At 33.8% G+C, this 72089-nt stretch overlaps 1 pseudogene; it reads right to left on the bottom strand.

Moving 5' to 3' along the window:
- Nucleotides 1–40835: 40835 nt before the first annotated feature.
- LOC144251107 (S-phase kinase-associated protein 1 pseudogene) lies at nt 40836–41287 on the bottom strand (annotated as a pseudogene).
- Between the last annotated feature and the right edge of the window lie 30802 nt (nt 41288–72089).

The raw sequence follows: 72089 nt of genomic DNA, 5'->3' as shown, positions 1-72089 counted from the left end.
TAGAATTACCCTTGAATTAGGCTTTGAAACTTTTTTCTTCTTGATATTATATTTTACATATTTATTCCTTGTTGATGTGGCCAGCTGTTTACTCTCATCACAGTCACTTTCCATGCATTTACTCACATATTAGGAATACTTGTAAGTATTGTAGGAATTATTTTTTTAATCCAGTCCAATAATATTTGTCTTTACCTGGTAGTTTTATGTTTTTATAGCTACTACAAAAATATATTGGATTTCATATCTGATATTTCATTATGAAATTTTAGTGTGATTTTTCCCAGTTCACCTCCCCCATTCTTCCTGTTCCTACTCCTCCTCCTCTTCCTTTTTTTTTTCTTCCTATATTCTTTCTCCCCTTCTGGCTTTCCTTCTTATGCATAGATTTTTAAGTTGAATTTCAGCTTTTCTCATTTACTGATCTAGAAGGCAAATGTCCTTCCTGATCCTATAATAGCAAAGGAATTTAATGTACATGTACTTAAGATGGATGAAAAAATTCAATAATCTCTTGTCTTCTCTTGAATCAAAAGATACTTTCATATTGATTCCTGCCCATTCCTTAATTTATATGCTGGTTTTAGTTGACATTTTAATTCATCATTTTCTTTTTTGATTTTATAAATTATGTTTACTATTATTGAGTAACCTTATAAATATGTGTTTTGGATATATGTGTACATACATACTCCTCATTCCTTTGTGGTTCCTGTATATTCCTTTCTTGGGTCCTGTACATTACATTTTGGCTTCAGGTGCATTATCACTTTCTCTTAGAATCTGTTCTTCAAGTTCTTTTTTTTTTTTTTTTGGTCTGAAATTATCTTTATTTATTTTTACTTTTGAAGGATCACCTTCCCTTTGGCATGATATTGAGAAAATTTAGTTATGTTTTCTTAGCACATTGAAAACATTTTCTCATGTTTTCATTGCTGTTTGAGAGCTTGGCCTTTTATCTGGAGTCTTTTCTTTATAGGGGATCTGTCCTCTTTCTTCATCTTGTTTATTTTCTGTTGATGTTATACAGTTTCTTTTATGTGACTAGATATAATTTCTTGTTTCTCCTGCTAAAGATTTTTTGTTGTTGTTGTTTCTTGAATATGATTGGTATCTCTTGCAAATTCTCTGAAAATTTCAGCTATTATCTCCCTGAAAATTCCTTTTTCTGCATAATTAAATGTGTGTTAGAATGTTTTCCTCCATAAACTATTATTTTCAATCCTGGGATTTACACTTTTCATTTCATTACCTCTTTCTCCACTCATTCTTGATATATACTTTAGATTTTCTAGTTTCCTAAGTGTGTCTTCACCCCTATTCTGCAAATAATTTTTATGTTTTATTTTCAATTTCCATTATACATTTTTTCTTATATCTTTCTTTGGCTCTGTTTTAGAACTCTGCAGTTATTTTATGACTTGTTGCTCTTATATTTTTTATCTTTTTTGATTTTTTAACATTCTTTAGGTATTCTTATTTTCTATCCTATGTCTGTAATTCAAACTATTAAAAACTTCCCAGGTCTAATGTTGGAGTTGTTTCTTTTTGCTTTTATTCATAGTATCTTGTCTTGTCTTGACTGTGATCCCTTGTTTAATGGGAATTTTTCCTTGAGATATAGTTTGAAAATTCATTCTGCTAGAATGAAATAGTGTTTTTCAGTTGGGAAGTGTTCTGGATCTGATGTGGTATCCCCGAAAGCTCACATGTGAGACAATGCAAGGTTTAGAGAAGGATTGGGTTATAGTCTTAACCTAATCAGTGAATTATCCCCTGATGGGATTAACTGAGTGGGGAATGGAGGCAGGTGGGGTGTGGTGGGAGGAAGTGATTAATTTGGGCCATGACTTTGTGGTATATATTTTCATCTGGCAAGTGGAGTCTCTCTGCTTTCTGATCATCACATGAGCTGGTTTCCTCTGCCACACTCTTACACCATGATATCCTGCCTCATCTTGATTGAGCTCGGAAGAATGGCACCTGCTATCTATGGATTGAGACCTCTGAAACCATGAGCCACTAAATAAACCTTTTCTTCTCTATAGTTGTTCTAGTCAGATTCTTTAGTCACAGAAGCACAAAAGCTGACTAAAACAGGAAGGTAAAGACACTGTTCATCCACTACTACTTTAAACCAAATTTACCATTTTGAGGTTTATTCATTTTCCTTTCCAAACCAGGTACTGCATGTATCTGGCTTGTACTGTGAGTTCTCAGAACATTTTTTTCTTGTAATCTTTACTGGACAGGGTGATTTCCAGTTTACCTTCTTCCTGTAGGTGTGGTCCTTGAGACCCTTGATTTTTGCCAGTGTGTTCTAGGCTGGATGGAGGCTGAAGGCTACGTCTCCTTTTCATTGTGTTCAATACAGCTATCACAAAGGAACTGTTGGATTTCTATATCTTTGCAAATGTAACATGGAGCAAAAGGGATTTGCTTCTCTAAATCTGTCTTTAGATCCTCTGTCTTTATATTTGCCCTTAAAGGGAATTTATTTTCTTCACACCTCCTATGAGAATTTAGAATCATTTTAGTGATTATTGACAGGATGGTTGCAGATACCTCATTTAATACTAGAGAATACAATATTAAAAGAGAAGTTTTAAGTTTTGAAAGTAGTATATCATTTCAAAAATCCATGTTTCTCAGAAGAATGTAAACAGAAAAATATAAAATCCTTTCATCACTTGATTGCCAAGCCTGGTGCTTGGTGGTAAATTCCTGTTAGTAATTCCCTGTATGTTTTTGTCCTGAAATTCTAACAATGTTATGTTACCATTTTTTCTTTCTTTCTCTCTTTCTTTCTTTTGTTCTTTCTTTCTTTCTTTCTTTCTTTCTTTTTCTTTAACATTATGTTTTTATTACTTATTAATAGTATGCTGCAGTTTATTTTTATTCTAATTTCAAAATTCTTTGAAATTTTAAATTAAGACATGACATCTCATTTCTAATTATTTCTCTAAATAGATAACCACAACATTGTGATTTATTCCAAACTATAAAATGGTTTTATGAAAGATTGAAATCAATTTACTGTATTTTCTCTTTATAAATAAAATGATCCAATCCATAAAGATATCAGAAGTATAAATTCATTAAAATTATTAAAGCTGAAAAAAAAAGACATGAGATGTAAAACTTTTTTAAAAATGTAGCCTTAGGTTAAAAAGTTAATTAACATTATGTACCCATTCATAATATTAGTAATGATGGTTTTAAAAATGGGTGGAATAGAGGTTTTCTCTGATGATCTATGTGTGTATCAGCTTTTTGTTGCTGTGATAAATACCAGAGAAAGAAAGTACAGGGAAGGAAATATTTATTTTGGCTGATAATTTCATGTCATCCATTGGCTGGCTCGACTGCTTTGGGCCTGAGGCAAAGCAGAACATCATGGTAGAGGGGCATGGGAGGAGTAGTCATTGAGGGAAGGCAGTGGCTCACTTCATAGCAGCAGGAAGTGGAGACACATAAAGGAACAAAGGAACCTTCCCCTCCTGCCAGCATGCCCTACCATCCACAGTTTCTACTGCTGCTCAGAACTCTACTAATAGTTTTTAGTGTATTAGTCCAGTGATGAAGATGGAACCAGTGTGATCCACTCACTTCCTAAAAGCCCACTTCTGAGATGGTACATTGTGGATTAAGCCTTCCACACATCACCCTTTGGGAAACATTCCAGATCTAAACCATAACAATCTATGTTCTTGAATTTCTTTTTCTTTTTCTTTAATAATACAAGAAAGGCAAGAAATAAAACAGACTCCCAGTTTTCTTTCTTTTCATGTTTAGTAGAGTAGCCACTAGTAATGTATGACTATTTAAGTTTAATTATTTACATGTATGAAGACATGAATTGGTGTGAATATACTTTGTATACAACCAGAGATATGAAAAATCATGTTCTATGCATGTAATATGAATTGCAATGCATTCTGCTAACATATGTAAATTTTAAAAATTTAATAAAATAAAAAAATTAATTAAATTGAAAATAAATTTAGTTAAACTGGAATGGGAAAACACAACCATTTTAATTGCTTAAGAGCAACATGTGGTTTGTACCTACAGTATTGGAAAACATACAGGTTATTTCTGTCACCACAAATCATTCTATCAGACAATATTGCCCTGCGCCTTAGTTTTTCTGTGAGCAATGTATTTGCCGAGTAGTATTACATTCTTAATATTATAGCCAAAACAGGAAGACTGTATAAATGAAATAAACACTGAATCATACAGACAGATAATTTTTAAAGGAAGATTTATTTTGGCTTACAATTTCTGATGTTTTCCCCATAGTTGCTTGATCTGATCTATTTGGGCATCTCATGTTGAGCTATGAATAATTAATTGAGCTATGAAGTATTAATCTGTTCATGAATTCATAGCCCTATGATCCAATCACCTGCCAGGGGCCCCACCTCTGAGCATTGTTGCATTTGGAAAAAAGCCTCAACACAAGATTCAAAGCATAATAGAAGACATGCAGACATTGCTTAGCATTATAGAATCAGTACAGGATTTGGGGCCAAATGATGTGAAATTCAGATCCGTTCTCCTTTTAACCTCTATGCCACTGTGGTCCTGACACTGAAGTCTGATAGTCTCAGTTCACGCTCATTAATTAGTCTTAATTGAGCACTTACTGTGTGTGTGTCTTTGTGTTAACAAGCAAGGGTACAGAAACCAATGAAATACAGTAAAACTTTGCTCCATGACAAAATGGGGAGAAAGATTTAGCCTTGAGCCCAATGGACCAATGAAGTGAGGCTAGAGGATAGGATAGTATGTGATGTGCAATAGCATTGATTTGATATCCACTTCCTCCTCCTTTCCTTTTTTCTCACACACCACAGTCTATGGAGACTCAGTTCATTGAATGCCGATGGAGGGTCTGAGGAAACCATGTTGTCTTGAGCAGGAAAACTGTATTGAACAGTCCTGGCTTGGAGAGTGCTCTCTCTTGTCTCTGTTGCATGCTTCACTCTCTCCACCTAGGATTCTGATTGGTTTCTGGGACATTCTTGAATTTCAGAACCTGTCTTCTACTTTTTCATCTTCTTAATGCTCTGTTGTGCTTCCTGAACAATTTTCTCAGGATTATCCAGTTCACTGATGTTCTGTTCAGCTGCATGCAGTCTAGTGTGTGTCCTATGCATTGTGGGTTCCTGTGAGCTGTGTACATGATCAGCATGATTCATCTCATCTAATGTTAGACTGCAGAATAAATGGCTACTTTTAAATCTCTTTTTTTTTTCCAAAAGTCAGTTCCCAGAAAATAAGCATTAAAGATTTTAAAAAAAAAAAATTGGTAGATTTTGCAACCAGATCATACTTAGTTTCTGATTTCTCAAGACTGGCTCTGTAATTTAGTTAATTTTTGTGAATGGACTAGATACTTGAATGGGATATAGGCATATATTGTTTTTCCTATGGGGTTTGCTTTTTACCTTGTGAAGGGTAAGTAAAAAATGAAAGTTTAAAATGAATAATAATTCCATTCAGAATGTGTGCTATATTACTTTGACAGAGGAATTTATTGGATTTGGATACTATGTCCCATTAAACCTGACTTTCTAAGTTTAAGGTATGAAGTTTTGTTAGTCACATGTGTTCAGTGATGTTTTAATCTTCCTTTTAGGAAGCTTCTTATTTTTGTTTTTAGCAAGTTATATTTGTGTTGTCCTGGGAATTCATGCAGGCTTAAATTTGTGTGTATGTAATTAAAAGTAGTTTTCTTCTTATGAAGAAACAAGTTCATCATAAGAAAGTAAATACAATAATACAGAAAAGCAAAGTGAAGAAAAATGTAGAATACCTACTTAGATACTATAACCTAACAGCAGGGCAGGGGGCATATTGTGTGTGTGTATGTGTGTGTGTTGTATGTATATATAAAGGAAATCCTCTCATCTAAGGCCAGACTGAACACCAGAGTTCTAGTAAGAAGCCAGAATCAATCTTAATAAATCGTTCAAATAAAAAATCTACATGTACTTCTGAGGGCACCCACATAATAAGTTTTTTCAAGTATCTGGCAATCAAAAAAGATGCATCAAAACGTTGCAAGACAAGAGTCAATATCACATTATTGACTCTTCCTATTTTAATGCTTCTATTGGGTATAGATAACTTTGTCATTGTTTTCTTTTATTTGTTCATTTATTTTTGGTGGATTAGATGAGAAAGAGGAAGAGAGGGATTAAAACATTAGATTTTGAAAATGAACAAGTCTGTCGATGATTGATAGTACAGCTAGGCACAAAATCAGCAAAGATATGAGTATTCAACACCTTATGAGAAAAGGACATAAGAGATATTTATAGAATCCTTATCCCAGTAACAAAACTGATTCTTATAATATACACAAACCACATAAATCTAATAAACCATCTCCCATGCCAGAAAGGAAGTTATCAAGTTTAAAAGAATTGAAATCATTCAATGTAGTCTTTCACCATAGACACTCAACCTAGAAAACAGTAAGATAAAGAAAAATCTTCAGAAAACTTGGAAAATAAACACATTTCTAAATAATCTTGGGTCAAGGATGTTTGATGGAAAATAGTTAATGAATTTAGTGAAAATAAAGCCTTCAAAATGTGTAGGATACACCTAAAGCAGTACATATAAATAAACTGATAGCATTAAAAACACATTAGAAGTCAGGCAGGGTGGCGCACACCTGTAGTTCCAGCAGCTCAGAAAGTTGAGGCAGAAGAATCACAACTTCAAAGCCAGCATCAGTAAAAGGGAGGCACTAAGCAACTCAGTGAGACCCTGTCTCTAAATAAAATTAAAAATAGGGCTGGGATGTTGCTCAGTGGTCAAGTGCCCCTGAGTTTAATTTAAAAAAAGAAAAAAAAAGGAGGAGAAGGGGAAGAAAATGTGCCTTGGTCTGCACTCTCTTTGCCTTCCTGTCTCAGCATGTAATCTCTCCTTTGTGTGATGCAAATGCTCCCTCTTTGCCTTGCCACCTACCATTTGGCTTTCAACAGAGAGCAAACAAGTGGAGCTTCTGGAGCTACCACTGTGAGATGAATACTAGTGAAATGACCATTACTGAAGTTAAGTTCCTAATTTGAAAATTACAAAAGGATTTTCAGGTGTAGATAATATCACAGAGAATTCTACCATACATTTAAAGAATAATGAGTACTATCTGGAAGTAGGACAGGGAACAATTCACAGTTTAGTTTTATGAAGCTAATATTAACAGATTTTTGACCTGGAAAAGAAGGTGCCAAAATAAAACAATGAAACAAACACAAAATTGACAGGCCAAAGACCTTAATGAATATAGACATAAAAGTCCTTAAATAATCCACTTTATTTACATGCCCAGGAAGTCATGATTGTATGGATTAAGGTAAAATTACCCTATTATAAAATTAAACTCCTAGTGATAAAAAATTTGGAGAAATAGGAATTGAGAGTTACAGGTTAAATATATTCTTCTAAAACATGTATATAGGTTCAAAACATATGCATAGGCCTTTTTGTATGAAATAGTATTAAAAGGATAAAATTACCTAAGATGGGTTCATAAGGGAGTAGGAGAAGCTGTTAGTTCAGTGTGAATGCCATCCTTTTTAGGAGAGTGAGGGATAGAAGTGAGGGACTGCTGGTTAAGTGGAACTTGAGTGCTTAGAAGGACAGCAGGGCGACCTCTTGGTTCAGTGTGCTTTGCATCCTCATATAACTATCTTCTCTCCTAGCTAGTAGATTTTGTAGTGAGTATTAGAATTCCCATATTCTTCACTTTGTGTATGTGTTATAGGTATTTCTTTGTGGTTACAATGGTGTTCAGTTTAATATGAGAAGAAAAAAACACTCTGATGTGAACCTATAGCATTGAAAGTTTAGTAACAGAGAATTAAGTTTAATATGAGAAGAAAAAACCACTCTGATGTGAACCTATAGCATTGAAAGTTTAGTAACAGAGAATTAACCCCCATCCATCTCCACCCCCAATCCCCTCATTACTGATGTCATGATGTAACATAGGTATGACTTGTGTGGAATCCAGAGTGAGGTGTTCTCTGAGAACCTGTGTACTTCACCATGGTGGACCAAATTTTAGACATACCCTGGGCCAGATGAGAGTCCTATGATCTCTTTGCAAAGTAATATTCTCTTCTCTAAACTGCAATCCTTCTTGGGAATGTTCTTAGAAATTCCTGAGATAACTTCTAGGCTTCTTTCTTATTGTGTTTGTGCAAACTGCTTAGCATCTCTTTAGGGACCATAATCTGTTCAACAAGAACATAATATCTTCCTTAGTTTCAGCTCTATATGCACTTTTGTGGCTCAACTGCAAGTTTTTAAAATGCATCTGCTCTAAATTCTACCCTGCATTCTCACAGTAAAGGCTGCCAGCAATATTGATGCCAGTGACTGACTGTTGTAACATTTTAAAATAGTCCTTCACAAGTTTAAGTCTTCTATCACATTTAAATTCAGCCTCACACAGAGTCTCGGAAGATGGGCAAAATGTAATCAAGTTCTTAGTACTGATTTCTATTTCCCTTAGCTTATTTGTTGCTGTAACCAACCCCATCCCCCAAAAGAACAACTTAGAAGAAAAGTTTATGAGGGGCTCATGATTTCAGAGATCTCTGTGCACAGATGGCCAAATTCAATACTTTGACCCCAAAGGAGGCAGCACATCATTGGGCAAGGGCCCTGTAGAAGATAGATACTCCTCTCTTTGAAGCAAAGAAGCAGGGAAGAGGGTACTTTCAATATGTGACCCCATGAACCTAGGTCTTCCAATCATGCCCCACCTGCATACCATTGATACAGTTTAGCTCATTAAATCTATTAGGCCCTGAATAGAGTTCTCATAATTGAATCATTTTGCCTTTGAGTATTGTTTTAACACAGGAGCTTTTGGGAGTTATCCCATATCCAAACCATAACAGGCTATGAGCCTATTTGGTCACTGAGGCAGTGGATCATATGTTCAAACCCAGGTTCAGCAAGTTAGTGAGACCTTGTTTTATAATAAAAAGGTTGGTAAAATACCTCAGTGGTAGAGCCTTTCCTGAATTGGGAAAGACCCAGGGTTCATCTGCCTGTATATTAGAAGGTGGAGAGGAAGGGTGCTGGAGGGAATGAGATCTACTCTTCTGCCCCTTCCAATACTTTAGAATACAATGGCAAAATGCCTTGAACTTCTATTTTCCAGTCTACAGATCTGGAATAATTTAAGAACTGCCAATATATTATCCAGTCTAATGTATTTTCTTACATTCTAATAAATTACCTAGCCTAAGATATTTTGTTAAATACACAAAGGAACCAAGTCATGTGGGAATGTCTCTGTTTCTTCCCTGGGGTAATGGTTAATTGGAATTATCAACTTGTTTGGATTAAGAAATGACAAGGATTAAGAGAATTATGGGTGTGTTGGTGAGGGTGTGTCTAGGAATGATTGGCATGCGGGATAGCCAACTGAAATGGAGACCCTCTATAAGCATGAGCAGCACTGACCAATAGGATAATGGCTTAGATGGAATAACAGTTGCAAGAACAAAGCAGCAACAGATGCAAGCTGTATTCTTCTTGAATGGGTTCTTGATTGATGCTTTAATAGTCTGAGGATATCAGATTTTCACTTCTTCACTCATCCAAAGCAGACTCTGACAGTGATTCTACAGAAGGCTTAGGTCTCAATCAGGGTAGCCCTGTTGATTCCTCTTGTTCTGGGGCTGCATGCCTCTTGGACTGTTCAGCTACTGGTTTTTCCAGCTCTCTAGACTACAGACAGCCATTTTGGACTATCCAACTTCTGGTTGTGTTAAGCCAACCTAATAAGTCCCTTTTTATAATTATACTTCCTATTGATTCTGTTTCCTCTGGAGAAACCTTGTGAAGAGTACTTGCTGGTTCTAGGATTCTTGGTTTCCACATTCTGTCCTTTATCACTGTGAATATATGAACTTACAGTCTTTTGCATTCTAGGGTTTCTAATGAGAAATCTGATGAGGACCATATAAGGAAATTATGATGAATCCTTCCTCTCTTGCAACCCCATATGTGTTAAGGCCTTAGAGTGCCTTAGGGAAGAGGGTATTTTGTTATAGTATCACAATTCTACTGAGATGCTACCATACTTTTCCACCAATAATTTGGAAAAAAAATAGTAATTGAATACCTTGAGTGTAAATACAAAAACCCAAGTTATTGATATTTTTTGGGGGGATGTGAAAGACAAGTCCATTGAATTGCTATACAAATTTTAATTTTTAAACAATAAATATCAGTCTCCATAACTCCCAGAAGCAAAAAAAAAAAATTGTTTGAAGTCCTTCCATATCCCTATTCTGAAAATGGAAAAAGTTTTGGAGGCCTACTGGATAGATGATCACTGAGGTTTAGGTCCAGGTATGACATTTATTACTCTGACCTCACAAGGAACCATTAGGAGTGAATTCCAAACAGTAGCTTTATATAGAGGGCAACTATGGCTAGGTTTTTGTCCACAAGAATAGGAAGCTTTTGGTGGTTGGTGAACTGTCAGACTCCCAGATAGTTAGCATGTTTGGTAGTTAGTGGTTGTTGGTGGTAGTCTTTGGATATTGGTTCTTTGATTAGGGTTTTTTGTTTTATTTTTGTTTTTATTTTGATTTGTTGTTTGGGTCTGTTATCTTATTTATTTATTCAGTTTTTAGCTAGCATCCTTACTTGGTGTTCCTGCTTAGGATGTATAGCCAGAATAGTCAGACTAGTGTAGTGTTGCAGGGTCCTGGCTCCTGTGAAGAGCCAGTTTTTAGGAACCATTATAAAGTCCTGAGGGGCATTGGGCATGGTGGGTTTAACCAGGTAAAACTTGCCCACCATTGCCTCACTGGGGCAGAGGTGGTAGTGAAAGTCCTGCCAAAGTTAGTGCAGAATCTTTTGTTCCTCTCTGAAAGGGATATGATGCAGACTCTGGAACATTCCAAAGTGATTCAGTTATTTCAGGTATTGAGACCCACAGAAATATCTACATTGTGATGGAGCACGCAGGTCAGGGACAGCTATATCACCACATCCTTAGGAGTGGCATGCAGGAGGAAAAGGCCCAGAGACTTTTCTGGCAAGTAGCCTGTGCCGTGGGCTATTGCCATGACAAGGGCATCATGAACAAAGACCTGAAGCCAGAGAATATTCTGGTGGATTCCAGAGGCAACATCAAGCTCAATGATTTTGGCCTCAGCACCAGGTTCACGGCTGAGCAGAAGCTGAACAGGTTCTGGGGCACTTTCCCATACCTTGCCCCCAATTGTCCTGAGGCAGGCATATGAGGGCCCCCCAGGGGACATCTGGAGCCTTGGGTGTCATTCTGTATTTTATGTTGACAGGGAGATGCCCATTTATGGAGTAGCCAACTCAGCAGGTGAAGAGGCAGATCATGCATGCCAGCTACCAAATCCTTCACAGTGTTCCCATCGAAGCAGGAAAGCTCATCCACAAATACTGACCCTGCACCCCAAGAAGCAGCCCATAGCCAAGCAAATCCTTCAGCACCCATGGCTGAGGCAGACTGAGCAGTATTTACACAATCATTGTACTGAGGCACTCCCCAAACATCCAGACCCCCAAATAATGACAATCCTGTATAATATAGGTTATGATCCACACAAGACCTGTGTGTGTCTGGCCATGAGAGAGTTCAATACAGCCATGGCTACATACATGATACTTTGGCACCAGAAAATTCAGGACACAGGCTGCATGTTCCAGGGAAAGCCTGTACCTCCAAGGGTTAAGCCTCACTCATGTTCTGTGGATCTTTCCCATTTCCCTGTTCTCCCAAAGAGGAGTTGGGGTGAGCCTGCCCTTCAAACCTTTCCCTTGCCCTGTGAGCATCAGCTGTGTGAAGAGGCGAAAGAGTCAGGGTACAATGACATCAGAAGGGCCAGCTTGCCTGCCATTCCTCTCCACTTTCTGACTGTGGGGATCCCTGCTCCCAGCATAGCCTCCCAGCCTGACCCCATGGCAACAGAAAGTGCTGGAAGGGGGTTACTAGGAGGATTGCTGCCTGTGTCTGACAACTGTGCTGTTGCATACCATGTGTCAGCAATAAAGTAGCTCCAATGAAAGAAGGCAGAAACGGGTCAGATCCATAAACAGTGTGGTTCTAATGCAGTGGAGAGCTGAAGCAGAAAAAAACTAGTAGACTGCCAGATGACTCTCTGTGCTGTGGATCCTGACATATTGGTGGGCATCAGGGTTGTGGACTCTGAACAGCTTCAGGAGCAAGATGTGCAAACTACCTCAGGTTTCTCTGCACGGGTTCCAGCCAAGAGCACTTCTGGATTCAATAGGACATCAGGAGTCTCCTTTGCCTCCACCTGGGAAAGACATCAGAAACTGTTCTCCATGCCCTGTCCCTCTGTCCTTTCTTCCATTCTTCTGAGATGTTTCTTTTAAAATTTGTTTTAGATGAATCAATATAAAGTTTAAAAAATAAGTTGATAAAAAAGGAGGGGCCTCAGTGGGAAGGTAGGAACCCACCAAGCATTCTCTCCCAGGCCTAGACCACTGTTTTTCCTCATTCACCTTTAGCCAGAATAGATGGGGACTCCCTGATTTGAGCCAATGTAGTGCATTCACTTGCTTTGGCCTAGTGCTGTCAGACTCCGTCCACTTGATCTGGTATGGATGGAAACTCTCCCTGTGAGCCTGTTTAGATCTGACTTAGTTGGTGACCTTGGCCAGAAGGAATCCCTCCCTCTTGTCCACATAAGGATATGGGGATGTAAGGGTATATTTGGAGAAATGACATCTGAAAAGTCATGGGAGACCGTTATGTTCTGTGGCATTCTCTTTATGATACTGTGTGCAGGGAAGGAAGAGGTAGGCCAGTAGATCGCAGTGGGCCTGCCTGTAGCAGTGGCTGGGTGCCCCTTCACCTGCCATGCAGACTCTACACCCAGAACCCATTATGTGTAGAGCATTAGTCCATTTTATGGGTATAACTTATGTAAAAGTAAAGTACACCAATGTGGATTTCGCTTTTGTTTGTATTCTATTATAGTTTTGTAGGCAAAGTGCACCCAAATGAAAAGTAAGAAATTCTGAGCTTAGTCAAAAGGGGCAGCTGGGTTAGATATTTTCCTAATTTTTCTGAGAATATTGCAAATGGAAGAGTGTTCCTAATTTCCTTTTCAGCAGATTTGAAGGAAAGTGAGGTGATTGAGACAGAGAAATCTTGTGTGTGAACCTACAGCAACATAGCTTTAGTAACAGAAAATGCTTTTTTTCTACATCTCCACCATTGTCCTCCTGGGTTACTGATGTCACAATGTAACATGTATAGATTGTGTGTAGAACTGTATGGGGAAATTAAGATGAAACTTTCTTCTCTCTTGCCTCCACAGGTATTGATGACCTGCTCCACAGTGTCTTAAAGAACAGAGTGTTTTGTTACAGTACCACCATATGATTGAGTTGCTACCATCATTTTGACACCAGTTATGTGAAGTTGGAAGAAAAAGTATCTGGATACCTTGAGTGTAAATATGTTGTCTTTCAAAGCAAAAAATAATTACAGATTTTTAGACTGAAAATGAAAGTACATTGAAGTGTTTTACAAATTTTAATTTCTAAACAAGTAAATATCAATCTCCATAATCCATGAAAGTAAGAATCTTCTGGAGTCCTTTCTTATTCTGATTCCGAAGTGAAAACATGTTCTGGATGACCACTGGGGGTTAAATCCAGGCATAACTGGGCCATTTTTTGCTCTGACTCACAAAGAACCATTAGAAGTGGATTTCAATTAGGAGGTATATAAGAAGGTAGCTGTGGCTGTGTTTTTGTCCACAAGTACAGGAAGCTCTTGGTGGTGACTTGCCGAACTCCCAGATAGTTAGGACATTTGGTGATTGATAGTTGGTAGTGGTCTTTGGATATTGGTTTTTTGATTTGTGGTTTTTGTTTTGTCTTGGTTTTGATTTTTGATTTGTTGTTTTGGTCTGTTTTTTTGTTGTTTGTTTGTTTTTGTTTTGTTTTTTAAGCTAGCATCCTTAGTTAATATTCCTGCTTAAGCTGTATAGCCAGAGTAGTCAGACTAGTATAGTGTTGCAGGGACCCAGCTCCTGTGAAGAGATGGCCTTCACAGACCATTATGAGGTTCTGAGAGCCATTGGGCATGGTGGGTTTGGCTGGATGAACCTAGCCTGCCATTGCCTCACTGGAGCAAAGGTGGAAGTGAAAGTTCTGCCAAAGGAAGGTCAGATTTTCCCCATCCTCTCTGAACTGGATATGATGATGACAATGAACCATCCAAATGTTATACAGTTCTTTCAGGTTATTGAAACTCTTGAAAATGTCTATATTGTGATGGAGCATGTAGGTGGGAGACAACTATCTCACCATGTTCTGGCTGGTTGCATGAAGGAGGAGTAGGCCAGAAGATTGTTCAGGCAGCTCATATGTGCATAGGCTACTGCCATGAGAAAGGCATCATGCACCAAGATCTGAAGCCAGAGAACATCATGGTGGCTGCTAAGGGCAACATCAAACTCATTGACTTTGGCCTCAGCACCAGGTTCACTGCTGGGCAGAAGCCCAACAAGTTCTGGGGCACTCTTGCACACTTTGCCCCCAAAATCATCCTACAGAAAGAATACAAGGACTCCACAGTAGATGTCTGGAACCTGAGTGTCATTCTATATTTTATGTTGACAGGGAAACACCCATTTTTGCAGAGCACCTCTAGGTAGTTCTAAAGAAAATTGTACCCAGAAGGTAACACATTCCCCACCATGTTCCCACACAAGCACGAAGGCTCATTCATAAAATACTGAACTTCAACGCCAAGCAGCGGCCCACGGTAAATCAAATCCTTCAGCACCTATGGCTGAGGCAGAGTGACTATTCACTCCATCATTATAATGAGGCACTCCCCAAACATCCAGACCCTGAAATAATGACAATACTGTTTTATATGGGTTGTGACCCATACAAAACCTGGGTGTCTGTGACCAATAGAAAGTTTGATGATGCGATGGCTACATACCTCATGCTCCAGCACCAGAAAAGCCATGGACAGGATGCATGTTCCAGGGGAAGCCTTTGCCTCTAAATGTTGGGCTTCACCCATGACTTGTGGATCTTTCCAATATCCCTGTCCTCCCAAAGAGGAGTGTGAGTGAGCCTGCCTTTCACACCTTCACCTTGCACTGTGAGCATCAGATCCCTAAAGAGGCCAAAGAGTCAGGGCAAAAGGGAATCAGAAGAGCCAGCCTGCCTGCCAAGCAATAACAGAAACCAATCTGCTATCCTCTCCAAGGCCTCACAACTATGCCTCCCTGTCCTCTTTTATGTAGAGAGAGTCACTCTTCTTGAGACCCTATGGATAGTTAGAGCTCACTCTCCTTAGCCAGGGTAGACTGGAGTCACTTTTAGGCAGCAGAGATGGGACTCCCTTATCCTTTGCCAGTTTAGATTGTAGCTCATCTTGAACCAGTGTTTCACTTGCTTTGCTCTAATGTGGACAGAGACTCACTCCCCTTGACTCAGTGTGGAACTCACTCCCCTTGACTCAGTGTGGAACTTCCCCTCAAGCCAGTGTAGACATAACTGATTTTTAGCCAGTGGCCTTTGCCAGAAGAAATTCCTCTCCCAGTTGTCAGATCACTCCCTGAGGTATGTGGTAAAGATAGGGGGCAACTTTTGGAGAAATCACATCTGAAACATGTTTTCTCTGGGCTTCTTCAATTGGAGCTCAGAGTGTCCTCTGGTATGGTATCATCTCCATAATTCCATATGCAGGGAAGGAAGAGGTAGGCCAGCATGCAGGAGCAGGTCTGCCTATAGAAGTGACTGGGTACTTTACTACCTGCCATGAAGCCTCCCCACCTAAAATCTCAAGCCATGCTACAGCTAGTGGAGATGGAACACATTGCATTTGGGAAGTGGAGATACCCAGTCATCTTGTGGATGCAATTTACCTCAAAGTAAAGTACACCAATGTGGAATTGCTCTTATCTTTGGGTTCTCTTGACACTGCATTTTGTGAAGTGTGCACAAATGACCACCAAGAAATACTCAGGTTAGTCAGCACAGGAGGCTTCAGGCACCTTCTATCCCGGTATCTCCACAGGGAAGAACCTCAGAGCTTCACTTAGAGCTTCTTCCTGCTCTTCCCTTTAGTGGTCACTAATGGATATCTTTTTTTTTTAAAGTATGTCATATCATTTTAATATTTTGCCCTTTTCTGCTAAGGCCCCAATTGTGAAATGGTCAGATGCTTAGGATTTTTTTTAAAACCTTTGTATATTTTTTCTAGAGAAGAAAACACCAAGGGTAGTAAATCCCACTAAAGCAACATCACTTTCCAGCTTTAGCTTTCACTGTGGGAATGGATTAGATTGCCTAATTGCTGCCTGAAAGGTTACAATGTGGAGAAGATTCTCAAAGGCAGGAGAGGCAATAATTAGGGTGATGCAGATGTGTGCCTGAGAAGCAAGCCCAGGGCACCTGGAAAAATTTGTGTCTGCAGAAGTCACAGAGATGTGCAGATATCCTGGAAAGGACAAGTAGTGTAGAGGAGGAATGCCTTTTGTGCATTTTGTGTGGCTTCGTCTCAGGAGCAGAAAGACAGGGTGTCCTGGGTTGGAATTTCCCTTTAGGTCTACTTCTGAGCCAGGCTGTCAGGCAGGTGTTCTGCCTGTGGCTCCTAGAAGCAGATGTTGGCCATCCTGCTGTAGACAATGTTACTCCCCCTCTCTAGGTAAGAAGGAAGGGATGCTGCACTTATTTATTAAAATAAGTGGATGTTGAGCCCCTTCACACTGAGGCCTGTCATCAAGTAGCACCAAAACTGTGATTACTATCCTTATGGTCAATGTTCAGTTTTACACAGTGGGCCCCAAATGCTTGTTCTTCCTGAGGTTACCATTGGTTCACAACTTCCCGTGGCCTCTTCTTGCCCATGTTACAAGTATGATCAGGTGGGGCTGAATGTTTTAGTCAGTGCAAGTCTCCAATTCATAGAAGTTCATGGGTAGCCATCCAGATGTGATGTTCATCCTCACACACTGAATAAGAGTAGCCTACACTTGAATAGTGAGAGCTAAATAAACCTATTTTCTTTGTAAAATATGAAACCCCAGGTATTTCATGAGAGTAACAGAAAATGGATTATATAATTGAAGAACTTTAAACACACAAACTGTAGAAGAAATGTATCAATTTGTGGAAAATCATGAATGACCAGAGGACATAAACATTTACACAGTCCAATGACCATTAAGGAAATCAAGTTCCTAAATTTAAAATCTCTAAAAGATCTTCAGGTATAGATGATATCACTGGTGAGTTCTACCACTTATCTCCTTAAAAGGAGATCCAAGAGGTGCAAAGTTTCACATGGTGAGTGACACACAGGAACATAGGGTTGACACATTCACCCAAAGTTAGGAAGCAGTCATAGAAGGAGCATAACATTGTTTATGACACCATGTCTTGAAAATTTATTCTCCAGAAATAGGATATAATATTTTTGTTTTAAAAACTATGGTATTTGTGGTACTTTATTATGACTACTTTATTATGACTAATTTTCAGGGGAAATTAACTTGAATAAACAATATCCAAAGCAGTATAGCTCACATTGTTATTTTTTCCTCTCAATTTGGTGGGGAGATACTGGGAATTGAACTCAGGGGCACTCAATCCCTGAGCCACATCCTCATCCCTATTTTGTATTTCTCGAGAGAGAGTGTCTCAGTGAGTTGCTTAGCACCTTGCTTTTGCTGAGACTGGCTTTGAACTCTAGATCATCCTGTCTCAACCTCCTGAGTCCCTGGGATTACAGGCGTGCACCACCACACCTGGAAGCTCATATTAATTTGATGGTGAAAAGCTGAATCCTTTTCCTCTTAAAGAAGTTTGAGACAACATGAGAGTGCCTCCTTTTAGCATTGTTATCACCAGTTCTGGAGGTTTTAGCCAAAGCATTGAGGCAAGAACAGGAGATGTAAAGCATTCAGAAATCAAAAGAAAGAATGCAACCCTCATCTGCAGATGACATGCTTTTACACAGAGAATTTTTTTAAAAGCTTCTAAGAATTCCTGAATTTATGAAGTTCAATACCATTTCAGGATTCAAGCTAAATATAAAAAAAATCAATTTTATTTCTATATATTAGAAATGAACTTGTGGAGAATTAAACTAAAAATACAACATTAACACTCAAACATTGCTGGTAGGACCACAAATTGGTACACCACTTTGGAAAGAAGTATGGAGATTCTTCAGAAAACTTGGTATGGAATCATAATTTAACCCCGCTATTCCACTCCTCAGTTTATAACCCAAAGATTTAAAATCAGCATACTCCAGTGATGCATCCACATCAATGTTTATAGCTGCTCAATTCACAATAGTTATACTATGGAACCAACTTAGGTGACCTTCAATAATGTGGTACACAGTGAAGTATTACTCAGCCATAAAGAATAACTTAATGACATTTGGTAGCAAATGGATGGATCTGGAGACTATAATGCTAAGTGAAGTAAGCCAGTCCCCAAAAAGACAAAGGTCAAATCTTTTCTCCAATATATGGAAGCCCACAATAAGGGTGGATGGGGAAAAAAAAAAAAAAACAGAAGTAGAGTAGATAATGGGGAATGTAGGGAAAAGAGGACAGGCAACAGAAAGACAGTGGAATTAATCTGACATAATTTTAATATGTACATATATGAAAACAACACAGTGAATCCCAGCATCATGTACATCCATGAGAATGGGACTCTAACTAGAATAAGATATATTCCATGCTTGTATAATTATATCAAAATGATTCTGCTGTCAAGCATAACTAAAAGAACCTATATCTATATATACATATATATATTTAAAAGAATGTTAAAAGAGGGCCCACATAATGGGATAAGATCTTTGCCAGCTGCTCCTCTGACAGGAAATTAATATTTAACACACAATTATCAAATAGGCAATTATGGAACCTGCCCAAGTGCCTATTAACAGATGATAAAGAAAATATGGCACATAAATAGTTTTTTTAGTTATACATAACACAATGGAGTTTCACTAAGCCATTAAAAGAATGAAACTATGACACTAGCAAATGGATGGAAGTGGAGAACATCATGCTAAGTGAAATAAGCCATTTGCAGAAAGTTGAAAGTGGAGTGTTTTCTCTTACATATGGAAGCTAGAGAGAAATAAGTAATTTTTAAAAATGAGGGATCCATGAAAATAGAACAGCAGAATAGAGGAAGGGAATAAAGAAGGAGTGAGGAAGGATGGGAAAAAAAGAATGTTGGAATGAAATTGACCAAACTATTTTATGTATATATATATGAATGTTCACAGTGAATTTCACCTTTAGGTGTGTTTGTATGAATATGCATATATATGTCAAAATGAATTCCAATATTACATAAACTATAATACACTAATAAAGACTTCAAAAGAAAATAATACCTCCTATTGATTTATCCAAATAATTGGTTTTACTTTTTAACAACGGTATTTAAAATTATATGTGGACAAACAAATGACAATTGTTTACTATTACCTCTTTGCTTTTAAAATGCAATATTATTTTACAGTACCCTACTTTGCATGATTTGATCATACAATCCAGAATTCTGATTTGAGATTGCATGATTTTTAAAATTATTTTTTGTTCTTCAAATTTATTTGTTTCCATATTTATAATTTTTTCTTATTCTGTATAATTAAAATTTATTTGCTGAAGAGAAATATGTTTTCTGTGAGATTTTAGTTCTGTTACATTTTACTTTATACATGTTTAGAGAATAATAGGCTCCATTTACTTTTTGTTGTGATGCAAATATTCTAAAATTAGAGAGTATTGAAGGCTTCACAACTTTATAATGATGAGAAATAAAATGAATTGTACACTCTAAACAGGTGAAATAAATATTATAAAAAATATATATCACATTAAATACTGATAATCACTTTTGGTAAAAAAAAAGTCAATTCTTCATACAAATGAAAAGATCAGTTGGTTTTTTAAAAAATAAATTTTGGAACATATTTGTATTTAATGTGATATGTAATTTTTATAATATGTATTTTATTTCTCAGTAGCAATTTTAGAATGTCAAATGTGTGTTTTCTAAGCTCAATGATATAATGATGATAATGATGTAGTGTTGGGATTGAAACTGGATTATCAGGTATTCTAGGCAAGTGCTTTTTTATTTTTTGACAAGCTCTAAATTGACCAGATTAGCCTCAAATTTGCTATCCTAAAATTTGCTATCAGCCTCCCTAGTAGCTGGATTATAGGCATATACCATCATATCCCACTTGAAAATAGAAATTTGGATTCAACATTTGATATATCCTACTCTAGGCAACAGATTGTGCTAGAGCCAAATTAGAAGAAAGGGAATCTATACTCACACTGATGAAGAAGGTCTCCTTGGCCCAAATTTAAAGGAGTTAGACTCTGCAGAATCTTCTTTTACAACAGAAGACTTGAGTTTTGTACTTTCCTATCCAAGAAGATTTGCACAATTGCACAATAAAAGCATGGTTTTAGTAAGAATCTTGCCAAGTTGGTTTCACTGGAATCCCCCAATTCTATATCTGATCACCCTTAAAATCTGGTCATATTCCCCATAACCACAAACCCAAGTAACATCCCATCACTGCAGTCTGCCTTTAGCACAAATCCTCTTAGGTCAGATTCTCAAAACATTACCCTATCTTCTTAGTAATTTTCCATTCACTGGCCCCCAAAACTTGATTGTTGGCTATGAATTTCTTTATTTGTTGATGTTGTATTCAAAACTATTTCTATACTGGCCCTCTATTGCAATCATGACAAACAAAATGTTTTTACCACTTTAAATACTGTTAGCTCTATTTTTGACACATCTAAACCTTAATTTAGAGTCTTAAATTAAGATTGGGGAAGAGTTTGAAATGTGCTTACTCAGCTTCAGTTATTTTATGATGTCAATAAAACAACCTCAATATTTTAAGGCTTTAAAGCTTTGGTCATGTAACTTGAAGTTTGTGGATAACTTTCTATCTGCTGTACTCAGTTGGGGCTCAACTGAGTTTGTTTGACTTCACTTTGTCACCAAACTGAGGCTTCAGAAATAAGTGTAGACATGAAAAAAATTATAATTCTTCTGTTATGGTTTTTGGAGAAAAATATTGGAATATAGATTAAGGGACAAATCTTGCCACAAAAAAAAAAATTAGTGAGAAAGTATCTGTCGTGGGTTGTGGGATTTTATTTCAAAGGGCGGGGTGTGATATTCAAATCCATACAATCAACTGTTTACATTCAGAGAAAATGTAAATAATTATGGAGAAAAGCAGCCTCTCCTACTGTCTCAGAGGAAATGGTAAGTTTTTCTATTTCTATACAAAATGATGGATTTATAATTTGGGATTTCTACTCCTACTTTGGAAGAAACTAACACTATATATTCATCAACCTATCAGGAATTATAATTAGATTGTGATAAAGTGCTACAGTTATTGCTGTGACAAATAATTTGCTCTTATTCAGAAAAACTTATGGTTTGGATGTGCAGTTGTCCCCCAAAGCTCCTGTTAGTTCAGGTAACCTTTAGTTTAAAGGTTGACTAATTAGATTATTGGAGCTGTAAGATAATCAGTCCATTCTGGTTTGAATGGACTGTGTAGTAATTATGGGCAGGTGGGACAGAACAGGGGTAGGTGGGTCACTAGTGCTTCCTATAGAAGAGTCATTCTTCCCTATGGCCTCTTCCCTCTCCTCCCCAGCTCTGCTTCATGACTCTGTCTTAAGAAACCTTCCCCCACTGGGCCCTTCCTCAGTGCTGCCTCAACTTGGGCCCAGAGCAATGGAGTCAGCCATCTATGGACTGAGACTCTGAAACTATGAACCTCAAATAAAATTTTCCTTCTTTAAGTTGTATTTGTCAACTTTTGCTCACAGTCATTCAAAAGCTGAGTAAAACAGAAATTATATCAAGAAATGGGGTCATTGCTCTGACTAAACTGACCATGTGGATCAGAAGCCTTTGGAAATGTTCTGCAAACATGATTTGGAAAAGTTTGAAAATGCTTGCTGGAAAAGCTTTAAAATATTGTAAGCAAAGATTAATGGAGGATCCAGGTGTGTTCAGAAGACCAGAATGTCAATAGAAATGCAATTCATGCTCAAGAGGTTCTAGAAGGAAATGAAGATTCTACTGGACATTAGGCTAGAGATCACTTATACTATATTCTGGAAAATGACCACATTTTGCCCATGTTGTGTGACTAAATTTAAAGGTATGGAATAATTAATCTGATTGAGTGCTCTTCTCAATCAGTGGCATGAAAATTTCTAGGAGTTTTTAGCCATGCATTCTGTAAAAATCAAGAGCAGAAAACAAAGAATTTTAAAATTGTGTAGTTTCATTAGAAAAGTGCATGTAAAACCCAGGCTAAAGAAGTAGTACTTGGGCTGGGGATGTGGCTCAAGTGGTGGTGTGCTCGCCTGGCATGCGTGCCACCCGGGTTCGATCCTCAGCACCACATACAAACAAAGATGTTGTGTCCGCCGAAAACTAAATAATAAATATTAAAAAAATCTCTCTCTCTCTCTCTCCTCTCTCACTCTCTCTTTAAAAAAAAAAAGAAGTAGTACTTGTTAAATAGATTGAAGCCTGTAAAGAGATGCTAAGTACTTTGCAAAGAAAAGATAGGAAAAATTCTTGAAGTCATCTCAAGATTTTGCAAGTCTCACACTAGTAACAATCTCAAGGATCTAGAAGGAAAAATGTCTTTGAGAAGAGATCATGGGAGCAACCTGCCCACAAAGGATAGAACTGGAAAGTTGTTTCATCTTGTGGAGTCACATAGGCCTAGTAGACCCAGGTGTTTCACAAGCTGGCAGCAGATTGTGGCATCATCCGCATGGTGCTAGTTCTGCAGGAACACAGAATGTTGAAGTTAAGGGTCATGGAAACTTCCACTGAGATTTTAAAGGAAGATTTGGAAGGCCAGGCAAAGTGTAACATAGACAGTGTTCCTGTGTTCCTGTGTTCCTGCCCCTGAAAGGGAAATATGTGAAGCTCTGAGGATGAAGCCAAAGCTGGAATGGAGACCCCAGGAATTAAGAGTGTTTGCTGAGAAAAACTCCTGACTGCTGAGAAGCCAGGTCGAAAGAGAGGTTGCACATGCTATGAATGGCAAGGCCAAAAGAATAGAGTTGCCCAAGCCCTTTGGAAAGCATACTCATCTGCCATGTGTCCTAGACATTATATGCACAGTTACGGGCAGAGTTACCCAGAGTTTGTCTTGATGGGTTTCAGTCTTGCTTTAGTTCCATCCCTACTTTTCGTGCCAGTATTTCCCCCTTGCAGATGGATATGATTAGTCTCTGCTATTATACATGCATATATGTAATTTTATTTTCGATATTTATAAGAGAAAACATTCAAGAGTTTACCTTGAGTCTCAAATGAGGTTTTAGAATCGGACTTTTGGGTAATGCAAAACTGATAAAACTATTAAATTCTTGAAGTCAAAGTGAAATGCTATGCTTTGTAGATGAGAAATACCCCAGCTCCTGTTAATGCAAGAATAGTCAGAGATAAAATAATTAGTTTATGATAACTATAAATTAATTAGTCCATCCTAGTTTGAACAAACTAAAAGGATGAATCTTAGAATCCACTTTCTCTTTCTCTATTGCTCTCTCACTGCTTTCTGACCACACCATGACCTGAGCAAGTTTGCTCTGCTGGGCCCTTCCCCCATGATGTGATGCCACAGCTTGGTCCCAGAGCAACAGACTCGGTTCTCGATGCACCAAAGCCTCTGAAAAACTGTGAGCCTCAAATAATTTTTATAATAAGTTGTATTAGTCTGGAATTTTGGTTATAGCAACACACACACATTATTAAAATTTCTTATATTGGTATTTAAAATAAAATAAACTTATGTATGTTTGTTAGTATATATATACTAAAAAACCGTTTGAAGCTACTGATATTACAGTGAAGAGAAAGAGAAAATATAGTAGTATAGACATGTAATGTCACTTAAAGCCTGTGCTTGGAACTCTCACACTTTTACTTATTAATACATTCTATTGACCCTAGGCACATCAAGTATTTCAGCACAAAGCTGATGGGGTCAGAGCACCATGACAAAAACAGGGAGGAAATTAGAATTTTGGACAAATATTATAATTTAGTCTGTTGGATTCAAATGCCTCCCCCTCACTTACCTAGCATGCTAAATGTCCTGGGTTAGATTCCCATCAGTGCAATAAATAAGTAAATAAATAAATTAATTTCTTTCTTATGCACAAAATATGTTTGCTTAATTTCAAATCATCCCCCCAAAATGATATAGGCACCAAACTTATAATCAAAGCTGTTCCTAAAACAATGGCTAGATCTAATTCATTTTGGATATGGTGTCCTTTGATCTAGAAAACCAAAAATTAGAATCAAAAAAATCACCTGTATTCCCCATAGTAATAATGGTCTTTTTCTCAATTGAGCCTTTGCTGTAGATTGTGTCTGAATTTAGCATAGTGGAAAAATAATATTTAACTGCTTCTGGTAACCATGATATGTCTTCTGTCTGGAGATTTCTGTGCTAGTCTACATCCAGTGTTCTATCAGAGAAGTCAACAACTCACGTGGAGTCAAGAGATGCACACAAAATACTCGCATTCCAGCTACAGAGAATGTTCTCTAAATAAATTTCTGATCAGTAATATTTTGAGAATAATGAAAATATGAATGTCATTGGTTAGTGTTGTGGTGCCTAAATTCATTTTCCCTGACCTAAAGATGGAGGAGCAAGGAATGGAGAAGGGAGACTAGAAAGAATTGAGAAAGATAATAATAGTCCTTGTCATCCAGGAACTGGCCTGACACACATGATTAGGCTTTGGTTTCTATGAAGCCAGCATTCATAGGTAGATTGGTGTTTGCCTGTTTATCTGATGAGGTTATGAAGTGAGTAAAAATGAGGTGGAAAGTAAGAGAGGGATACAGAGAGAAAGAAAGCAAGAAAACCAAAGCAGGAGAGAGGCAGAGAGGGAAAGGGGAAGAAGAAAGGAAAACTTCATATTCTGGTCTGATTATACAACAAAAACTAAAACAAAGTCACTATGAAAACCACAGAATCATTAATATCCCTGAAACAGTTAATGTAACTGTTGCTTCTTTACCCTTTAAACTTTACTTCCATCCATCGTTTACTCTTTACAGATATATTTATGACACTTCTAGAATCATCCCTCTTCCTGGAAGCATCGAATAAAAACTAGGACCCCACTTAATAGAACTGTCTCCCATAAACCAAATAAACACAAAAATTTTACAATATATTTTTCCTAATATTCCATTTCTTGATATATCAAAGTTCTGTATTAGTGTTCCAATTTATTATAGTAAACGATGACCCTAATAGTTAAATTATAAGAATCAAAATAGTTGAACATGATTCTGTTTGAAAAGCATCTATCTGAAAAAAAAATACAACTTCATACTTATTTGGCATTTCTGTCCTGTGTATTTTCTGGTGCTAACCTTCACCTTAAAAAAATAAAGCAAACAAACAAACAAAAAGAAAGCAAATAAAACTAAAAATGAACTCATAAACAGATGTACCCATAAAAATAGGCCTCAGTTTATAATGTTTTAGGATCGTGAAGGCTCAAACCTAGTAAGAGCAAGAAGACTCCTGGGTAATGTGGCCCTTTGAGAACCAAATTTCTACTTTTGACAGAAAACAGTCAGAAATAAACTTCTGTAAATAATTTAAACTCCAACAATAACCATAAAAAAATTCTTGATTTTATTTCTTTAAAAATATAATGAAGTGATACTTGCTAAATTTAGTCATATTCTATAATTATGAAGGAATATGCACATACAATTTTCATGAGACTGATGTGTAAGGGTCATGGAAACACAGTTTAGTTTCACTATCAGTTGGTTTCTTCTCACATTCTACTTAATAGGTAACTTTTAAAGTAATTAGGTAATATGGATGTTTAATTTGAAATTTTCATAGACATTATCTACATTGGAATAATGTAGAAATCATCCACATTAAAACTGTGTCTATGATGCAGGATGTTCTCTGGGTAGCATTGGCTGACCTAGCTTTCCTCTTACTCTTTTCACTTGCAGTTCATAAGAATGGCTATAGAATGGGCTGGGAATTCAACATTCAGAAACAAGAAAGAACTGTCTTGAATAGTCTGGGCTCTGTTTCTGTCCTTTCAAGAAAGGGCTCTTCTGTAATATTTTAGCCCCACTATTCGTGTTGGCTCTGGAATATAGAAACACAACCTTTTCAGGACCCATCACCTTTAGTGTATGAGGTGTGCATACATGAGACTGTCCACCCTGCTTAGCTTTCCGGAACAGTGGAGGATACTCTCACCATGTATCCAAGGCTTCTACTGTCCTTCGCTGCCTATCCATGAGTAATAAAGTTGCTTTGCTTAACTTGTGTAAAGTTGTCTCAATGAATTTGTGCAAATTCTTTGACACTGCTACAAGATATTGACATGTTTAGAATCCACCCTTGGGATTGATAGTGTTGCACAGTAAACCCACTCTGCATATGTAACTTTAAAGTGTTGTAGACTCTGACTTTGTATGCTGCATATATTATGAATATTAATATTTCACTAAAATGAACATTTCTACATAACCATCTCTATAATTTATTTCTTTCACTTCTATATTATTTCAAACTATTTCAATATTCTCATGTGATAAGATTATTGGTTTAAGTAACATTACTGGCTGGCAATGACTCACCCCTTGTTTAACTCCTTATGAAAATTTGGCTTTGCAAATATCTGGAAGGTATTCCATGTTGACAGCCTGTCAGGAAAAATAAAATGCATTTCAAATTAAATAAGCACTAGAATTTGAAAATACTTTTCTCAGGCAAAATTGCATTTTGTAAAATGAATGCTTATCTTAATACTTATGAAATCATGTGAATAAAGAGAAATGTTTCAATGGGTATATTACCTTTTTATAATTTCATACAAAATAATTTTTAAATGATGACTAAAATGATATGGTTGTCTTATAATTAATAATTTAAGGTGCCTACACATTTATCTACATGTCAACACGAAGAGATCTGAGTCATTGCTTAAACTATTATTTCCACTTACAAGGGATACCAATACAATAATCTTTTTGGAGAGAGTTCATTATATCCATTATTATATTTAATAAAATCATAGCTTTATAAGGATATGGAAAGTTATCAAAATTATTCAGGAAAAGAGTCCTTTTTTACTTTGCCTTTTTATAGTTTAGATATGAGGCATCCCCTGAAAGTTCATGTGTGAGACAATGCAGGGATGTTCGGAGAGAATATAATTAGATTATGAGAGCTATGATGTAATCAGTGAATTTATCCATTTGATGGACTAAATAATTAAAAAGGACTATTGTACTGGGTGGTCAGGATATGACTGAAGGAAATAGGTCACTGGAGTGGGGGGGTGCCTTTGGGGATTATATTTTGTCCTTGGCAAACAGAGCTCTGTCTCTGTCACTCTGCTTTCTAACTATGTCCTGAGCTTCTTTCCTTTGCCATGCTCTTTCATCATGATATTATGCCTCACTTGGGCCTAGGGCAATTCATCCAGCCAACCATGGACTGAACCTCTGAATCCAAGAGCTAAAAGAAACTTTTCTTCCTTTAAGTTGTTCTTGTTGAGTTTATTGATTGCCACACAAAACTGACTAACACAGTTTTATAGGAAAAAAAATATGAGGTTAAGTACAAAGCTACAATGGTACATGATTTAGAGACTTTTAAAATAACAATATCATATCAGTGGTAATATCTGCTGACATATATTGAGTGTTCACTACATATCATGTACTCTTTTGACATCTTGACCCTTGTAACTCTGATATAAATTTATCTCCTTTTTTAATAATTTAAAAGTGAGGAGAACAAAGATTATGTAATATGCCCATATTAACATAGAAAGTAAGTTGCAAAGCAAGAATTCAATATCAAGCATTTTAACCACATATCACTCATTCTTACATTCATATCATCTTTGTTAAAAGTTAGGTCTAGTGGGTAAGGAACAGTCTGGAAACAAAGTGCTATAGAAACATATGCCATTTTATTGTGCTTTATTTTATTGTTATTATTATTTTTATTATTAATTTTGCAGTACTGGGTATTGGACCCAGGAGTGCTTGATGCCTGAGACATATCCCCAGCCCTTTAAATGTTTTTGTTTTGTTTTTTGTTTTTTTTTTTTTTGAGACCAGGTATTGCTAAGTTGCCCAAACTAAACTGAACTTGTGTTCCTCCTGGCTCAGACTCCACAGTTGATGGGCTTATAGGGGTACACCACAATGCCCAGCTTGAGCTTCATTGTATTCTGTTTTGCAATTTTTATAAATTGAATGTTTGTGGCAATCCTGAATCAAGCAAGATTATTGGCATCACTTGCTTCCTGTCTCTGTGTCACATTTCACTATACCAAGCAATACTTAAACCTTTTTCATTTTATTATCTCTGTTATGGTGACCCATGATGAGCAATACTTAATGTTAGTATTACAATTGTTTTGGGAACTGTGAGCCACATCCATATAAGACAACAAACTAAAATCAACAAATGTTATATGTGTGTTACAATTCATTTGACCTTCGATTGTTCACCTAGTATTTGTAAGTCCCTGAGTTCTATGTGCTTCAATATATAAATAAATAGATAAATAATAAAAAAGTAAAATAAAGATAAAAATGACTAAAGTTTTAGTAGTCTAGACAGACAATCAAAACATTCCCTTAAACCAAAGCTTAGTGCAGAGCAGAGTCTAACTCTCCTCAATTCTATGAAGGTTTTAAGAGTAGTGGAAGCTGCAGAAGAAATTTCAAAGCTAGCAGAGGTTGGTTCATAATGTTTAAGAAAACAAGTCATCTCTATAACATACAGATGAAGTAACGTTTACTGATAGAAAAGCTGCCGTAAGTATCCAGAAGATCTAGCTAAGATAATTCATAAAAGTACTTAATACTAAGCAATAGATTGAATTTCAAAGTAGACAAATTAGCTTAATGCTAGAAGATGCTATATAAGATTTTCATAGCTAGAGAGGTGAAATCAATTCATGTCTTCAAATCTACAAGCTGACTGCAGTGCTAAGGGCTAATGCAGCTGTGTGAGCTGAAGTTCAAGTTAATGTTCATTTTCCATTCTGAAAATCCCAGGGCCCTTAAGAAACCAGCTCTGCCTTTATTCTGTAAATGGTATGGCAAAGACAGGATTACAATATATCAGTTTACAATGCAGTTTACTAAATATTTCAAGGCTACCATTGAAATCAAGTGTGCAGAATAATGTGGGGGGTTTTGTTTGTTTTATTTCAGTTTCAAAACCTTAGTGCCTATTGACAAGGCATTGGGACAGTCAAAGCCTCTGAAAAAGATATACAATTAAATTCACAATGTTCTCCTGCCTGCTAACATAACATTCATTATGCTGATGCATCATGAAGTAATGTTAATTTTCATGTCTTATTAGTTAAGAAGTATGCTTTATAAGGCTGTCACTGCCATAAATAGTTATTTCCCTTATGAATCTTGGCAAAGTGAATTAAAAATTTTCTGAAATGGATTTTCTATTCTAGATACCATTAAAAATATCAGTGGTGATAGTGATGATAGCTGGGTGTAATACCAGTTACTCAGGAGGCTAAGGCATGAGAATTGCAAGATGAAGGCCATCCTGGGAAACTTAGCAAGATCCTATCTCAAAGTAAAATCATAAAAAGGGTTTATGATGTAGCTCAGTAATAGAGCACTTGCTTAACATACATAAACCCTGGGTTTCATCCCCAACACCCACCCACTCCCCCCAAAAAACAAACAAAACCAAACAAAATAAAACCAAAAAGAAGCATTGGATCATGGAAGGAGATCAAAATGTCAACATTAAAAGGAGTTCTAAGTTTGTTCTAACACTCAAGAATGACTTTGATTCAAAACTTCAGTAGCAAAATTAACTGCATATATGGTGGTAATAGAAAGAGGTATTGAATTAGTAGTACAGACAGACAATGTGACTAAATTTCTACTGATAAACTCAAATGGATGAAAAGAATTGCTTATTATTGATGATAATGGAAAGTAGCTTCTTGAGTTGGTCTCTACCTTGGTGAAGATGGTATGAAAATTATTGAAACAACAACAGAAGTTTTACATTATTACATAAACAACTGATAAAACAGTGGCAGGGTCAGAAAGGATTGTCTACAATTTTGAAAAACTTTCCACCATGGGTAAAATGACACCAAACAATATCACAGGCAACAGAAAAATCACTCATAAAGAGAAGAGTCAATCTATGTGGAAAAGTTCATTGTTTTCTTATTTAAAAAAATTAATACCCAAGCTAACCTTCAGTAACCATCACCCTGAGCAGTAAGCAGTCATCATTACTAAGACAAGACTCTCCACAAGTAAAAATGATTAGTACACAGTGGCTTGGATAATTATTAACATTTTTTAGTAATAATGTTAGCATGTGCTTTACCACTAAGCTACATCCCCATCCCTCAGCATTCATGACTTTGAGGGGTACTATTTTAATATCTGTTTCTGGAAAGAAGACCACAAACATAAACATTTCTGTCATGAGCCATCCATGGGCTGTGTATGTGAGCTATGGGCATTGGAGCAACATGAGGGGACTGGTCTTGCTTTGCAGGCTGATTGGGCTGTGTGATGTAAGTGCACCTTTGCTCTGGCTCTGCCTGTGATCCCACACAGCACCTGAGATGGGTGTGACTTGCCAAGATGTCAATCAATCTGCTGACCCCAAGACATCGCAAAGTGAGACTCCACTTTTTGGAACCCCATCCTCTGCCTTATTTGGTGAAGAACATTCCATTAAAGCTCTTTATGTGTCTCCCCTATAAAATAAAGATTCTGGGTGTAAGCTCTTTCTTTCCAGTGCTGTTCAATGCTGTCCAGCAGGGAAGCTGACCCCTAAGGTCACAGAGTAATCCCACCCTCAATCTGAGAGATTTATGTACATGTATTGCAGGATTTCTTTGCGTTTTGTTACTTCAGTGTTTCAGCCAGCTCTTTTGAACCCAGCTCATTAGGGAATGTTTCATCAGCAGGCAGCTATGAAACATTCCCTAACTTTAAAAAGGAACAATATCATCAATTTACATCAGTGTAGTTGTTCTATGAGTTTTTTCATATTTTATTGGTGAATTATAATTATACATAATAGTAGGATTTGTTGTTTAACAATATTCTTGGGTCATTTTAATTCCCCAATATTTCCCATTTCTTTTCCTTCCTCCCTTCCCCTTGTCCGCTTACTCTACACTACTGATCTGCCTTCAACTTTTAAGAGATTTCCCCCACAAACTTTTATCCTCTTTTCCCCCTCCAGCTTCCAAACATGAGAGAAAACATATGACTTTGAATTTCTGAGTTTGACTTATTTTGCTTGACATAATACCCTCGAGACCCATTTATACTTAAGCAAATGGCATAACTTAATTCTTTATGGTTGAACACAACTCCATTGTGTGTGTACATGTATCACATTTTCTTGATCTATTCATCCATCAATTGGTTCCATAATTTCGCTGTTGTGAATTATGCTACTGTAAACATAGGTAAGCATATATGACTGGAGTAGGAGACTAATTCTTGAGGAAAAATAGCAAGCAATGATATAAATGGATCATATGGTAATTCCATTCATGGTCTTTTGAAGAACTTCCATATTGATTCCCATAAGTGTCCAAACATTACAATCCCACCAACAGTGTAAGTACTTATATTCTTGATGGCTGCCATTATAACTTTAGTAAGATGAACTCTCATTGTAGTTTTTATTTACATTTCCCTAATTACTAAAGATGTTGAATATTTTTCATATATTTTTGGCCATTTGTATTTGTTCTTTTGAGAAATATCTTTAAGACTATTCACCCATTTACTGATTAGATTATTTGTTGTTTAGTTGAAAGTTTTTTGAATTTTTATATATTCTGGATATTAATCTGCTGTCAAAAGTGTAGCAAGCAAAGACTTTTTTCTTCCAAATGAAGTATAGGATTTTTTTCTAGTTCTATGTGAAATTTCAGTAATATTTTGATGGAGATTTCATTGAATCTGTATATAGCTTTTGGTAATATGGCTGTTTTAACAATACTAATTCTGTCTCTCCATGAACATAGGAAGTCTTTCAACCTTCTAGTATCTTGTACAGATTCTTTCCTTCAGTGTTCTATAATTTTCATTGTAAAAGTCTTTCATTTCTTTTATTAGACATATTCCTAGGTATTTTTTTAAGTTTATCATTAAATGGTTTCCAGATTTCTTTCTCAGCAGATTTGTTGTTGATATATAGGAAAGCTACTAATTTTTATATGTTGATTGTGTATGTTGAAATCTGTTCTATATTTGTTCTAATACAGTAGCCACTATACACATATAGGTATTGAACAGTTGGAATTTTGCTTGTGAATGCAACATAATAAATTTTAAAGAAAATTATTATTTTTTTTAATATCAGTACCCATCAAGTTTATCATTGCAAAGGATAACCTGGCAAATGCAAATTTGCTCTTATCATCCATGCCTTTCCTTACCCTAGAGACAAATACATGGATCTATTCTTCTAAATTCTGGTATTATTAAAGTAAATGTTTGGAGGGACAAAGCAGAGCAAAAACTAGTTTGTTTGCCTGTTGATCTTCTACATTCAAAAAAATTGCACTGTGCACATTTAGATTGTGTTTTATTATTTTTCATGATATCTGTCAATTCTATAAAGGCATTTCTTCCCAGTGTTTGTCAGATGTTACAAAATCTTAATACCACTACTATTGTTAACTGAGTTGATTTGGTAGGCTTTCAAATTTATTCCATTGGGAAGAGGGGTGGGAATATCTAACAATTCTCTCAAGTTAATGTCACCATACAAACATCTCGACCATAACTTCACAAATTGTTTAGTATGTTGTTATATTTTCTTTGCCAAATATTGCTAAAAGTAAAATTTCTAAGTGCAAATAGAAGATTAAAATGTCTTTAAAAGTAGAAGGGTCTAAACACTAAATATAGATATATATAAATTTGGAGAAGTAACAGAAAAAAAGAGCAGATGGTATGGTAGCAATAAAGAAACCACTTGTCTCAGAAGAAGACAACTTTTGCTAAGTATCACAAAGTAATGAAACCACAAAGTTTTTGTAATGACATTTATCCATCTCAGGAGAACATATCTTTAATTAAAGCTAAGATTCCATATAGTAATTATATTTTACATGTTAAGCTGATTTTTATTTTCTCTCTCTCAAGTGGGATTTGATGTGAGTATGCATGTGATACATGTTAGTGATATGCCATATATATATATATATATATATATATATATATATTCACTCTCCTCAGTGCCTGTATTCTAATGATTTTCATTCTCAAGTTTATCTAACATTTATATATATGGACCAAACATGTATGTATGAATATATATATATATATATATATATATATATATATATATATATATATATATATATATTGCAATCAGACAGGATTGTGAGCCTGCAAAATACTAATACTTAATAGTTTTACCCCTTAGCAAGATAATATGTTATTTCAAAGCATCTTTCAGTGCTGCAGGATGAGTCAAGTAATAATGAGATCCAGATTTTGATTTTTGTTTTTGTTTTCCAGTTTAGATATCTAGTAATTTTCTTTTTGAGTCTAAAAATCAAACATTCTTTATTACTGCCATTTACTGTGTGACAAGCAACCTTCTCAACAGCATTACCAAGAGAAAATCCTCATGTTGTCCTATTTAGTTAAAATTTGCACCTTTAAGAGGTTTCAAGAAAGCCCTTCAGAGACCCATTTTTGTTTATAATAGGCACTAAACTCTCTTTAGCTCAGAGATTTCTAAAAATTTATTTTTCTTTTAAGTTATTATGACCCATACCTTTTAGTTAGAGCTACTGAAGTTCTTTCTGCACTTGTGGAAACTTCAGAGGATCTTGAATTTTCTCATATGACCACAGTTTTTTGGCTAGTTTGTATGTGGTTTCAAAAATAAAGGGTTGCTAAAAATTTCTATTTGATCTGCTATGCAAAGGTCAGACCTTACTTTAACCAGAAGAAAGTGTAATAGCATCTTCAATGTCCTGAGGAAAAATAACTGTCAACCTTTTGTGTACCAGGAAAAAAAAAATCTATAATTTAAGAAAGATGTGAAGTAGCTTTAGTTTAAGAAAAGCAAGTAGGTTTCCTAGTACCAAAAAACTCTAAAGAGATTTTCAAGATGAATTAATCCCAGAAGGAAGCAAGTATCAAAAATAATAAATGAAGAACCTATGAATAAATTTCTTTTCAAAAGCCTATAAAAATATTAATATGTTACTTAATACTTTAAAATAGTACTTAAAATTAATAGCACATTAATCAGAAGGAACAGGTCAGGATTTATTATTCATTTTAACCATTTTCTATATTTCTCTAATAAATGTTGGCAAATATGGCCTAACATCTGTTTTTGTGTGACCCAGGAACTAAACATGGTTTTATGATTTTACATGGTTAAACAGCAATCAAAACAAGAAAGCATTTCATAACTATGCTAACCAGCTTTCTGTCACTGTAACAAATACTTGAGATAACCAACTTATAGAAAGGGAAGGTTTACTTTGACTCAGAGATTTGGAGGTTCAAGGACATGAATAATAATTGGTCCTGTTGCTTTAAAATGATAACAATAATGGCAAAATGAATAAATTACTGAGCATGTATTAGATGTAATTCTAGAGAAACATTATTTATGTATAAATTTACATTTTATATCAGTGTGTTGGAAACAACCCATTTAAAAATAGTTATCGGATGATTGATGTTACAAATATTAAAAATGCAAAACATTATATCCTTAAATATGCCTCTGAAATATCCATTTAAAAACTTGTATCTGCTAAAGATAATCATAATAATTTTTTAAAATGAAGAGCATCAGTGATGAAACCACTGAAACAGAAATTAAGAAAATTACCTCATTCACAATAGCCTCAAAAATAGATAAAATACTGGAAAATTAATCTAATAAAAGAGGTGAAAGACCTCTACAATGAAAACTATAGAACACTAAAGAAATCAATTGAAGAAGACCTTAGAAGATAAAGAAATCTCCCATGTTCTTGTATAAGCAGAATCAATGTTAAATGGCCATATTACCAGAAGTGTTATTCAGATTTAATGCAATTCCCATTAAAATGCCAATGAAATTCTTCACATAAATAGAAAAAGAAATCATGAAATTTATTTGGAAAAATAAGTGATCCAGAATAGACAAGGCAATTCTCAGCAAGAACAGTGAAGCAAGAGGCATCACAATACCAGACCTCAAACTATACTCAGAGCCACAGTAACAAAAACAGCATGGAACTGAAACCAAAACAGACTTATAGACCATGGTACAAAAGAGAAGACACAAAGACAAAACTACATAAATACAGTTATCTCATACTAAATACATATACCAAAAATATTCATGGGAGAAAACATAACCTCTTAATAAATGGTGCTGGGAAAACTATAAATCCATATGTAGCAAAATGAAATTAAACCCTCACTCTGCACAAAACTCAAAGTGTATCAAGAACTTAGTCACTACAGAAGAGACCCTGTGACTAATAAAAGAAAAAGTAGACCCAAATATTCACAATTTTAGCCTAGGAACTGACTGCTTTAACAAGACCCCTAAAGCATAAGAAGTAAAATCATGAATCAATAAATGAGTTAGATTCAAACTGATATCATTTTTCACAACAAAAGCAACAATCAACGTGAAGAGAGAGCTTACAGTATTGGAGAAAATCTTTACCACATACACCTCAGATAGAGCATTAATCTCTAAGATATACAAGGAACACAAAAACTTAATACCAAAATAAACAAACAAATAAATAAATAGCCCAATCAATAAATGGGCTAAGGAACTTTGTAGATATTTCACAGAATAAGAAATATAACCAATCAACAAATATATGAAAAAATGTTTCACATCTCTGGTAATTAGAGAAATGCAAATCAAAACTGCTCCAAGGTTTCATCTCACCCCATTCAGAATTACAATGATCAAGAATGCAAACAACATTAAATGTTGGTGATGATATGGGAAAAATGGTACACTTATCACATTGCTTGTGGGACTGCAAATTGGAGCAACCATTACATTAAGCTGTATGGTGATTATTCAGAAAACTTGGAATGAAACCACCATTTGACCCAGCAATCCCATTCCTTGGTTTATATCCAAAAGACTTAAAATCAGCACATTGCAGTGATGCAGCCACACCAATGTTTACAGCAGCTCAACTTCAACTCACAATAGCTAAACTAGAGAACCAACCTAGGTATGTTCAACAGATGAATGAATAAAGAAACTGTGGTAAATATATGGAATGGAATATTACTCATCCTTAAAAATAATAAAATTATGACATTTGCTAGTAAATAGAAAGAGCTGGAGAATGTCATGCTAAGTGAAATCAACCAATCCCATAAAATCAGGGCCAAATGTTTTCTCTGATATGTGGATTATAATTCACAATAAGGTGGGGGGCTGCTAGGGAAGAATAGAGGTACTTTGGTTTATCCAGAGAGTGAAGGGAAGGGAGGTGTATGGGGATAGGAACAATAGTAGAATGAGTCAGACATTATATATATATATATATATATATATATATATATATATATATATATATATATATATGATTACATAACTGATATGACTTTTTAGATACCTCATGAAAGGCATGATGCAAAAATAATAATTTTAAAGCTAGACTTCATTAAAAATCACAAACTCTCACTCTTTGAAAAACATGCATAAAAAGCTAAAAACTGTGAAAAATTTTTGCAGCAGATACTCAAAAGGTACAAAGAACTCCTAAAACTCAACAATAAAAAGAAAATAACATACAAATACATATGTATAAAAACATCCAAATACAAATGTATAAAAAATTATACACCCAAATACAAAATAAATGACCTAAATAAATGACTTACCCAGATCACAAAAGTTTACTTAAAATGGTTAGAAACATTAATAAATTGCAACTGAGGAGATATCTGAATGAACACTTTAGTAAATAAGATATGCAGAGGCAATGAGCATGTGAAATGTCTAATATCTACTCTGCCACTAAGGAACTGAAAATTAAAAGATTATATATAGAGAGATAGCATTATACACATAATAGAGTGACTAACTTTCAAAACTCTGGCAACATCAAACTTTGGTAAGGATGTGGAACAACAGAAACTTCAACATATGCTGGTGAGAATGCAAAATGTGTCACTTTACAGCACCTTTTGGCAATTTCTTTAGAAACAAATCATACCTTTGCATATGCTCCAACAGTTGTGCTTTTTGAAATTTTCTCAAATAAGTTTAAATCCTGTGTCCATGTTAATATTTTCACCCAAATGAACATTACAGCTTTTCGGGAACATACATAATTGCCAAAATGTGGAAGGAATAAATATGTCCTTTAAGAAGCAGAGCTTAGAGGGAAATTCATCATAACAAATGCATATTATACAAAGATAAATTTGAAATCAATAACCTTAGGAAACAATAGAAAGAAGAGCAACTCAATCCTGAAATAAGAAAAAATAATAATAATAAAAATTAGAGCAAATAACTGAAATTTTAAACAGCAAACACAATGGAGAAAATCAACAAAAGCAAAAGTTGGTTCTTCATTAAAAATCCATTAAATTGATAATGTTTTAGTGAGGCTAATCAAGAAAGTAGGAAGAAGACATAAACTTCCAGAAATGTTGAAGGATTTATCACTGCTGATACCACCTACTTTAAAAGGATAATATATAAGTACACTATAAGATATGCAGAAGGCAATAAGTACACTATTAAATTACCTATGCCCATAAGATGTTGTGTATGAAACACATCAATTTCTTCTTTCCTTTTTTCTTTATAAAGAAAGGTACATAATCTTTTTGAAATTCTAATTTATTACAAATTTACCCTTTCATGGGATCCTTGCCTCTTAAAGATAATTTAAAAACAACCAACAATTCAGGTGTTATGAATGCGGATGCCCAAAACTCTACGAAATATTAATATTGAATTTAACAATTTATAGGAAGATTTATATTCCCAGACCAAGTGGAATTGATTTTAGGTAATTAATGCTGGTTCAAAATGTGTCCATGTAAACCATCACACAATTGAGCCAAAGAAGATACTCTTAACGACCAAACTGATTAACGTAGAAATCATTTGACAAAATCCAACACCCATTTTCATCATGGTTAAAAGATGAAAACATGAAGAACTAGGAATAGAGTCCAATTTCTTCAAGTTGAAAATTGTGCATCTAAAGAGTTCTATAGTTTATATCATACTAAACAGTAAGAAATTAGATGCATTTATCTAAAAGCAAGAAAAGGTAAAATTGTCTTTTCCTACAACTCCTATTTATTGTCACACTGGGAGTCATGGCTAGTGAAATAAGAGTGAATGGAAATAAAAATGGGCACAGATTGAAAAGGAAGAAATGAAAGTGTCTATTTACAGATAGCATGTTTTCTCTATGCAGAAAATATTAAGCCATCAGCAAGAAGTTTAAGAAATAGTAGCTACTCAAGTAGCCAAAAGAAGATCAATAAATAAAATAAGTTCAATTATTTCCTATATACCAATAATAAATCATTCAACTTCAAATTCTAAAAATACCATTTACAATTACACAAAAATTAAATGGGTTAAGTACAAATCTAATGATATAGATAAAGGATCTATATGTGAAAAACTATTAAAAATTGGTTAAATAAATCCAAGTTCTTTATAAATGAAGATGTATCCATCTTCATGGATTGCAAACCATTATGGCTAAGATGCTAGTAAGATATTATTTCTTCCCCATCCTATTATAGTTTTAGTTTAATATCCATCAAAATTACAGGGAGCTATTCTGTAGAAAATTATATGATTTTAAATTCATATGGACTTGAAAAAGACCTAAAATAGCCAACAAAATGTTAAAGAATATGAAGTTTGCAGAATTCTCACATTCATATTTCAATGTTACTGATCCAGACAGTGTATTGTTATTGGTCAAAAAATACACATATTGGTGGTCTAGAAACTCAGAATTATAGTGAGCTGATCTTTGACAAAGGAACAAAGACATTTATTTTCCATGGTGAAAGGATACTAATTTCAACAAATAGTGCAGGAAAAATTATACATCCAAATACAAAATAAATGACCTAAATATATGACTTATCCAGATCACAGAAGTTTACTAAAAATGGTCAGAAATGTTAATCAAAGTGAAACTATAAAACTTCTAGAAGAGGGGGCTGGGGTTGTAGCTCAGTGGTAGAGCACTAGCTTAACAGTGTGAGGCCCTGGATTCAATCCTTAGCACCACATAAAAATAAATAAAATAAAGAAATTGTGTCCAACTACACCTAAAAATAATAATAAATTAAAAAAAATCTTCTAGAAGAAATTTTATGTGACCTGAGGTAGAATATTAGATATAACACCAAAATCATAATACCCATGAGAAAAAAGATAATCTATACTTTATTAAAATTAAATATTTCTGCTCTACAAAATACACTGTAAGAATAAAAATGCAATGTATACATTTAGTGAAAATATTTGCAAAATATACATCTAGTAGAGGAGTTGTATCAAAAATATAAAAATAACCCTTAAAACACAACATATAATAAAAAATAAACAGCAAATATTCTACAGAGATGCCACACTAAAGAATATACAGAGATAGCAAATATACATATGAAAATATTACCAAAATCATCTTGAAACTAGAGAATACAAATTACAGTAAAAATAAGGTGCTACTTTATATCTATTAGAATGACGAAGAACTACAAAATTGAAAGTAACTGGGAAAGATGAAGAGCAATAAAATTTCTCATTCGTGGCTACTGAAAAAAATAAAGTGTTACAGTCACTTTGGAAGAGAGCTTAGAAGTTTTGGGATGAAAGATACTAACTGAATCCTTATAGTATTAGCAAATAAGAAAGTGCTCAAAAAATCTCATAGTGATAAGAGTACGTTAAGATGATTCAGGAGGCAACAGAATAAACTCCCAGCATCCCAAGCTGGAGCAATTTAACCAACAAATTAATGAACGTAATATTGTATTGTAACCTGTCTATTATATATCCATGAGACAGTATTTATAAATGAAAGTTTAGATAAAGAAGGAAATAGAGGAGAATAAATATTTTTTGTGCAGAAGTATTCAAAATGATTGATGTTGATACTCTTTCTTCTATTAGGCTGAGTGTAATAGATTAAGTGTGGATTATGCCCAAATAGTACATTATGGAAAACTGAAGGGTGAATTTCTGTTTTCAGAAAACCTTTTTCAAGTTTTTTTTTTTTTATTTACAATGCCAACTTTTAAAAGCTCACTAAATTTAACTAAACAATAAACTAGGCAGAAATTGCTTTACAAAAGAAGTGAAAGTCCAAAATGCCACTTTCTACAGAGAACCCACAGTTCAGTTTTATTCAGTGTAAATAAATAAATAAATTTTGTCTCCTACTATAAGAAATTCAGCCATGGTTTGCAGTCTGTATTCAAACTATACATGCAATAAGGAGAATATTATGCTAATATGATTGATTTGCTGCTGCATTTGTCTACTATTTGTCTAATATTAACAATTATAAACAGAGCAGGTCAACTAGTATTTGGAACAGTCCTTACAATGTTTCAGTGTCAGGTACAACTTTTCACTTCTTTTCACGCCACTGGTTCTCTTTGGATACCTGGGCTTCCTCCTCTTCAGTAAAGTCATTTTTTTATATTAAAGGTTTTTTGAACCCCCTCAGGAGTTTCCCCCTTGATTATATTGGCAATAGTCTTGCATGTAACATAAAGCAAAGCTTTGACATCTACTTTTAGGAATACTTGGTCCCCAAGTGGCATATCATCTGTTCACTTGTTTTTTGTTCTCATCATCCTCAGGAGGAGGAGGGTTGTCCTTGTGGTGTGTGCACCACTGAATGATCTTTTTGAATATTGCTGCATTAACATTTGGTAGAGGAACTGGGTCATGGTCTCCTTCATCATCCATTTCCTGATTTTCCAACACAGTCTTGATTGTGACAGATTGTTTGGCAATTTCTACATCAACTTCAAATATCTTCCCTTCAGAAGAACTCTGCAACTTAACTGAAGCCATGGTGTTTGGTCTCAAGAAGAAGGCAGGGAGGAGGGAGGCATTCACACAAGGAAGGAAAAAGGTGAAGGACAAGTCCAATGGCAAGTAACATTTTAGTAGAGAAATTTGATTAATACTTCCTCAGCTGGTGATCAAGGTTAACGTCAATAGTTATGTTGATGCTGTATACACATGATCTTCCTCTCCCAAACCCATTACCATGGCCCAAGAGTGAGAGAAATATTAGAAAAATTGTAATAGAGAACATACCAGACTAGTATTCCTCAAAATTGTCAAGGTCATCAAAGATACGGATTCTGGCAAACTGTCACTGCCTACTTAGCCTAAGGATACATAAGGAAAAAATGTAATGTGGAATACTGAAGGGAATCCTAGAGTATAAGATATTCATAGGTAAAACCTAAGGAGATCTTAATAAATTGTGGACTTCAGTTGATAATTGTGTATGTCAATAATTGTTTGTATTAATTTTGACAAAGGTGCCATGATAGAAAATTTAAATAAAAGGGAACTTGATATATAAAGTCTATCTTTATGATGTTTTTATAAATGAAAAAGCTTTAAAAACAAAAACATTTATAAAAAAATAACTAAATCACCACTCAAAATAAAAAAAAATATTTTACATATATAATGCAAAATGCTATTGAATATGTTTTATAATGTTTCTGGTTATTTAAAAATAATATAATGTAATTCATAGTTCATTATCAATACATTGAGAATTCAACACTAAGGTGTTTTGGCAAATATGAGGTAAATTTTTCTGGTGATTACAAATTTTTAATTAATATTAATAATCCATCTTTATGTAAATGTAATATTAAGTTGACAATTAAATGTGTATGATTGATGTCTATCTGAAATTACTCTTGAGTTTTAAATTATGGATTTCACACCTGATGTATTCCAGTGTGTGTTGATAACAAATGGAAAACACTTCTGCAGCATGGCCAGCTAAATGATCTCTATTAACTTAATGGTAAACATCCCTTCATGCTGTGTTTGCACAAAACACAGAATACTTTACAGATCAGGTGTATGAGAAATACATTTAATTGGATATTAGTGAGACTGACATGCACAAGAAAAACACATCATTAACTGAGAAGATAATTTGAAGGTTACCTCTGTCGTAGAAGGAGTTTGTGTAAACTAATAATGCTCTTTTGTGTTTATGTGATGCTTAGGAGTTTCATGCTTAAATTTAACACAATAATAACAGGAACAAATTATTACCAGTTATTTAGGCCAGATGTAAATGTGTGCATCAATAGACGTATCTTATTTCAGTCACTCCCTTTAAACACCTGAACTGCTTATTATTATAACTTAAGAGTAAATAGAAAATCAGTCATTTTAATACCCAAGTATATAAATTAATTATAAAATGAATCATTATCATAATTTTAGGAGCTCATTAGGAAGAAGAGGTAATTTGTATTTCTTTAATAAGGACACTGAAAAAATAAGCCAAAGTTCTAAATACAATATATAGGCAGGGGGAAAAGAAAAACAGGTGTGTATGTAGTGGTATGTCACATTTTATAGCTTGGCCCATATTCCAAGGGTTTGGAAAGGCTGCTCTTAATAATAAAATTAGAGTTTAGTTCAAATACATCTTAAGGTCTGGGTTTTGTTCAATTTTCTGTGAGTGTTGGTGGGAGAGAGGGCAGTAGCAGAATCTAGACAGCTTTTCTTGAGCTCCAAATTCTTTTATTTTTGCTTTAGAAATAACTCTTGACTTTGTCTACTCTTTCTTATCTCACAGTCCTAGTGAAAAATGGAAAAAAAACTGGTTAAATCATATTAGGAGATTTAGTAATATCAGAAAATGGCTTGAAAGTCTATCTGAGTCACTTTGAATATGTGTTAACATCAGATTTCTGGGAATGACTCCATATTTCCTTAATAAGAAACTATCAGGGACAGTCTAGGAATACCTATATTTTCTTTTTCTATATTTATATTTCCACATCAAATTCTAGATTATGCACCATATCTAAAAATGTATATTTCTATGAATCTAGTGGAAGTAAAGCTATTTCAAAAATCAAACATCAATTAATATGCCCACAGTATATTCTACCCAAAATAACCCAGTGTTCTAGACAGTGTGTTTCTAGCATCAGCTGGCTTATCTGCAAAAATCTTATTCTCATGGTACACCCACAATAACATTTTTCTTAAGTTATAAGAGTTTTCCTGGGTTATAGAATTCATGTTTAGAAATTAATAATGTACCACAGAAAGCATTCTCTATATCGTCCTTTTCTTCCCTTTTCTCAGATTTAAGAAACAAATAAGATAAGCTTTATATTTTTTCATAAATTCTCTGTATTGAAGTCTATCTTGCAATTACACAATTGATTCACTCTAGGTATACAGTTTTATGTTGAAAATGCATTTGGTTTTGCAATCAACACCATGACCAAGATAATCAGTATTGTCATTGCCCATCAAAAGTTTCCTAATGCCATTTCCAATCTTACATTTAAATCAGAAATTAGCACTTATATGATCCATATCCAAAAAAGTCCAGTTGAATGATTATCCTCCTCTCTCTCCTCTTTGAGTATGGAAAATAAATTTTTTGTTGAAGTTTTAGAAGTCAGTTTTGATGACCCTCATTGTCTCCTTGTCTCTAGAGTAGCTCAGAGACCCTGTTATGCAGTCTATAGCATTATAAAGCACTTCCCTTGAAAAATTATTGGGTCTTCATAAAATGTCCCTGTTTTCAACTATAGTTAAGAATTGCCCTGTTCTCACGAGGAGCAGTATACATGGATATGAGAACATTGTGAATAACCCTATCCTGATAAATGTTTAACTGACTCTCTGGATTTAAAAAAAAGTTATAATTTTAAGTGCTTTACAATTTTCAGGATGTGCATATTTCCACTGTGACTGAATTCAAGCTAACTACAGGAAGCACTGAATGTGGATTTTGAAAGAGATTGCTAACAACAAGCCCTCAAATGCTCATATGAGCCAACTCCACCAACACATCACTACCATCACTCAAGGAGAAACAGTGTTTTTTTTCCCTGACTTTATAAATTTTAAAAGAGCATTAAAATAGAAAAAAAGAATAGTGTTGACAATTGGGATTACTTGTGTCCATAGAGCTTAACCTTTGGGAAAGTGAATAGACACTGTTATAACCATTGGGAAAGGGAATTGAGACTGTTATAACCATTTGTTTCTCTTTTATTTATTTTTCCTTTCAAACACACAACATGAAAGCTATAAACAATAAAGAACTTACTGCTCCATCAGGGAAATTCTACAAATCAATTGTCCAGGAATATAAATTGTCCCTCTTGTCAATACCTCCCCAATCAGGAAAATATATAGCTCATCTGGGTATAGAGCTCACTTATTAAACAACAGTTTATGTATCATAACTCACAAGAATCACACCTTTCAGAATTCAGTAATCAGTAGTTATTATGTCACAGTCTACCCAAGCCTAATTACTTCCTGCAGCTTTAAGACCTGTATTAAATCATTTGGGTCCAGAAACCAAAACCAAAGTTTCCTTTTCCAAATCCCTTTGTAACACTACTGAAACTGTCATACTGGTGTTCACTCTTGCAGCAAGCAGTTTGCATAATGAGTTTATCTTTGCTTAATCAAAACCTTTCTCCTTGGATATTTTTCATTGAATTGTTCTTAGTTTTCTTGGGCACTGAAGTATGGCAAATATACAGTGGTGCAGCTCTTGTGCTTTCCTATGCTTACAGCACACAGAGCCCTGTGGAGAAGGAGCCTTGACTACAGAGTGTTTCCTTGCCCTTCTGATGCTCCTCTCTTTGCTGTCATTGGTGAGAAAACTGATAACTGACACTTGCTTGAGCTTTGGGAAGCCATAAAGATGAGGCATAATTAATTACATATGGTGATTATTTCTGGATTCAGAAATTCACTCTTACTGTCTAAATTGCTTCTAGACTAGAGCTGTGCCATTAATGTGATCATAACCGCTTCTCGAAGGCTATATCCTTTCTGAAAAATGATGAAACACATCTTACAGTATTGATCTGGACAGCAATTATTCCACTTACGATATACTTCCTTTAGAGCTATCAAACCACCATTGACATAAGGTCAGAAACCAGGGTTCCTATCTCCTGCAGAACTCATTTTTTCTCAAATTCTTTAAACTATTCTTGGGCAGGACAACTTCAACCCCCAGGACACATATAATTTTAAAAGGAAGGATTCATATTAATTTTCCTCTCATAAAGACAGTTCTGCTTTTTTTGCCTGGCATGCGTGGGGCCCGGGTTCAATCCTCAGCACCACATACAAACAAAGATGTTGTGTCTGCCGAAAACTAAAAACTAAATATTAAAAAAAATTTCTCTCTCTCTCTCTCTCTCTCTAAAAAAAAAAAAAAATCTCTTATATTTAAAAAAAAAAAGAATTCGCTTTTGTAGTAGTTCAACTGCTATAAAAGGAAAATAGTAGATGAGAAGTTTAAGTCATACATACATTGGTCCAAAAATTTCCCCAGATTTCAAAACCATTTATTTGCATATTCTTGTCTTACATATATCAACAAATGACATTTACTTTAAGATAATTCCTAGGTTGGATTTGAGAGACAAGTCATAATTGTTCTTTCTCTCTAATGCCCCTCACCAAGATGTCTTTATTTTGCCCTATTTTTTAATACATTATTATGTTTACACTCCTCTGTTTTTTTACTTGCATCTGACTATCCTCTTCTGAAATATGGGTGAAAAAAACAAAGCTCCTGACTAATCTCCCTTTTTTGATTCCTATCATCTATAAGCTATGTATTAGAGTGTAGCAAGAACATTTCTTGTTTTAAATAGCAAAACTAATCATGCTACGGCCCTGCCTACAAGCCTCATTGACTTCTCATATCCTCCATTTTAAATAAAAATTGAATTATGTATTTTTAAAACTCAGAACTCATTTCATGCTTATTGAAAAGTTGCAAATGTAATACAAAAATATTCTTTCCTGAACCCCACAGATTTTATACTTAATAATACATCACCATCCCTGTAAGGCACTGAATTGTTCTACAACCAAGAATATTTTTCCACAGAAGCATTAAAATAATTTGTTGTACATCATTTAATCAAACTCCCTATTAATCTCTAATTTATCTAATTAATTAATTAATCTGATTAATCTCCAATTGGCTGCTTCAATTTCACCTCCTTTGTGAAGATGTCATTTTTAATATATTTAGTGTTCAGTATTCCTCATTTGGCTCTTCTCATTCATCTCCCTTTAATATGGGTTGACTTCCTGCTCAATTTCCCATTTTTCTAAGTCTGGTTAAGAAATAACTTATAAAAGTGTACCTTGCTTTTTCTTATTCTCACACTCCACAGAGTACTCCCCATGAGCACCCTCAAAACACAAAACATCATTCGATTTGCATAAATTTGGCAATTAAAATAAACATGCATGAGCTTTTCTTATTGCTTTTTTTTCCATTTATTATATACTGGATATTATCTTTAGAACTTTACTTTTGCTTACTAGATCCACCCATGTTAAAATAAGAAAACAGACTCAAGTGAAAATAAATTTCAAAGATTGCTTAGATTATAGCAGGTGCAGAGTAAGTAAAGTCAAATGCTTCAACCTAGTGGACAGTCTGCAGTATTGTCTGACTTTTGGCTTTTTTTCTATAATTACTAAGTTAAATCATATAAAAGTTTCAAATTCAACCATTGTTATACCTCCAAAATAAAAATTCTTTATGTTTCCTACTAATATTTTCATTCTTGTTGTGTTGTAACCTACAACCTGTGAAATTTTATTCATTATTTTTTATCAGTACTGGAAATTGAACCCAGGAACCTGCTACCTCTGAGCTACATCTCCAGTACTTTTCAATTTGATTTGAGACAGTGTCTTACTAAGTTGCTGAAATAGCCTTGATTTTGCAAACCTTCTACCTGAGCCTCCCAAGGCATTGAGGATACAGGTTTGCACCAACCATGCCTGGCCTTATGCAAAGTTAGAATTTGCATATCATTTATATATATCATGGTAATGTACCTTTATAACCTTGGGAATGTTGTTGTAATAGAGCATACTTCATGTCTCCCTATCATTACTGCCTTGGTGTATATCCTTTTTTGAACCTAATATATCTCTGGCTTTGAGACACCATCCAGGACCTCTCAGATAGTATTAATTACCTATTATATGATATTAGTGTCTTTCTGTATTATTACAATTATAATTCTACACTGTAAGAATTTTATTTTGCTCTTATTGTTAACTTCTAAAATTTTCATAGTACATTTTTCTCTGTTTTAGTTAGTTGTTTATATGTTTTATCATTTTTGTATTGAATATTATGAATATTAATATATTTTCTCTATGGATTTTAATCCTATTCTTTCCTTAGTTGTCCTAATCTTAAGTAGGAAAATGTTTTTTTTTTTCCTTTGCCTAGCCTTCTGCCTTATATTCTATTTCTATTCCTAACCTAGTTCCTGTTCCAAAATTTGACTGACAGTTCATATTTACTGAAAGTAAAATTCTCACTCTTGAAGGAAATGTAAATATAAATACATTTGCATGCGTCCTCATTTCCTCCAAGGGAACAGATGGATGAAGAGATTGTGGAGTAGCTTGCATTTAACTAACAATCAATGCCATACACATTACACTATATATAGAAAAAACATAGCACTTCTCATATGATTTTACTTCTAGTATGCTTTTTACTTCTAGTATGCTTTTCATACATACCATTTATCCATGAAGATTGAGTATTGCCTTCAATAATCACATTTGGAAAATGGGTAGATTAGAAATCAAGCCTACCTCATACAAAATAGTTAGAAGACTAATTTGTCAACCAGAATATATGATGCTTTTGTATCAATCTGTCAACATAACTTTCTTAGTGGGCTTGTAACTTCACTCATCTATCTTTATCTGCTATGAAACTTCATGTTGTATTAGTTCCATAGCACAATAAAACAAATGGATTCTTTATGACTTCCAATTGAAAATAAATGTTTCATGAGGAACATTTTTTTTTCTTTACTGAATCAGCTGAAATATAAGCATAACATTACTTTTCTTTGTGTCAACAAATTTTTAGGAGGAATAAAATTCCACTGAAGTCATTTGGAGATAATTCCAAAGAAACTGTACTATTCTGCTAAGGTGCATGTCATACAAAGAATTATTACATTATCTATCACTGGGAGAGAACATTACACTCTGTAAGAATTCTGCACTGTTAGCAAGTGGTTGAAGGTGGAGAATGGCATTCGGCTTTGCAGGACAAGGTGATGTGTGGTTTGCCTGAGAATTGAAGTCAGTCTAACATCTCTCTCTAGTCTAAGCCAACTTTTCGATTTTTCAGATTTTAATTTATTATTTAGGATCTTTAAATTCCATTTAGTGTTCATCAAATCATCAAATGATAATATATGTTTGAGAAAAATTCTTAAATAAGAGCATCTTGATGAACATCATTTCATATATATCATCTCTTTTGCTTATTGTAGTAGCATTTGTAAAGGTCATACAGTTTATTATCCCATTTTTCTTCCTCAAAAATGTGTAATTTGGGCTGGGTGTGGTGGTGCATGCCTGTAATCCCAGTGGCTGGGAGGCTGAGGCAGGAGAATTGGAAGTTCAAAGCCAGCCTCTGCAAAAGGGAAGTGCTAAGCAACTCAGTAAGACCCCGTCTCTAAATAAAATAAAATACAAAATAGGGCTGGAGATGTGGCTCAGTGGTTAAGTGCCTTGTAGTTCAATCCCTGGTACCTGCCCCCCCCCAACATATAAATCTTGGTAATAGTTTCTTAAGAACATGAAAATCCTTCATTCACTAATAATCTTTTTGATTTTTCAGTTTCTTTCCATGAATTGTCTTATACTTTTAGTAAATTCTTGTCCTGACATTATGGATCTTTAAACTAATAAGACATTCACTGTTCCAGAGAATAGCTTTTCTTTTGTTTTTTAAATCCTTTAAGATCCTTATTATGTAAGACTTAGGAATCTCCATGTTTTGTTTACAATTTACATATTCATTATTATCTCTCACATTTTAACCATGTGTGGCATAGTATTAATCACTATAAACTACATAGTGAATTATAATGATAACATTTTCAGTATATTAATTATATATATATATATATATATATATATATATATATATATATATATATATATATATATAATTATTTCATACCTTTCCTATAATTCTGAAATTAAGGACCATGTCTTAATCACTCATAGCAAGTTTTTTCTTTTTCCTCCAGAAAAGAGTAGATTTGTCCATTGTAATGACTAGATAATCAGGTTAAGCTATCTAGGGAAGAGAATAGTAATCATAAACATTCACATACAGAAAGGAAGGAATGGAAAAGCCTGCAATTCACATCTGGGGGGATATAGGAGATGAATAAGAAGAAAATAAAAATTCATGGTCACCATTAGTAATTTTAGAGGATTAAAGGAGGGAGAGTGAAAATTGAGCAGCACAACCCCAGTACTACCAGTAGGAGATTCAAGATACTAAATCTGACAATTTAGTGTTGCAGAACAAGATGCCCAGGTAGCAGTACTAACCCTCTGTGTTTAGTTTTGTTTTATGGAAAAGATTCAGGAATCTCTTTAAGATTTCAGGAGGTAATCAATCATCTAAGCTGACAAGTGACTAAAGAAACCTTCCAAAGAGGGATACAACAGTGCTGCAGAAAAAGTGGCTGGGCTAGTTTTGGGGTCATGGATGAACTAGGAAAATAACAGGGCATCTATGGTCATCTACTGTGCTTTTGTGGGCAAAGGTCTGATTAATTTAAGAAATACCTTTTTCAAGGTGAGAAAATAAGACACAGATTTATTAGTCATAGAATTCTGTACTAGATGATGTCAAGGTACTGAAGATTAAATCTTAACTTGATACCACTATGCAAATCAGAGAACAAAGACTGAATTTTTACCCAGCTAAAAACAAATGGTCCAATGGAGATTATCTGAACTGCTGAATTCTGGGGTGCAATTTCTCAACTGATTTTTCTGGTGACTAGAGGTAGTAGGGAAATAATTCTCCTTGGATCTTTTATTTTTCTTCAGAGACGGCAATGGACCTTTGTTCTGTGCTATCTCTTGGGGATGGTTGTATAGCAAACAGCTTTGGAAGAGAGAGACAGTACCTTTCTCAAGAACTGAGGGCAGTTTGCTTACTGGCTAGTTTAATAAAGATAATCTCTTTCTCTAAGAAAAAGACTATGTGGATTTGCTTGCAGCTCATCATAAAAGATTGGGCTTTTCTAAATTTATGACTCAGCTGTGACAAAACCTCCTAGGTGCACAAAATGCACCCAGATTTCTACATTGTCCCTATAGGACATGAAGGACCAGGAAAAATAATGCAAATATGAAGCATAAGATGCTTATTTTGACATGACCAAAGATTATCCTTAAGTTAAATGTGGTGGACTAAGTCATTAGCTAGAAATAGGGTAAAATTTCAGGCCCTTCATTATTCATCTTATGAAGTAAGAAGTTTAATTGGAAGAGGGCTTATTAAGAAGAAGATTCACACACACACACACACACACACACACACACACAAACAAACATTCACAGACACACAGTAATTGATAAGAAAGTCAAGATCAGATCTAGCACATATATGAAGAATAATAAGGGGTCTATGATAATTTCTCTCTCACACACACACATATACACAATGATACCTACACATACACACAGTGAATTTTTAAACATTACTAAAAACTACTACATTCTTCTCCTCGTGTGCTTTGGTATAAGGATAGTTAAATCTTTTCCCATTCTGACCATTTGAGTTTGTTCTAAGTCACAGTGAGATCTCCAATATATCCAAGTAATATTTATGTCTTCTTTACTTTCTTCTTTATATTCTTTACTTTATATTTTTGCATCTTTTTGAATAATTTATGATTATAAAAGTAGTAACCATTAGAAAAAAATGGATATGATTTAAAACATTTAAAGAACAAAATAACTTTTAATGGTTCCATTTAGCTGAAATTACTATCAATTTTTTGGTATGTTTACTTCTAGTTTTCTTAACAAATTGTATTCCTATTTTATTACAAAGATCATTGCTTAAATGTATTTATCAATCCTGTGATTTTTATAACCTTGGCTTCAGCATTACTTTGTGCACAGGTGATATTCAGAAATGTTCTGGTCTTTTAGGAGTCCCTTTGTGGAATAAGTACTTGGGGGAAAAAATCAGGTTGAGGAACAAAGCCTGGCAGATAAACTTTACTGAAGAACAAATATTCACATTTTGGAATGAGTGGTGAACTTGAAATTAGCATGGCTTTATTACTTGTATTTTTCCTAACTATATGTACAATGCAAAAAACAGGGACATTGTTAATATTAAAAAGACAATAACCTTAAAGATGAAAATATTGTTAGGCATTTCTATAAATAACCTTAATGCAAATGGAGAGTTTCTTCTCAATTACAGGATACACCATAGAAAAATTTTATCAGTTCACCTTTTAATCACATTAGGAAAAGTGATATCAGTTGCCCAGTGAGCAAGAGAATAAACAGCAGAAGCAGCATTGTCTACCAATGTAAACAGCAATACCAAAGTAACATGAATGGATGAGACAATGTTACTCACTGATGGAAATGTCAATGTCTGTCAAAATTGTGCATTCAGGGTTGCACTTCAAATAGGGAAGGGTAAGTTGTTTGGGACCAAATTTCCTAAAAATAATATAAATACTGACAATAGTTTTTTAAACAGCAATAATCTGAAGATATTGAGCAATGACCAAAAATAGAAACTAATGAAGAATTAATTTTGTAAGAGAAGTGTTAATGGTGTGCTTCTTATAGTTACAATTTTTATTTTAGAGTAATTGCATATCAGTAGAGCCCTGTTGGGAATCTGAAACTGGGATACAGAACTGTAGTGTCTACTATTCTAGGAATCAAAGGGCTGAGTTTGGGGTAATGACAGTAAGGACAAAATATTTCCAATTTTATTTAGCTTATTGTTTCTTAAACATTACTTTGGCTATTCTGGGCCTCTTATTTTTCTGAATGAATTTCATGACTGCTTTCTTTATATCTATGAAGAACATCATCATTGGAATGTATTAGGAATTGCTTTAAATCTGTATTGCACTTTTGGTATTATAGCCATTTGACAATATTAATTCTACCTATACAAGGACATGGAGCTCTTAGTATCTTCTAAGGTCTTGTTCAATTTCTTTCTTTAGTGTTCTGTAGTTTTTACTGTAGAGGTGTTCCACATCTTTTGTACATTGATTCCCAAGTATCTTATTTACTTTTGAGGCTATTGTGAATGGGATATATTATGGATTGAACATGAGGTTTCCCCCAAAAGCTCATGTATAAGACAATGTAAGAAGGTTTAGAGAATAAATGATAGGGTTACAAAAGCCTTAACCCAATCACTGAATTAATCACATGATGGGATTAATTGAGTGTTAATGGAAAGCAGGTAAGGTCATATCATTGGGGGTGTGGCTTTGGGATACATATATATATATATATATATATATATATATATATATATGTATTTAGAAGGGGAGATCTCTTTATCTCTCTGCTTTCTGATAATCACATGAGTTGCTTCTCTCTACCACATTCTTTGGGCATGTTTTTTCTGCCTCATCTCAAGTCCTGAGGAATAGAGACTGCTTAAATCTCTGAAACTGAGAACCCTGAATAAACTTTTCCTCCTCTATAGTTGTATTCATTGGGTCTTTTAGTTACATCAGCAAAATATCTGACTAAAACAGGATAGATTTCTCTTTCAACTCACTCATTGCAGCTGGTCTCTTTCAGGAACACAATTGATTTATGGGTGTTAATTTTGAATCCTACTACTTTTCTGAATTCATTTGAGCTCTAAAAGTTTTCTGCTGGAGATTTTGGATCTTCTAAAAATAATATGATGTCATCCACAGATAGTTTGAGCTCTCCTTTTCCTATTCTTTTGCCTAATTCCACTGGCTGGAGTTTTAAGGACTATGTTGAATAAAAGTGATGAAAGAGGGCATTCCTGTCTCATTCCAGTTTTAAGAGCTAAGTCTTTCAGTTTTTCCCAATTCAGAATGACATTGGTCCTGGATTTGATTTGAATGACTTTTATAATTCTGAGAAGTTTCCACTATTCCTAGTTTTTCTAGTGTTTTAAACACAAATGGATGCTATACTTTGTCAAATGCTTTTTTCTGCATTTATTGAGTTACTCATGTGGTTCATAAGATTATTAATGTGGAGAATTACATTTTTAAAAATTTCTGTATGTTGAAGCAATTTTGCATCTCTGGGTTGGAAACCACTCATGGTGCACTATTTTTAATGTGTTTTCATATGTGATTTGCCAGTATTTTATTAAGAATTTTTGGATCTAAGTTCAAAATGGATATTGATCTAAAGTGTTTTTTTTGTTGTTGTTGTTGTTCTTTTTTTTCTTGATGTGCTTGTTTGTGGTTTTGATATTGGGTAATACTAGCTAGTAAATCTGTCATACCTTTCCTATGTACACATATGGATATATCACAAAGAAGCCCATCATCATATACATCCACAAGACTGGAATCCTAATTAGAAGAAGATATATCCCATGTTTGTGTAAGTATAAAAAGAGATTCTACTGTCATATATAACTAAAAAGAACAAATAAAATAAAAATAATTTAAAAATAGAAAAGAAACAATGCCTCATATAATCCACATTCAACTCTCTCAAGTAATGTCTTAAGTCTTCTACTGGAGAAGCAACTTTGGTATTAAAATCAACCATTGGAAAATCAGTGCAATAGAAAAATTATAGTGTTTTCAAGAAAAAGCATTTAATACCCAGTTTCAGAAGGATACACATCTTCTTTTCCTTCTCCTTCTCCTTCCCCTCCTCTCCTTTTCATCTTATCCTTCCCCTTGCTCCTCCTCCTCCTTCTTTCAATACGTTTTCTTCTTATGCCATTCTTCTTCTTGTTGTTTAGCAGTTCTTATGTTCTAAGCATTTACTGTTATAATCATTTCAAAAGGTCTCTTATAAGAACTAAAATCCAACTTCGTATCTGATGGCAACAGCATGAGAGACCCCAAGTTAAAGCCACCCAGTTCAGGCAAGTTAATTGATAAACCTCTGAGAAAAATTATTACATTCTTGATTTAATAATCTAAGTTTAAAGGTTAAAATGTATTTTAGAACAATAAATAGCAATATCTTGGAATATAATATTGAAATAGTTCATATGGTGATGTCATTTTTTAAAAAAATTATTCAGTTGAATTAACATATGAAACTAATATGTATACCAATGTAATTGCGTTTCAGTGAATGTAATCAAATTCTATGTCAAAATAAAGAATAATAAATGAATATGTAATCAAAACATATTTTCACTTATGAAAATGTTCACTTTCTTTTGAATTAATGTGTTCTACATATTTATACCTAAAGGAAATCAAATGCATTTTAGAACATCAACTGTAGAAAATTTACATGTTAAATAGGTATTGCAAATTCTATTGAAAAAATAGTACTATCAAGTTTAATATCATATTCTTAATCTAGTTTTTTAATAATACTATAGCAGAGTTGAAAAGGTAAAATTAAAATGAATAGAAATGAGGATAAACATAGTGTTAACTTCTTAGAGATGATAAGTAAATAGAGTTTACTTTTGAAGACAGGTAAGGATAGGTCTAGTGCTAATTTATAATAAATAGTGCCAAATAGCCCAAAAGTGACAAAACAAATTAATTAATTTACCTAAAAGATCAGAAGAAACATAAAATGTAATTTCTACAGGAACAGTATGGATCATGCTAAAACAATGCTTATATTTGTGTTCCCTTAATGTCTTAAAACAGAATTGAAGTTATTCCAAAAGAACAGAACTGGAGTTATCACATGACCACCCTTCAGAATGTATTGCAAGGATACAGTAAAAGAAAGCAGGAACTGGTATAAAAACAAATACATAGACCAATGGAACACAACAGAGAGCCACAAAATAAATCAACATATTTGTGGTCAATTGATTTTGACAAAGGTGCCAAGAATACATAATGAGGAAAGGGTAATCTCTTCAATAAATGTTAATGAGAAAACAGGATCTCCAGATGCAAAAGAATGAAACCATGTGTCACACTGTATACAAAATATCAAATCCAAATGGCTTAAAGACTTAAGTATAATCCCTGAGACAACAAAATATTAGAAGAAAACAGGGCAACATTCCAAAATATTGGCCTGGGCAATGAATTTTTGTATATGAATCCAAAAACTCAGGCAACAAAAGCAAAAATAGACATCAGGATTGCATTAAATCAACATGTCTCTGCAAGCTAAGGAAACAGTCAACAAAGCAAAGTGAAAACCAAGGGTGAGAGAAATCATTTGCAAACCATATATCTGATAAGAAGTTAATATTTAAAGTACATAAGAAACTCAATAGTAAGAAAATAAATAATCTGATTAAAATGGGCAAAGAACTGAATAAACATTTCTAAAAAGAAGACATACAAATTGTCCATAAGTATATGAAAAAATATTTCAAGATCACTAACATCAAAAGAATGTAAATTAAAACCATAGTGTGATGGCTACTCTAAATAGATGACAGATAAATATCAGACAAGATGTAGAAAAAAGGAAACCTTTTCACACTGATAATATGAATATAAATGAGTACAGCCCTTATGGAAGTTTCTGAATTATTTTTTAAAAGAGAGAGAGAGAGAGAGAGAGAGAGAGAGAGAGAGAGAGAGAGAGAGAGAGAGACAAAGAGAGAGAGAGAGAGAGAGAGAGAGAGAGAGAGAGAGAGAGAGAGAGAGAATTGTTTAATATTTATTTATTTTTTATTTTTTAGTTCTCGGCAGACACAACATCTTTGTTTGTATGTGGTGCTGAGGATTGAACCCGGGCCGCACGCACGCATGCATGCCAGGCAAGAGGGCTACCACTTGAGCCACATCCCCAGCCCCAGTTTCTGAAAATTGTATAGAACTACCATATGATTCAGCAGTCCCATTATTACACAAAGTAAATGGAATCATTATGTTGAAGACATATGTACACTCTCACACTCATTTAATTATTATTCACAATAATCAAGAATTATAATCAACCTAAGTATGAGCTATCAGATGGGACAAAGAAAATATGATACACATACATAAAATGGAACAATAGCTGTAAAAAAGGATTAAATACTGTCATTTGTGACAACAAATATGAACCTGTAGGACACCATGAAAAGTGAGTATTGGGAAAATGCTAATCAAAAAAGGTCCATAATTTCAGAATATACAGATAGAAGGAAGAACCTTAAGAAAATATCGTACAATATGTTGCGTATTATAACAATGCATTGCACTCCTGAAAACTGCTAAAATTAGATTTGAGTTTTTAGCTCTAAAATTGGTAAGCATGTGAAGTAAGGCACATATTAATTAGTTCAATTTAGCTATTCCACATGTACACATATTTCAAAAAACCATGTTCTGCATAATAAAGATATACAATTTTAATTTATGAATTAAAATGCATAAATAAAAAATAGTGGTTATTTGGACATATAGACTATATAACATAAAGAGCCAATCCTACTGTAAGCTAAATTGTTTCTTTTCTTTTTCTATTTTTTTCTTTCCAAATTTTTTGTTGTTACATTATAGTTGTACATAGTGATAGGATTTGTAACATATTCATACATGCACACAATATAAAAATATACTTTTTGTCAATATCACTCCCTAGCACTTCCAGTGTCCCTCTCCCTCTCCTCTTCATGCCCCCTAGACCCTTTCCTCTACTGATCTTCCTTTGATTTTTATGTAATGTGAACTATTTCATAATCATGTTTCCCTATCTTAGTATATTTAACATACTAAAACAAGATGCTAATAATAGAGTGGGAGTTTAAGTGGGTGTATTGGAACTCTGTACTTTTTACTAAATTCTTCTGGACAGATAAAACTGCCCCCCAAATGAATACTATTAATTTAAAAACTTTTGTCAAGTATTTCTAAAATAGGTAGTTTTTATCTGAATGGAAGAAAATATCATCTTGTTAATATCAGATACATTTGAGAAGAGTAATACTTATTGCTAACATGGATTTAGCAGATTCAGTTAAATATTTACTATTAGAGAGCACTTTCATTTACTTTCATTTTTTCTAAATAGTACCTAAAAAAGTAGAGTAATACAACATTAGCAATGCTTGCTCTTTATTGAAATAGCTTTACAACATTAATATTTAATAAATTAATTAATATGGGTTAGTAATAAAATCTAGAATTATTACAGAAAAGCAAAAGAAAATTTTATTTTGGCTCACAATAATAAAATTATTCATGAACATTTTATATGCAATCTAAAAAAAAGATAACAATGCAATTTTTGAAACATATCACTAAATAAGCCATGAAGGCAAAATAGTTTGTGGTTTACATTATGCAATAGAAGTTTACTCTTTAAAAAATCACTTATGGGGCTGGGATTATGGCTCTGTGGTTGAGCCCTTGCCTAGCTTATGTGGGGCACTGAGTTCAATCCCCAGCATCACATAAAAATAAATAAAATAAAGGTCCATTGACAACTAATTTTTTAAAAAATTCACTTAATTGATGAACAGTTTACATTGGCTAATATCATGATGTGATAAAAACACCTAGAGAAGTGAAATTAAAATAAATCTCATTATGTAAAAATAGCTATTGTCTTTCAAATGCTAACATTGAATTTATATGTAGAGAGTTAGTAGATCAATTAACAAATTTATTGTGATTTTTGGAAATTTCATGTTAAAACTATTGTGCCATGGTGAAACAATAGTACAATAAATATAGTAGAAATACTGCAAAAATACACTTGCAATTTATTTTTAATTATGTAATAATTTAGATAGTTCTCAAAAAGCTATTTAAAATTTTATTTAGAGATTAGAATTAGATTACACTAAACCTAAGTACAAAACTAGATTCTAACAAAACTCATGCTGATAATTAATTATACATTTTTAAAGCATTACTAAGACTGGCATATATTTACTAAAAAAGTTTAATCATGACTCAAGTTCTTAAGTGTTAAAATATTGATGTAAATATTGAAGGAGATAGATACATGAATGAATTGGATTAGCACCACAAGTCATCATGAGAAGCATACATATGCTCCACATTTGTGTGAACAAGGCAAAGGTTGGCAAGACAAATTGGATACCCACAAACTAGTATAATTTGTGTAAACTCACTACTACTAATAATGATATCTTATTTATTTTGTTTATATCAGGATTTTTTAATCTTTATAATATCAGAGTAGACAAATATGACTCAAACAAAAAAGAATATATATATATATATATATATATATATATATTATACATAGATACATAGATAAATAGATAGATATAGATGCAGATAAATCTCCATATTTTCAGAAAGTAAATTGTCTAGAATTGGTATAGAAGGTGAAGAATATCATCAGAAATGGACTCCTTTGGTTCTTCTACTTAAATATCTCTACTGCATTTGTTTTTATTCTTAAGTTTGTATCCTCACTGTTACAAGAAGGCTGTAGAAGTTCGAGGCATCATTAGAACCTTGTAAAATACAAAGATGTAAAAAAACCCAGGAATTTTCCTCATGTGTCACCCCATTTGTATAATAAAAAACACTTCCCAATATTCTATCAAAGTCTTCTCTGATAAATGATTTGTAAAAATTTCATTATGTGTCCATCCTTGAGACCAGTACAGAAATGTGTTACAGTAGATGGGATAGAGAGATGTGATGGGAGGGGAGCGGAGGGGAGTGAGGGATAGGAAGGGCAGCAGAATACAACAGACTCTAGTATGGCAGTATGTATAAACGTGGCTGTATAACCAATGTGAACCTGCAATCTGTACACGTGAAAAAATAAGAATTCATACCCCATTTGAATTAAATGTATGATATGTCAAGATCATTGTAATGTTTTGAGCAACTAATATAAAAAAGTAGTAGTATTTTCATGACTAGCTAGTATTTGGTTAATGTACAACCACCAAAGTTTTGAATAAAGAGATCCTTATTCTGGACACATTATTGATTTACCAGGTATTGTATAAGCAAACCTATATAAATGCTATGGAAAACTAATTTATTATATAGTAATTTGACCTATCATAATTATATAAAACATCAGGAGACAAATATGAGAGGGTAAGGTAGTAAATAAGGCAGTTTCTGAATTCAGTAATGGAAGATTTGCCCAAAGTATTATAGATATCAAAGGGAAATTCGAATTGAAAGTATCTGTTTTATTGTGGACAAAACACTTCTTATCAATAACAGAAATAATTCTATTATGTTGACATACTAATAAGAACTGTAAAAGGTCTGAAATATTAACTGACTTGAGAACAGAGAAGATAGCCTGGCACATTCTCATGAATATGGTTCAAGACATGAGACTTAGTGGCCAAATATTTAGAACATATTATCCACAGCATTAGTAGTTACCAATTAGTGTTTTTGTGGTGATTCTTTGAAGATGTAAAAGCAATCAGATGACCCTTGCACACATGCTGGATCATGTTAAATATAAATAGAGGAAGTTTGGACTAAGGACACCCACATAGTTTATAGGGAATAAAAAGCAAGCTTGTGTTTTTCTCCAGTATCTAATGTCCAAGAAAATAAATAAGCCTACCCTTTGGACTTTTACAATACAATATTTCTGATTTCCAAGGCATTTAATTGAAAAAGCAGGCTTGAAGAGGCTTTCCTGAAAAGGGGAAAGTTCATTTCTTAATCACAAGGCAGACATATGGAAAAAAATTTAAAAAGACAGAAACTATTTAGGACTATGTCCCAACAATACTCACTCCTTCCTCATTTATAGAGCATCATGGCTACAGAAGAATTTTCACTTAAGAGTACTACTATGTGGCCATTTTATTATAATGACAGACAAAGCCTGGGACAAAGCTCATAAAATCAGATTCATGCAGCATTTACAACCAGTATCCACAGAACAACACAATGTCAAACATCCAGATAACCTCAACTTGCAGTATTTACCGCAACTATTCTTCCTAGAATCATAGAACCAACCACCTGTACCAAATCCAAGGCATCCTCAGGGTCTAACTTAAAAATCCACTGGCATCTCCTTCATTTCCTATGTTGAGTTTTCCATAAGTCAAGGTAGGTGAGGAATTAGCTATTTTAAGGACCATACCTTGTCTCATGAGAAGAAAGGCTAGGCAATCACATAATTCATAACAAACCTGATCTTTGAATTGAAGCTGTAATATTTGCTTCAGTCAGTTTTTTTGCTGCTATATCCAAAATACCTGACAAAAACAAAAACTGGGAGCTCACAGTCTTAGGGATCCCAGTCCGTAGACACCTGGCTTCATTGCTCTAGGACGAAATGAGGAAGAACATCATGGTGGAAGTGTGTGGCAGAGGAAAGCAGCTGAAAACATGTCAGCAGGAACCAGAGAGCTCTGATCAGCAAGGACAAAATACATACCCCAAAGACATTCCCTCAGGATCTACCTCCTCCAGCCACACTCTACCTGCCAGTTAATCTCTATCAGGGGATTAACACACTGATTAGGTTAAGGCTTTCACAACCCAATCATTTCACCTCTAAGCTTTCTTGCATTGTCTCACACATGAGCTGTTGGGGAACACTTCACATCTAAACCATAATAGTAATGATCTCCAAGATTATAGAGTTAATGATCACTTCAGTAGAGTAAGAGACATATTCTATAACAGCTTTCCTATTTGTAAGACATACATTTTAGACATAAGTGCATATAGTGTGTACATAAATAATAAGTCAGTAATTCTTCCATTAGGTTCCCATGAGTAATTAAGAGCAGACTTATTTTTGAGAAATTTCGGTATTCATTACAAGATTTACCTGGGATGTTTCCTTAAACACTTGAGTCTCTTTCAAACTCCTCTAATACATGTCATGTTTAATAAAAATAAGTTTATTTTGATGTAAATGTATAAATGTAAAAAAATGTCTAAATGTAAAAAAATGTTATTAAAGAAGATAAACATGATTGATCTGAAATTTATCTTGCATGTCCTCAGCCTCAATTCGGCTGTGCTGATACCTGGAGATAATGCCAACTAAGTAGCCTGGGGTTGCTCTTAAGGGAATATTAACTTGCTGAGAACTGGTCAGAGTAGACTCCTGATGTTTCTAACATCTGCATCACCTTCTATCCTTTTTAGATTCATGACAATTCAGATAGTGGTCAAGAGGAGATAACCACTTTCTTGGACTGTTATTTAATAACCAAATTACCTTTCTAACATGGGTAAGAGGATGAGATCAAGAGTATAAGATAGAAATAGGTTAGAAATACTTCTCATTTTGTTCTTGAATAACTGGATATCTATCAAATATACCTGAGAAGTGAAAAAGTCAGTCAAACATCCTGAACTTCAGCCTATTATTGAGCATTTTGATACAATAAATACTCTCTTGTCATAATGAAAATGACAGGAAAGCTAACATGTCACAGTTTAAAGCATTAAAATGATGAGACTAGAGTTATGATGATTGGACTGGAAGAACAATCCATCTCTGAGTAGTATGTCTGAACATATGTTACTTTTCATTATAAGAATATTGCTTTATGAGATGAAATGAAATGAACTATTTTTAAATTGATCTAAATTTTACCATACTATCTATCTATCTATATCTATATCTATCTATATCTATATCTATCTATATCTATATATCTATCTATATATCTATCTATATATCTATCTATATATATATCTATCTATATATATATATATATATATATATATATATATATATATATATATATATAAGTGTTTTTAAAGAAAATAAACATGATCAATCTGAAATTTACCTAGCATGTCCTCAGCCTCAATTCGGCTATGCTGACATGACACCTGGAGATAATACCAACTAAGTAGATATATATGTGCGTGTGTGTGTGTGTGTGTGTGTGTGTGTGTGTGTGTGTGTATGATAAAATTGGGGAAAAAGGTATGTTTTGATAAATTAAACATACATGCATGTTGATTTCCTTCACAGAAGAGAAGTGATCAAAATATTTCACCTAAATGAATATGATTCATCGTACAAAAAAGCCATGTTTAGGAGCTAGATTTGTAGCTTAGTGGTGGAACAGTTGCCTAGCACTTGTGAGAACTGGATTCAATCATCAGCACTACAAAAAGTAAATAAAAGTATTGTGTTCTTTATATACAACTGAACAAAAAAAATAAAGAAGACTCTGTTAGAACTTAGACTCAAATCAATATTCAAAACTTTATTGAGCATTAAGTACTTACCTTAAATATTTTAGTGGTTAAGAGTACAAATGTTTGACTCTATTAAATTTATCCAATCATATCATATAGTTGGGAGTTACATTAAAATACTTTAGAACTAGTATTGCAAATCAAGAAAGCATTAACAATAGACATATTGACCAATCAGAATCGGTATCAATCATTAAAAACCAGCTATGTTTCCCTGGCAATGTACATATACATGGCTCTATGTATTCAGTATGGCCAGAAAAGGTTAATGGGGTGTATGTATTCAGCATAGCAAGAAAAATACTTAGTTATGTAGACACAGTCTTCTAGTAATTTGAAGTGATGATTTGCTTCACTGATAAATCTTAAAAATGAATCAGATGGGAACTATTTTTAGCATTTGTACATATTCTTGATAAAATGTCAGTGTGATGATATATTAGAAATTTAAGAGCTTGATGGCACAGGAAAATAACACTTCAGGTGACATTTTAATTTTACTAATGATCTAATATTACCAGAGTGTGGTTCCTTTTTAGATATATTTTATTGTATCTTAGATACTTGTTTATGAACATATGTGTCTCAGTGGATATAGTGTGTGTGTGTGTGTGTGTGTGTATGCATGCATATGTAAAAAATTTCTGCATATGAGAGTTAATGAATGCATCTAAATAACAGCATTCATATTGCTGAAATATATGCATAATAACAAACGCAGTTAGACAGAATAAATATCAACTAGAAATATCGTAAGTATTTTATACTTAGAATTGGGCATGAAAATTATTTGCTGTATATAAAGATGGAAAGGATTTTGTTTTAGACCTCTGGAAAGCCTTAAATTATTTTGCAAATTTATATATTATATAACAGTGATATAATATATTGGTGTGACAGCATGCATACAACTGATAGTTACTTTCTCTTGGTTTGAAAAATGCATTTTAAAAAAGAGCATAATTCCAATATTAGACACTTATCTAACAGTAATCATAATTTAAAATATTTCTAATCCGGCCAGAGTAAAAATGTTGGTTGATTCTACTCTGATTGTGATATTCCATAATTAGTTATACTAAATGTGTAATAATATAGCAAGCTCTTATAAACTAAGTACAAGTAAATTTAGATAATCCTCAAAAGGATTCAGGGAATATATGCATATCAAAGTGGAAATAATACCTTTAATATTATTACATACTTGACATGTGTTTTGCCATTGTGAAACATGTAGATTTTACAATTGAAAAACAATATTATTTTCTACTTATAAATATGTACATTTTAATATCTTTATAATCAGAAATATATTTTGCATACTTGATTAGAGATATTTTAAGTAGATAAAGTGGTATTAATACACTATTATGCTAAATATCATTTCACTCTTACGTTTAGAATTACAGAAAATTTTATTCTAATCATTTTATTTAATTGGTTACAACTTATTACCTTAGAAAAATTAAAATGTCTTAATCATTTCATCATTTGTGCTATTTCTTTTTACTTGAAGACAATTTTCCACAAATGCGTGATACACAATATTTTTTAAACTAATCATGAGAATTATGTCAAATAAAAACTGTTAACAAAATTTAATGTTACTAAGTAGTAGGCATAAATTCATTTCAAATGTCTATCCTAGATTTATAAGGTTGCTATAACCTTGGGCAAATCGCTGAAGTGATACCTTTTTGTTATTTTTAACATAAAGGAATCTACCATAATATAGGTAAAATTTTATTCTTTTTTAATTCTAAGTTATGAATGGGGGGGTCAAAAGCTTAAATTAATCTTCTCAGAGTTATAGTTTAAATAAATCTGGATCTCAGTAACAATTCATACACTGGCCCAAAGTTCATTTGAATTACTTAAAAGTAGTGAGTCAATATGAAAAATGACAATTCCTGCCGGAGTCTGGCTGGGTACAAATCAGGAGCCACTCAAGCAGGAACAAACTTTATTTCCGAACTCCACCAGCACACTCCACACATGCTCCCTGGAACCTCTCTCTAACGCCACCCACTTGGCTCCTCCAGGCACACACCACACCAACAGGAAATCCCTCCTCCGGACCTTCCCCAACCAATGCGAACCCTCCAGGAATCACTGTGAGAACTCTAAAGTAGCAGGAGCCCGAGGCAGCAAGAGCTGCCCCATTGCCTGACAGTAAAGGTCAAATAGAAAATACAATCAATCCAGCATCACAGCAATTATATATAGCTTAACTCAAATCATCATCTCAATGGTTCGCTGGCATCACTTTTCAAACATTCCCTCTGGCAAATGCCAGGCATCATTCTGACCCACCGTGGCTCTCAACAAATTCCATCTTTATCTACCCAACCAATGCTTTTTTTGAGGACAGAGATATTCATGCCAGGAAATCAAACATTATCTTTCTACTTGATCAAAGACTCTCCACTTACAGCCTAGTTGCAAAAATGATCCTGTGGATAGGGAATATAACTCAGTTGGTATGGAACTTGCCTAGAATATGCAAAGTCATGAGTTCGATCCCCAACACTGGAAAAAAATAATTCCCTCATACATAGGTGTAATGGATTAAATGTCTTTGTTTCTTTCAAAGCACATTTTGAAATTGAATCTCCAATGCAAGAAGTAGTGGCAGAAGTGACTTCTGGAGGATGAGTGATGGAATTAGGTGGCTGCATCATAGGACTTAGTAGAGGAAGCTTGTGACTTTCCGCCCGTTATGCCTTCTGCCACGTGAGCACCTAGAATTCCTCCTCTCCTGAGGGTGAAGACTTCTAGCAACATTTGAAAGGAGACACTAATCTCTGACTTCAACCTGACTAACCTTGATCCAGAGTCCACAACTGCGAGGATAAATTTTTGTTCTTTATAAATTGCCCAGACTGTTGTTTGTTATAACAGCACAAAACCACTAAGACACTAGGGAGTACATACGTTGTATTATTTTGTGGCCATTAAATCTCAACTAGCATAATATGATTAAGACATTACAGAACAACTGAGCTTCTAGGATTCTTCTAGAATATTTCTGCTTCAAGTCTTCTCTGGATTCATGAAAAAATCTCCCATGCATTTGTCGTGCAATTATTTATTCAGTTATTCTGATTTTTATTACTCATGAAGCAGTTACCTATCCTGATCGGGCTACCTCTTTACAATTAACCTTTGCAGATAACAAATTTTACCTTAGCTATCCCATATAATGCCTGTTATTCATTATATAACTAAAAGATACATATAACAATTTTTGATTGGGAAGCAATTTTCTTTCCTAAGATACTAAAATTAGTTGTCAATGGCATAGAATCTTTATGCTTGTGATTATTTATTCAATATTCATCTTCTTAGTTTGCCTTAAACTCTTGAAATAAAATAGATTGTCTATTTTGTCTGTACTACTTCATCTGAAGCTATCATATGGCTGGTGTTCTGTAAACATTCTTTAAGTAAATCAATTAACATGAAAAAACAAGTTCCAATAATGACCTAACTGTTAGATATGTTTTGATTTTTCTTGGGGTTGTCCACATACATAGTATTTTATTTTTATTGCTGTTCTTTTTGTATTCATTATTACTGATATAGTGAAATTGAATCCAGAATAAAATCACAGTTTGGGAAATTATTTTTCAAAAGTCAAGAGACACAGAGATAGTTAATAGGGTAATTCAATAAATAATTAATTTTATCTTATGAAATTATTAAATTGCAATTTAAATTGGTGCAACATGTATTTTCTACATTTGCTCATTTTCACTTTCACAGTAAATCCTATAATGTAGACATCATTATCCTCCTTTATAAAATGACACTCAACTCTGTGAATATTTGGTTATAATTATCAAGAATCCATGGAATTTTAATGTGATTATATAATTTGCTTACATAAACATTTTATTTTTGCAATTGCTCTTCACAAACATATCTATATCTGATGATTGTTTGCATGTAGGGAATTAATTGTCTCCATGGTAAAGTTGATAATGAATTAATATGATTCATGAAGGTCATATAATAGGAACTTGTGGAGTGATATTAATGATTTTATAAATATTATTATTTTAGGAAATAATCAAGACCCATGAATTGCACCATCAGATTGTATTAAAAAGTGGGAATAAGAAACACACATAAAAGTAATTTATGGGCTGAGAATGTGGCTCAAGTGGTAATGCACTTGCCTGGCATTTGCAGGCACTGGGTTCGATCCTCAGCACCCCGTAAAATAAAGATGTTGTGTCCACTGAAAAATAAATATTAAAAAATTCTCCCTCTCTCTCTCTCTCTAAAAAAAAAGTAATTTATTTTTTTCTCTTAATCCACAATCATAGTCTTTCCTAGTATGACATCCTTTTTTTAAGTTTTTCTGTGGCAGCAGTGTGATGCCATCTCCTATTTTCAGTAGTTTTATAATAAAGAGACTAGTTTGTCCAAATCTGTATTATGTGCCAGCATTTGCAACTGAATCTGTGAAAGAAACAGGCTTTTGCTGCCTTAGTGGAGATGGTGATGAGTAAAGCTCACCATAGCTGTTCTCTAAGTTCAAGCATCTAAAAGAATTTTGTTCTTTTACTATGTGCTGCTATCACGTACTTCAGAGACTAGATCCTCATGTGGCCCAATTAACTGTATATTGTTCTACAGCTGCTGGTGATACAGTTCTTTTAATTCTTTTTAGGATAATATCTTTCTATAGAGATTTTAAAAAAGCCCTCTTATAGTAAGCTTTTAATTCCACAAAGAAATTGTGCTTACAATACACTTGGGAGTGTTGTTACTCAATGGTTGAAGGACATTGGAATATTTTAAATGTTGAGCCACTATAGTATATGAATTTGGACATTAAATTTGAAAGATGTTTCTCCCATTTTTAAGTTGGTAAGATGGCATGTCTGAAACACATGCTGGTCCATGGAACATGGATTAAAAAAATGTTCATTTCCAAATATGCATATTAGAATGGGAATGTTTTGTTTTATTGGGCAACAATTTTGATTTTATGTAAAATAAAATCATATGGCCATCTATAAGACTGTACACATTAAAAAACTTGAAAATGTCATCAAAAGTAGAACTTCAAATGTTGCTTAAGAGAATCTTATATAGTTTGAGTTGCAAATGGAGTATCTTTCATTTGGGATATTTTGTATTGTTTATGATTGCAACATTGTAAAATATCAAGACAGTAGGCATTAAGGATGATGAAATACATACGCATTACAGAAGTGCAAAGATTTCATTTTATTATAAACCCATTAATGTCAATCTTCATTAATAGCAATATTATTTTCCAAATTTAAGATCAGTAATAATTGTATCAGTAGTTCTGGGGAAACATTACTTGGTTTCCCAACATTTATATTTTTAATTCAATGTTGTTTTTTTCTAAAAATTAAGAGAAAATCATAAAATTAAATAGCCACATTAGCTTATCTGTTCCACAGTTCTGCAAGTATCAAGCAGAATATTTTTAAATGAAGTGAAAATACAAATTGAAATTCAGACGGCTTTTGCACAGCAGTTCTATTGGATCATATATCATGTAGTAAAGTAAAAGCATCTAATTGCCATATCTCTTATAAAGTTAAAAGAGGCCTGCTATAAAAATTACATGTAATCAGTATAAATGCAACTATAAAAGTCACTACATATGGCATCCTGCAATTTAATTTTCTCTTTATAATTACTGCTAGTACTAGCTTGATATTTATAGTGCACATAAGAAATGAATACTTTGATATACCAAACCCTCTATTTTATTATGATTTTAATCAAATATATAATTTCTTTAATCACATTTCAGTAAGTTTCTGTTTGAAAAAAGGTAAACACTTGGTTTTAACTTAGAATTTGTCATTATAAAAAAAAACTTTCCTCTTTTACAAAGAAACATACACATTTGGGAACATTTTAAAAATCATCTATAAACTTAAGAAAATTCAAATTAATGAAAAATATTTCTGCATATGATGATTATTTCATAATGTATATGTGTGCCAAAACTTCACATAGCATACCTCAAATATATACATTTTTATTCAACAATTATACATGAATAATGCTGAAAAATAATTGAAGAAATATAAATACATTTGTGACAAAATAATCTGATTTTTCTGAAAGGTACTTGGAACATACAGGTGTAATTTTCACAGTATGAGTAAATTGAGTTACAGAATGTTTAATTCAGTTTTATACCAATCACAACACCTGAAATAACAGTTGTTCTTGAAAGGAATTACCACAGTGAATCATCTGGTTTTACATATAGTCCAAAGGACTATTTAATATTTAATGATTTTACATACATAGGACTCACAATTTAGTAATGTGACAACAGTTCCTATTAGGAAATAGCAACACCTTAAATGCCCACTCTGAGCCAAACATTGTGGTAATATCAAGACAGTAGGCATCTATGATGTAGATATTATGATTATCTAAAGGAATTCATCTGTGACAAATGAAATAAGATCCTCAAGGTTAGACTCAAAGTGGAGTGGGAGGGAGGAAGACAGTAAAACAGTAATTCAAAATTGAGCAGACTTATTTACTCCATCTGCATCCATGCATTTTAGTCATATTTACATTGTGCATACTAGGTTGTGCCTTAAAAAGTTATTTAAAGTATCATTTACTTCAAATTAATTCATATATATTTATTCAAAATAGCAAAGTAAAACTTTATTTCAGAAGGTATAGAACATTTAAAAATCAAGTGATTATTGGCTATTACTCTGTTTAGAAGGGAAAATATTTTGTAGAGTTCAAAATAGTAATCTTATTTGCAACGGGTAACTTAAAATAAGTGGCATAAAATTATCAATAAGATCACTGTTCACTAATATTTAATCAAATAAATAATGAACTCTTTTTATCATTGAGAAGCTGGCCCACTCAATGATAAAAAGCTGAGAATTGAACCTAGGGTTGCTCTACCTCCAAGCTACTTTGCCAGCCCCTCCCTATTATTATTTTTTTTAAGAGAGATGATTTTTTAATATTTATTTTTTGGTTTTCGGTGGACACAACGTCTTTGTTTGTATGTGGTGCTGAGGATCAAACCCGGGCTGCACGCATGTCAGGCGAGTGCGCTACCCCTTGAGCCATATCCCCAGCCCCACCTATTTTTTTTTATTTTGAGAGAGAATCTCACTAAATTGCAAAGACGAAACTTGAATTTGGCTATCCTCCTGTTTCTACCTCTCCAAAAGTTGGTATTACAGACATGTATAGATGCTAGACCTATCTTTATGACATTTACAGTTCTAAAGCTAATTTATTCTTACTTTGTATTCATCCTAATTGGAAAAAAATAGCTCTGTACTCTTTGAGAAGGGTTCCTCCTTGCCCAGTATTTCTTTTATCTTACATAGGGATTTGGGTCATTGTTTTAAGTAGTCTACGTATAAATATTTTTAAGCCATATTTAATTCAGTGGAGATAACATATTCATTATTTCCTAACCAAGTTCTGTTAGTATCTCTGACTTTTATATGATAGATTCATTATCTATGATCCTTTAAAATGTCTGATTCTTTCAAATGACTTATTGCTGTTGTTGCTACTGAAGACTTAACCACATATTTCTCAATGCAGTAATATGGGAAATTGGATGGTATCTTGCAATTCATAATCGTTCTCATTAAAATCACCTATATGTGGGTCACCTGCAGTATGCTTCCTCAGTTCTCTGGAAATTGTTGATAGTAAAATTCTTCAATTCCAACTCCTCACACACATTGCAACATACAGCTGAAAATCCTATGTCTCAGCTCTCTGGGTTATGCCTAAGGCTTAAGGGAAAGAAGGGAAAGCTGAAGAGAAACAGGACATAATATCTGAAAAATTAGATTCCTCATATTTTTAAAAATGATTAACTTCCATTTGGGCAGTGGAATACATGGTCAGCAGGTTGAATACAAACATAAAGATTTTTTAGAATCTTGTTTTTAACTGGATGCAGTGATGCATGCCTAAAATCCCAGCAACTCAGGAGGCTGAGGCTGGAGGACCACAAATTCAAGCCAGCCTCAGCAACTTAGTGAGGCCATGAAAGATAATAATCTTGTTTTTGCACAATCAACTCCTTAAATTTTACCCCATTTTGATCTTCATGTTAAATCACATCTACCATAGCTACTGATGTCCTTGCTAATGCTTGAAAGTGTAGTGTAGTAGTGGGCTACTGGGGATTTCCTTTCTTACCTTTTCATTTGCAGCTGAAATGCACATAATTCTAAGGAAATGATTTTGACAACAGAAAACGCGCTAAAATAGAAGATCCTTTTTATCTCCTCTAAAATCCTAAAAGTTGAAAATTCTCATTCCTTAGGAGTTTATTATTCAATTGTAAATTCACCAGAGACAATACATTTAAAATCCATCTTGTCTGGAGATTTTTTAAACACATTTTTAAAAGCCTACCATGATACAAAAAAAATCATATATAAAATATAACTTAAGATTAACTACAGTTCCAATATGTTTTGCTTTACAGATATCCTTTGGCTTACCAATAATTCCCTTATGTAAATGTGCTAATAACTACATTTACATATAGTTTTGCAGTTGTAATTGCATTCTCACTTGTTATTTTATTTAAACCATACATTATCATCATATCTAATTATGAAATAAGAGGTTAAGTGACTTATTTGATTCATTAATGACTAAATAATTAAACATATCTAGTTTAAGCTGTAAAGTTTGAATATTTTATTGGTCTTAAAATTCTTTTGATATAGCTCATTTGCATTTTGGGGGTTAACCTGAAATAATTAATATCATGAGAAATTATTGATTATTCTCAATAGGAAGTAGAACAATCTCATGTGGCATAGAATTCAAATAACTTATATTGATTATTATTTAAAATTCCACAGAAGTAAATCTTATCCATAACAATATAATTTAAGAAAAAATTATTCATAAACATAGGGAAATTATATCTATTTCTGCCCCAACACATCTTTCACATCCTCACTTCTTTCCTTATATGTTAAATAAGAAAAATCTGTCTCAAAGCATGCATAGGCTTTTCTCTAGTTATCATAATAGTGTTTGACTTCAAGCAACATGTAATTATGCAAAGTTTAGAAGGTTCTTTCATAAATGCAAATTTTAATCTCCCCATAAAATGCTGAGTCTGCCAACAAAAATATGTAATAATGCAATAGTCCTGTTTTAAAAAATTAGACAGATGGTGATCCCAACTTAATATTAAAAAAAAATTCAGGATGTTGATTTAAGAAATATCTTTCATTAATAATGACATAATTGCTATCATGTATATCTGTTGCATTTGCTTTGAGATAACTGTCCTCTCCCTCCCCTTTCTTTTCTTAGACTGTTTATTTTGCTTCTCAACTCAGTGAGACCCTGTTTCTAAATAAAATATATCTTCTGTTTATAGCATCTCTTGATTATTTCCAAAGACCATGTCAAGTGAT

The sequence above is a fragment of the Urocitellus parryii genome, chromosome Y (genome assembly GCF_045843805.1).
Source record: "Urocitellus parryii isolate mUroPar1 chromosome Y, mUroPar1.hap1, whole genome shotgun sequence".
Taxonomy (NCBI): Eukaryota; Metazoa; Chordata; class Mammalia; order Rodentia; family Sciuridae; genus Urocitellus; species Urocitellus parryii.
The sequence above is the reverse complement of the archived record's forward strand: the minus strand, read 5'-3'. Positions and strand labels throughout refer to the sequence as shown.